Genomic DNA, 72,089 nt, shown 5'->3' with positions numbered 1-72,089 from the left:
ATCTTCTTTTGAAGCTTTCAGCACAGTGTATACGACCAGACAGCATGCGCCTGAAAAAGATCTCAAGTCAGATAAGGAGGTGCCGCGCAGAGGGAGGGGTTTGGGAAGTTAAAACGGAAGTTATTAATTAATTTGGATCACATTTATACGTCCTTTCTTTCATTTTCAGGTCCTCTTTTTAAAAAATATTTTTAGGTCTTTTTATTGGTCTTTTTTTCTGGCAATTTATAGGTCTTGAACTTACGAGCACTAGTCATTAGCAATTGAAAGTTGAGTCTGTGTTTGAGTCATCTGTCACTTCTACTAGTTTGGTTAGTAGATGTATACTACGCTCTCCTTCCCCTTTTTCGTAATCGCCATAGACTAATAGGAAACGCACTAGTAAACATTACACAACGAGCAGACATGCATTTAGAAAGTATGATGGGGAAGGGGGACCGGACGAACCCAGTGTCTCAAAAATAATAATAATATAATGTTGAAATTAAAATAATTATATTAAATCAAATTAATACTAATTACAACATATAAATTAATATTGTATTATTACGTATTACATGAATAGGTAAAGAAACGGCATAAGAATGAAGATATAACAGCACATACTCATTACGTAGCTTACCTGTACTTAAGATCGTAATAATTTATATCAAAAACAGTGCTCTGGGGATGAAATTAATGCCAAATACATAAAGAACTGAATATTTATTCAATAACAAAAACAATGTTAGATGCAGTTGGAGAAAAATGAAGTTTCTGATTAATATTTTATGCACATTGTATAATTCTTTGTAATATCATTCAATGCTCTATGATCCCAATATAATCCTTGACTTTCAATACGTTCAGAGTAAATTAATAACCTTCGATTATACAACAAATAACTAAACAAGCATATTTTCGTTAGTTATCTTTAGTACTTGATAAGTCTTTAGGATGAGGGTGGTGGAGTCCGGACCCCCTAAATATGTCCTTGCTGTCCTCCAAAGCAGTATGATCTCAGGATAATCCTTGCCTTCCAATAAGCTCAGAGGAAATTAATAACCATCCATTATACAACAAATGCTAAAGAAGCATTATTTAATTTTAGTACTTGGTAATCCTTTCGGGGTGGTCCTGACCCCTGTAACCCCCCAAGATACGTCCTTGTCTCACACATATTCATAATATACCATGCGTTTTCCTTAATTAACTGTGTATTTGGAAAAAAAATACTGGAATAAAATAAAATGCCAATTTCAGAGTACAATCCTACGTAATTTCCCACAGAGTCCACAAATAATTTATGAAATTTCCATCACGCAAATTATATTTTGTTAAAAAATGAAATCATGTTGAAAGTTATACATTGGGCCCCTTAAAAAAGGGGCCAAGCAAGGACTGAGGGGCCGGGCCCCATGCCACCAGGTTTCGGTGCTCCTGAATGTATATTACAAATTATTATAAAATAAAGCATTCAAAGTACTCTTAGTAACCCCGTGTTAATTTGTGAGAAAGTAAATTTTATAAAATGAACTGAAACCTACCTCTCACGGTTGCGACGTCCAAGGACAAGCGTTGATATATAAAGAACGTGTAAGAGTGAAAGAAGTACCCGGATGGGAAGGAGGGTTGTGTGATCGTCTGTTATAGACGTGACCACGGCTACTCCTGTGTTTTATATTTTTGTAAATTCAATATTATTTGAAGCTCAAACTCAATTCTGTTGCCAACCTGTGCCACTTCAGCGTGATTCTTGACTGGCTCGGAAGTTGAGGAAAAATAATTTTTTTCTGTAGTGTCCGAAGACGAGGGCCAACATAATATATGGTTATTTTGGGTAGTTCTAGGCCAAAAAAAAAGGTGGGTTTTATTTGTCCTTTTTTTTCCTTTTCGTCGATTTTTGGCTTATTGGTCCTTTTTTAGCCTATTTTTAGGTCTTAACGGCTTTTTTTGCAACTTCACCTTCTTTCGACTACGTTTTTACTGCCCATTCTTAATTCGAATCATCATCAATTCATCACCTCTTAAACATCCTTTCTGTAGTAAAGAACTAAAATTTAAGAGAGAAATAAATATATTTGAACCATCCCTGAAACGAGAGAAAAACCTTTTTTGGACGACTGAAGCAGGTACGGTACAGTCACGGACACTGCCTGCTTGTAATGATTCCATTGAAATTCAATGTATTCATTACAAGCTGGCAGTGTTCGTGACTGTACAAGGTCCTTTAACCGTAACTTGTCTGGAAGGTCATGCCGTAAGTGGCAACTTTATCTTCTTTTGAAGCTTTCAGCACAGTGTATACGACCAGACAGCATGCGCCTGAAAAAGATCTCAAGTCAGATAAGGAGGTGCCGCGCAGAGGGAGGGGTTTGGGAAGTTAAAACGGAAGTTATTAATTAATTTGGATCACATTTATACGTCCTTTCTTTCATTTTCAGGTCCTTTTTTTAAAAAATATTTTTAGGTCTTTTTATTGGTCTTTTTTTCTGGCAATTTATAGGTCTTGAACTTACGAGCACTAGTCATTAGCAATTGAAAGTTGAGTCTGTGTTTGAGTCATCTGTCACTTCTACTAGTTTGGTTAGTAGATGTATACTACGCTCTCCTTCCCCTTTTTCGTAATCGCCATAGACTAATAGGAAACGCACTAGTAAACATTACACAACGAGCAGACATGCATTTAGAAAGTATGATGGGGAAGGGGGACCGGACGAACCCAGTGTCTCAAAAATAATAATAATATAATGTTGAAATTAAAATAATTATATTAAATCAAATTAATACTAATTACAACATATAAATTAATATTGTATTATTACGTATTACATGAATAGGTAAAGAAACGGCATAAGAATGAAGATATAACAGCACATACCCATTACGTAGCTTACCTGTACTTAAGATCGTAATAATTTATATCAAAAACAGTGCTCTGGGGATGAAATTAATGCCAAATACATAAAGAACTGAATATTTATTCAATAACAAAAACAATGTTAGATGCAGTTGGAGAAAAATGAAGTTTCTGATTAATATTTTATGCACATTGTATAATTCTTTGTAATATCATTCAATGCTCTATGATCCCAATATAATCCTTGACTTTCAATACGTTCAGAGTAAATTAATAACCTTCGATTATACAACAAATAACTAAACAAGCATATTTTCGTTAGTTATCTTTAGTACTTGATAAGTCTTTAGGATGAGGGTGGTGGAGTCCGGACCCCCTAAATATGTCCTTGCTGTCCTCCAAAGCAGTATGATCTCAGGATAATCCTTGCCTTCCAATAAGCTCAGAGGAAATTAATAACCATCCATTATACAACAAATGCTAAAGAAGCATTATTTAATTTTAGTACTTGGTAATCCTTTCGGGGTGGTCCTGATCCCTGTAACCCCCCAAGATACGTCCTTGTCTCACACATATTCATAATATACCATGCGTTTTCCTTAATTAACTGTGTATTTGGAAAAAAAATACTGGAATAAAATAAAATGCCAATTTCAGAGTACAATCCTACGTAATTTCCCACAGAGTCCACAAATAATTTATGAAATTTCCATCACGCAAATTATATTTTGTTAAAAAATGAAATCATGTTGAAAGTTATACATTGGGCCCCTTAAAAAAAGGGCCAAGCAAGGACTGAGGGGCCGGGCCCCATGCCACCAGGTTTCTGTGCTCCTGAATGTATATTACAAATTATTATAAAATAAAGCATTCAAAGTACTCTTAGTAACCCGGTGTTAATTTGTGAGAAAGTAAATTTTATAAAATGAACTGAAACCTACCTCTCACGGTTGCGACGTCCAAGGACAAGCGTTGATATATAAAGAACGTGTAAGAGTGAAAGAAGTACCCGGATGGGATGGAGGGTTGTGTGATCGTCTGTTATAGACGTGACCACGGCTACTCCTGTGTTTTATATTTTTGTAAATTCAATATTATTTGAAGCTCAAACTCAATTCTGTTGCCAACCTGTGCCACTTCAGCGTGATTCTTGACTGGCTCGGAAGTTGAGGAAAAATAATTTTTTTCTGTAGTGTCCGAAGACGAGGGCCAACATAAAATATGGTTATTTTGGGTAGTTCTAGGCCAAAAAAAAGGTGGGTTTTATTTGTCCTTTTTTTTCCTTTTCGTCGATTTTTGGCTTATTGGTCCTTTTTTAGCCTATTTTTAGGTCTTAACGGCTTTTTTTGCAACTTCACCTTCTTTCGACTACGTTTTTACTGCCCATTCTTAATTCGAATCATCATCAATTCATCACCTCTTAAACATCCTTTCTGTAGTAAAGAACTAAAATTTAAGAGAGAAATAAATATATTTGAACCATCCCTGAAACGAGAGAAAAACCTTTTTTGGACGACTGAAGCAGGTACGGTACAGTCACGGACACTGCCTGCTTGTAATGATTCCATTGAAATTCAATGTATTCATTACAAGCTGGCAGTGTTCGTGACTGTACAAGGTCCTTTAACCGTAACTTGTCTGGAAGGTCATGCCGTAAGTGGCAACTTTATCTTCTTTTGAAGCTTTCAGCACAGTGTATACGACCAGACAGCATGCGCCTGAAAAAGATCTCAAGTCAGATAAGGAGGTGCCGCGCAGAGGGAGGGGTTTGGGAAGTTAAAACGGAAGTTATTAATTAATTTGGATCACATTTATACGTCCTTTCTTTCATTTTCAGGTCCTTTTTTTAAAAAATATTTTTAGGTCTTTTTATTGGTCTTTTTTTCTGGCAATTTATAGGTCTTGAACTTACGAGCACTAGTCATTAGCAATTGAAAGTTGAGTCTGTGGTTGAGTCATCTGTCACTTCTACTAGTTTGGTTAGTAGATGTATACTACGCTCTCCTTCCCCTTTTTCGTAATCGCCATAGACTAATAGGAAACGCACTAGTAAACATTACACAACGAGCAGACATGCATTTAGAAAGTATGATGGGGAAGGGGGACCGGACGAACCCAGTGTCTCAAAAATAATAATAATATAATGTTGAAATTAAAATAATTATATTAAATCAAATTAATACTAATTACAACATATAAATTAATATTGTATTATTACGTATTACATGAATAGGTAAAGAAACGGCATAAGAATGAAGATATAACAGCACATACTCATTACGTAGCTTACCTGTACTTAAGATCGTAATAATTTATATCAAAAACAGTGCTCTGGGGATGAAATTAATGCCAAATACATAAAGAACTGAATATTTATTCAATAACAAAAACAATGTTAGATGCAGTTGGAGAAAAATGAAGTTTCTGATTAATATTTTATGCACATTGTATAATTCTTTGTAATATCATTCAATGCTCTATGATCCCAATATAATCCTTGACTTTCAATACGTTCAGAGTAAATTAATAACCTTCGATTATACAACAAATAACTAAACAAGCATATTTTCTTTAGTTATCTTTAGTACTTGATAAGTCTTTAGGATGAGGGTGGTGGAGTCCGGACCCCCTAAATATGTCCTTGCTGTCCTCCAAAGCAGTATGATCTCAGGATAATCCTTGCCTTCCAATAAGCTCAGAGGAAATTAATAACCATCCATTATACAACAAATGCTAAAGAAGCATTATTTAATTTTAGTACTTGGTAATCCTTTCGGGGTGGTCCTGACCCCTGTAACCCCCCAAGACACGTCCTTGTCTCACACATATTCATAATATACCATGCGTTTTCCTTAATTAACTGTGTATTTGGAAAAAAAATACTGGAATAAAATAAAATGCCAATTTCAGAGTACAATCCTACGTAATTTCCCACAGAGTCCACAAATAATTTATGAAATTTCCATCACGCAAATTATATTTTGTTAAAAAATGAAATCATGTTGAAAGTTATACATTGGGCCCCTTAAAAAAAGGGCCAAGCAAGGACTGAGGGGCCGGGCCCCATGCCACCAGGTTTCGGTGCTCCTGAATGTATATTACAAATTATTATAAAATAAAGCATTCAAAGTACTCTTAGTAACCCCGTGTTAATTTGTGAGAAAGTAAATTTTATAAAATGAACTGAAACCTACCTCTCACGGTTGCGACGTCCAAGGACAAGCGTTGATATATAAAGAACGTGTAAGAGTGAAAGAAGTACCCGGATGGGATGGAGGGTTGTGTGATCGTCTGTTATAGACGTGACCACGGCTACTCCTGTGTTTTATATTTTTGTAAATTCAATATTATTTGAAGCTCAAACTCAATTCTGTTGCCAACCTGTGCCACTTCAGCGTGATTCTTGACTGGCTCGGAAGTTGAGGAAAAATAATTTTTTTCTGTAGTGTCCGAAGACGAGGGCCAACATAATATATGGTTATTTTGGGTAGTTCTAGGCCAAAAAAAAGGTGGGTTTTATTTGTCCTTTTTTTTCCTTTTCGTCGATTTTTGGCTTATTGGTCCTTTTTTTAGCCTATTTTTAGGTCTTAACGGCTTTTTTTGCAACTTCACCTTCTTTCGACTACTTTTTTACTGCCCATTCTTAATTCGAATCATCATCAATTCATCACCTCTTAAACATCCTTTCTGTAGTAAAGAACTAAAATTTAAGAGAGAAATAAATATATTTGAACCATCCCTGAAACGAGAGAAAAACCTTTTTTGGACGACTGAAGCAGGTACGGTACAGTCACGGACACTGCCTGCTTGTAATGATTCCATTGAAATTCAATGTATTCATTACAAGCTGGCAGTGTTCGTGACTGTACAAGGTCCTTTAACCGTAACTTGTCTGGAAGGTCATGCCGTAAGTGGCAACTTTATCTTCTTTTGAAGCTTTCAGCACAGTGTATACGACCAGACAGCATGCGCCTGAAAAAGATCTCAAGTCAGATAAGGAGGTGCCGCGCAGAGGGAGGGGTTTGGGAAGTTAAAACGGAAGTTATTAATTAATTTGGATCACATTTATACGTCCTTTCTTTCATTTTCAGGTCCTTTTTTTAAAAAATATTTTTAGGTCTTTTTATTGGTCTTTTTTTCTGGCAATTTATAGGTCTTGAACTTACGAGCACTAGTCATTAGCAATTGAAAGTTGAGTCTGTGTTTGAGTCATCTGTCACTTCTACTAGTTTGGTTAGTAGATGTATACTACGCTCTCCTTCCCCTTTTTCGTAATCGCCATAGACTAATAGGAAACGCACTAGTAAACATTACACAACGAGCAGACATGCATTTAGAAAGTATGATGGGGAAGGGGGACCGGACGAACCCAGTGTCTCAAAAATAATAATAATATAATGTTGAAATTAAAATAATTATATTAAATCAAATTAATACTAATTACAACATATAAATTAATATTGTATTATTACGTATTACATGAATAGGTAAAGAAACGGCATAAGAATGAAGATATAACAGCACATACTCATTACGTAGCTTACCTGTACTTAAGATCGTAATAATTTATATCAAAAACAGTGCTCTGGGGATGAAATTAATGCCAAATACATAAAGAACTGAATATTTATTCAATAACAAAAACAATGTTAGATGCAGTTGGAGAAAAATGAAGTTTCTGATTAATATTTTATGCACATTGTATAATTCTTTGTAATATCATTCAATGCTCTATGATCCCAATATAATCCTTGACTTTCAATACGTTCAGAGTAAATTAATAACCTTCGATTATACAACAAATAACTAAACAAGCATATTTTCGTTAGTTATCTTTAGTACTTGATAAGTCTTTAGGATGAGGGTGGTGGAGTCCGGACCCCCTAAATATGTCCTTGCTGTCCTCCAAAGCAGTATGATCTCAGGATAATCCTTGCCTTCCAATAAGCTCAGAGGAAATTAATAACCATCCATTATACAACAAATGCTAAAGAAGCATTATTTAATTTTAGTACTTGGTAATCCTTTCGGGGTGGTCCTGACCCCTGTAACCCCCCAAGATACGTCCTTGTCTCACACATATTCATAATATACCATGCGTTTTCCTTAATTAACTGTGTATTTGGAAAAAAAATACTGGAATAAAATAAAATGCCAATTTCAGAGTACAATCCTACGTAATTTCCCACAGAGTCCACAAATAATTTATGAAATTTCCATCACGCAAATTATATTTTGTTAAAAAATGAAATCATGTTGAAAGTTATACATTGGGCCCCTTAAAAAAGGGGCCAAGCAAGGACTGAGGGGCCGGGCCCCATGCCACCAGGTTTCGGTGCTCCTGAATGTATATTACAAATTATTATAAAATAAAGCATTCAAAGTACTCTTAGTAACCCCGTGTTAATTTGTGAGAAAGTAAATTTTATAAAATGAACTGAAACCTACCTCTCACGGTTGCGACGTCCAAGGACAAGCGTTGATATATAAAGAACGTGTAAGAGTGAAAGAAGTACCCGGATGGGAAGGAGGGTTGTGTGATCGTCTGTTATAGACGTGACCACGGCTACTCCTGTGTTTTATATTTTTGTAAATTCAATATTATTTGAAGCTCAAACTCAATTCTGTTGCCAACCTGTGCCACTTCAGCGTGATTCTTGACTGGCTCGGAAGTTGAGGAAAAATAATTTTTTTCTGTAGTGTCCGAAGACGAGGGCCAACATAATATATGGTTATTTTGGGTAGTTCTAGGCCAAAAAAAAAGGTGGGTTTTATTTGTCCTTTTTTTTCCTTTTCGTCGATTTTTGGCTTATTGGTCCTTTTTTAGCCTATTTTTAGGTCTTAACGGCTTTTTTTGCAACTTCACCTTCTTTCGACTACGTTTTTACTGCCCATTCTTAATTCGAATCATCATCAATTCATCACCTCTTAAACATCCTTTCTGTAGTAAAGAACTAAAATTTAAGAGAGAAATAAATATATTTGAACCATCCCTGAAACGAGAGAAAAACCTTTTTTGGACGACTGAAGCAGGTACGGTACAGTCACGGACACTGCCTGCTTGTAATGATTCCATTGAAATTCAATGTATTCATTACAAGCTGGCAGTGTTCGTGACTGTACAAGGTCCTTTAACCGTAACTTGTCTGGAAGGTCATGCCGTAAGTGGCAACTTTATCTTCTTTTGAAGCTTTCAGCACAGTGTATACGACCAGACAGCATGCGCCTGAAAAAGATCTCAAGTCAGATAAGGAGGTGCCGCGCAGAGGGAGGGGTTTGGGAAGTTAAAACGGAAGTTATTAATTAATTTGGATCACATTTATACGTCCTTTCTTTCATTTTCAGGTCCTTTTTTTAAAAAATATTTTTAGGTCTTTTTATTGGTCTTTTTTTCTGGCAATTTATAGGTCTTGAACTTACGAGCACTAGTCATTAGCAATTGAAAGTTGAGTCTGTGTTTGAGTCATCTGTCACTTCTACTAGTTTGGTTAGTAGATGTATACTACGCTCTCCTTCCCCTTTTTCGTAATCGCCATAGACTAATAGGAAACGCACTAGTAAACATTACACAACGAGCAGACATGCATTTAGAAAGTATGATGGGGAAGGGGGACCGGACGAACCCAGTGTCTCAAAAATAATAATAATATAATGTTGAAATTAAAATAATTATATTAAATCAAATTAATACTAATTACAACATATAAATTAATATTGTATTATTACGTATTACATGAATAGGTAAAGAAACGGCATAAGAATGAAGATATAACAGCACATACCCATTACGTAGCTTACCTGTACTTAAGATCGTAATAATTTATATCAAAAACAGTGCTCTGGGGATGAAATTAATGCCAAATACATAAAGAACTGAATATTTATTCAATAACAAAAACAATGTTAGATGCAGTTGGAGAAAAATGAAGTTTCTGATTAATATTTTATGCACATTGTATAATTCTTTGTAATATCATTCAATGCTCTATGATCCCAATATAATCCTTGACTTTCAATACGTTCAGAGTAAATTAATAACCTTCGATTATACAACAAATAACTAAACAAGCATATTTTCGTTAGTTATCTTTAGTACTTGATAAGTCTTTAGGATGAGGGTGGTGGAGTCCGGACCCCCTAAATATGTCCTTGCTGTCCTCCAAAGCAGTATGATCTCAGGATAATCCTTGCCTTCCAATAAGCTCAGAGGAAATTAATAACCATCCATTATACAACAAATGCTAAAGAAGCATTATTTAATTTTAGTACTTGGTAATCCTTTCGGGGTGGTCCTGATCCCTGTAACCCCCCAAGATACGTCCTTGTCTCACACATATTCATAATATACCATGCGTTTTCCTTAATTAACTGTGTATTTGGAAAAAAAATACTGGAATAAAATAAAATGCCAATTTCAGAGTACAATCCTACGTAATTTCCCACAGAGTCCACAAATAATTTATGAAATTTCCATCACGCAAATTATATTTTGTTAAAAAATGAAATCATGTTGAAAGTTATACATTGGGCCCCTTAAAAAAAGGGCCAAGCAAGGACTGAGGGGCCGGGCCCCATGCCACCAGGTTTCTGTGCTCCTGAATGTATATTACAAATTATTATAAAATAAAGCATTCAAAGTACTCTTAGTAACCCGGTGTTAATTTGTGAGAAAGTAAATTTTATAAAATGAACTGAAACCTACCTCTCACGGTTGCGACGTCCAAGGACAAGCGTTGATATATAAAGAACGTGTAAGAGTGAAAGAAGTACCCGGATGGGATGGAGGGTTGTGTGATCGTCTGTTATAGACGTGACCACGGCTACTCCTGTGTTTTATATTTTTGTAAATTCAATATTATTTGAAGCTCAAACTCAATTCTGTTGCCAACCTGTGCCACTTCAGCGTGATTCTTGACTGGCTCGGAAGTTGAGGAAAAATAATTTTTTTCTGTAGTGTCCGAAGACGAGGGCCAACATAAAATATGGTTATTTTGGGTAGTTCTAGGCCAAAAAAAAGGTGGGTTTTATTTGTCCTTTTTTTTCCTTTTCGTCGATTTTTGGCTTATTGGTCCTTTTTTAGCCTATTTTTAGGTCTTAACGGCTTTTTTTGCAACTTCACCTTCTTTCGACTACGTTTTTACTGCCCATTCTTAATTCGAATCATCATCAATTCATCACCTCTTAAACATCCTTTCTGTAGTAAAGAACTAAAATTTAAGAGAGAAATAAATATATTTGAACCATCCCTGAAACGAGAGAAAAACCTTTTTTGGACGACTGAAGCAGGTACGGTACAGTCACGGACACTGCCTGCTTGTAATGATTCCATTGAAATTCAATGTATTCATTACAAGCTGGCAGTGTTCGTGACTGTACAAGGTCCTTTAACCGTAACTTGTCTGGAAGGTCATGCCGTAAGTGGCAACTTTATCTTCTTTTGAAGCTTTCAGCACAGTGTATACGACCAGACAGCATGCGCCTGAAAAAGATCTCAAGTCAGATAAGGAGGTGCCGCGCAGAGGGAGGGGTTTGGGAAGTTAAAACGGAAGTTATTAATTAATTTGGATCACATTTATACGTCCTTTCTTTCATTTTCAGGTCCTTTTTTTAAAAAATATTTTTAGGTCTTTTTATTGGTCTTTTTTTCTGGCAATTTATAGGTCTTGAACTTACGAGCACTAGTCATTAGCAATTGAAAGTTGAGTCTGTGGTTGAGTCATCTGTCACTTCTACTAGTTTGGTTAGTAGATGTATACTACGCTCTCCTTCCCCTTTTTCGTAATCGCCATAGACTAATAGGAAACGCACTAGTAAACATTACACAACGAGCAGACATGCATTTAGAAAGTATGATGGGGAAGGGGGACCGGACGAACCCAGTGTCTCAAAAATAATAATAATATAATGTTGAAATTAAAATAATTATATTAAATCAAATTAATACTAATTACAACATATAAATTAATATTGTATTATTACGTATTACATGAATAGGTAAAGAAACGGCATAAGAATGAAGATATAACAGCACATACTCATTACGTAGCTTACCTGTACTTAAGATCGTAATAATTTATATCAAAAACAGTGCTCTGGGGATGAAATTAATGCCAAATACATAAAGAACTGAATATTTATTCAATAACAAAAACAATGTTAGATGCAGTTGGAGAAAAATGAAGTTTCTGATTAATATTTTATGCACATTGTATAATTCTTTGTAATATCATTCAATGCTCTATGATCCCAATATAATCCTTGACTTTCAATACGTTCAGAGTAAATTAATAACCTTCGATTATACAACAAATAACTAAACAAGCATATTTTCTTTAGTTATCTTTAGTACTTGATAAGTCTTTAGGATGAGGGTGGTGGAGTCCGGACCCCCTAAATATGTCCTTGCTGTCCTCCAAAGCAGTATGATCTCAGGATAATCCTTGCCTTCCAATAAGCTCAGAGGAAATTAATAACCATCCATTATACAACAAATGCTAAAGAAGCATTATTTAATTTTAGTACTTGGTAATCCTTTCGGGGTGGTCCTGACCCCTGTAACCCCCCAAGACACGTCCTTGTCTCACACATATTCATAATATACCATGCGTTTTCCTTAATTAACTGTGTATTTGGAAAAAAAATACTGGAATAAAATAAAATGCCAATTTCAGAGTACAATCCTACGTAATTTCCCACAGAGTCCACAAATAATTTATGAAATTTCCATCACGCAAATTATATTTTGTTAAAAAATGAAATCATGTTGAAAGTTATACATTGGGCCCCTTAAAAAAAGGGCCAAGCAAGGACTGAGGGGCCGGGCCCCATGCCACCAGGTTTCGGTGCTCCTGAATGTATATTACAAATTATTATAAAATAAAGCATTCAAAGTACTCTTAGTAACCCCGTGTTAATTTGTGAGAAAGTAAATTTTATAAAATGAACTGAAACCTACCTCTCACGGTTGCGACGTCCAAGGACAAGCGTTGATATATAAAGAACGTGTAAGAGTGAAAGAAGTACCCGGATGGGATGGAGGGTTGTGTGATCGTCTGTTATAGACGTGACCACGGCTGCTCCTGTGTTTTATATTTTTGTAAATTCAATATTATTTGAAGCTCAAACTCAATTCTGTTGCCAACCTGTGCCACTTCAGCGTGATTCTTGACTGGCTTGGAAGTTGAGGAAAAATAATTTTTTTCTGTAGTGTCCGAAGACGAGGGCCAACATAATATATGGTTATTTTGGGTAGTTCTAGGCCAAAAAAAAAGGTGGGTTTTATTTGTCCTTTTTTTCCCTTTTCGTCGATTTTTGGCTTATTGGTCCTTTTTTAGCCTATTTTTAGGTCTTAACGGCTTTTTTTGCAACTTCACCTTCTTTCGACTACGTTTTTACTGCCCATTCTTAATTCGAATCATCATCAATTCATCACCTCTTAAACATCCTTTCTGTAGTAAAGAACTAAAATTTAAGAGAGAAATAAATATATTTGAACCATCCCTGAAACGAGAGAAAAACCTTTTTTGGACGACTGAAGCAGGTACGGTACAGTCACGGACACTGCCTGCTTGTAATGATTCCATTGAAATTCAATGTATTCATTACAAGCTGGCAGTGTTCGTGACTGTACAAGGTCCTTTAACCGTAACTTGTCTGGAAGGTCATGCCGTAAGTGGCAACTTTATCTTCTTTTGAAGCTTTCAGCACAGTGTATACGACCAGACAGCATGCGCCTGAAAAAGATCTCAAGTCAGATAAGGAGGTGCCGCGCAGAGGGAGGGGTTTGGGAAGTTAAAACGGAAGTTATTAATTAATTTGGATCACATTTATACGTCCTTTCTTTCATTTTCAGGTCCTTTTTTTAAAAAATATTTTTAGGTCTTTTTATTGGTCTTTTTTTCTGGCAATTTATAGGTCTTGAACTTACGAGCACTAGTCATTAGCAATTGAAAGTTGAGTCTGTGTTTGAGTCATCTGTCACTTCTACTAGTTTGGTTAGTAGATGTATACTACGCTCTCCTTCCCCTTTTTCGTAATCGCCATAGACTAATAGGAAACGCACTAGTAAACATTACACAACGAGCAGACATGCATTTAGAAAGTATGATGGGGAAGGGGGACCGGACGAACCCAGTGTCTCAAAAATAATAATAATATAATGTTGAAATTAAAATAATTATATTAAATCAAATTAATACTAATTACAACATATAAATTAATATTGTATTATTACGTATTACATGAATAGGTAAAGAAACGGCATAAGAATGAAGATATAACAGCACATACTCATTACGTAGCTTACCTGTACTTAAGATCGTAATAATTTATATCAAAAACAGTGCTCTGGGGATGAAATTAATGCCAAATACATAAAGAACTGAATATTTATTCAATAACAAAAACAATGTTAGATGCAGTTGGAGAAAAATGAAGTTTCTGATTAATATTTTATGCACATTGTATAATTCTTTGTAATATCATTCAATGCTCTATGATCCCAATATAATCCTTGACTTTCAATACGTTCAGAGTAAATTAATAACCTTCGATTATACAACAAATAACTAAACAAGCATATTTTCTTTAGTTATCTTTAGTACTTGATAAGTCTTTAGGATGAGGGTGGTGGAGTCCGGACCCCCTAAATATGTCCTTGCTGTCCTCCAAAGCAGTATGATCTCAGGATAATCCTTGCCTTCCAATAAGCTCAGAGGAAATTAATAACCATCCATTATACAACAAATGCTAAAGAAGCATTATTTAATTTTAGTACTTGGTAATCCTTTCGGGGTGGTCCTGACCCCTGTAACCCCCCAAGATACGTCCTTGTCTCACACATATTCATAATATACCATGCGTTTTCCTTAATTAACTGTGTATTTGGAAAAAAAATACTGGAATAAAATAAAATGCCAATTTCAGAGTACAATCCTACGTAATTTCCCACAGAGTCCTCAAATAATTTATGAAATTTCCATCACGCAAATTATATTTTGTTAAAAAATGAAATCATGTTGAAAGTTATACATTGGGCCCCTTAAAAAAAGGGCCAAGCAAGGACTGAGGGGCCGGGCCCCATGCCACCAGGTTTCGGTGCTCCTGAATGTATATTACAAATTATTATAAAATAAAGCATTCAAAGTACTCTTAGTAACCCCGTGTTAATTTGTGAGAAAGTAAATTTTATAAAATGAACTGAAACCTACCTTTCACGGTTGCGACGTCCAAGGACAAGCGTTGATATATAAAGAACGTGTAAGAGTGAAAGAAGTACCCGGATGGGATGGAGGGTTGTGTGATCGTCTGTTGTAGACGTGACCACGGCTACTCCTGTGTTTTATATTTTTGTAAATTCAATATTATTTGAAGCTCAAACTCAATTCTGTTGCCAACCTGTGCCACTTCAGCGTGATTCTTGACTGGCTCGGAAGTTGAGGAAAAATAATTTTTTTCTGTAGTGTCCGAAGACGAGGGCCAACATAATATATGGTTATTTTGGGTAGTTCTAGGCCAAAAAAAAAGGTGGGTTTTATTTGTCCTTTTTTTCCCTTTTCGTCGATTTTTGGCTTATTGGTCCTTTTTTAGCCTATTTTTAGGTCTTAACGGCTTTTTTTGCAACTTCACCTTCTTTCGACTACGTTTTTACTGCCCATTCTTAATTCGAATCATCATCAATTCATCACCTCTTAAACATCCTTTCTGTAGTAAAGAACTAAAATTTAAGAGAGAAATAAATATATTTGAACCATCCCTGAAACGAGAGAAAAACCTTTTTTGGACGACTGAAGCAGGTACGGTACAGTCACGGACACTGCCTGCTTGTAATGATTCCATTGAAATTCAATGTATTCATTACAAGCTGGCAGTGTTAGTGACTGTACAAGGTCCTTTAACCGTAACTTGTCTGGAAGGTCATGCCGTAAGTGGCAACTTTATCTTCTTTTGAAGCTTTCAGCACAGTGTATACGACCAGACAGCATGCGCCTGAAAAAGATCTCAAGTCAGATAAGGAGGTGCCGCGCAGAGGGAGGGGTTTGGGAAGTTAAAACGGAAGTTATTAATTAATTTGGATCACATTTATACGTCCTTTCTTTCATTTTCAGGTCCTTTTTTTAAAAAATATTTTTAGGTCTTTTTATTGGTCTTTTTTTCTGGCAATTTATAGGTCTTGAACTTACGAGCACTAGTCATTAGCAATTGAAAGTTGAGTCTGTGTTTGAGTCATCTGTCACTTCTACTAGTTTGGTTAGTAGATGTATACTACGCTCTCCTTCCCCTTTTTCGTAATCGCCATAGACTAATAGGAAACGCACTAGTAAACATTACACAACGAGCAGACATGCATTTAGAAAGTATGATGGGGAAGGGGGACCGGACGAACCCAGTGTCTCAAAAATAATAATAATATAATGTTGAAATTAAAATAATTATATTAAATCAAATTAATACTAATTACAACATATAAATTAATATTGTATTATTACGTATTACATGAATAGGTAAAGAAACGGCATAAGAATGAAGATATAACAGCACATACTCATTACGTAGCTTACCTGTACTTAAGATCGTAATAATTTATATCAAAAACAGTGCTCTGGGGATGAAATTAATGCCAAATACATAAAGAACTGAATATTTATTCAATAACAAAAACAATGTTAGATGCAGTTGGAGAAAAATGAAGTTTCTGATTAATATTTTATGCACATTGTATAATTCTTTGTAATATCATTCAATGCTCTATGATCCCAATATAATCCTTGACTTTCAATACGTTCAGAGTAAATTAATAACCTTCGATTATACAACAAATAACTAAACAAGCATATTTTCTTTAGTTATCTTTAGTACTTGATAAGTCTTTAGGATGAGGGTGGTGGAGTCCGGACCCCCTAAATATGTCCTTGCTGTCCTCCAAAGCAGTATGATCTCAGGATAATCCTTGCCTTCCAATAAGCTCAGAGGAAATTAATAACCATCCATTATACAACAAATGCTAAAGAAGCATTATTTAATTTTAGTACTTGGTAATCCTTTCGGGGTGGTCCTGACCCCTGTAACCCCCCAAGATACGTCCTTGTCTCACACATATTCATAATATACCATGCGTTTTCCTTAATTAACTGTGTATTTGGAAAAAAAATACTGGAATAAAATAAAATGCCAATTTCAGAGTACAATCCTACGTAATTTCCCACAGAGTCCTCAAATAATTTATGAAATTTCCATCACGCAAATTATATTTTGTTAAAAAATGAAATCATGTTGAAAGTTATACATTGGGCCCCTTAAAAAAAGGGCCAAGCAAGGACTGAGGGGCCGGGCCCCATGCCACCAGGTTTCGGTGCTCCTGAATGTATATTACAAATTATTATAAAATAAAGCATTCAAAGTACTCTTAGTAACCCCGTGTTAATTTGTGAGAAAGTAAATTTTATAAAATGAACTGAAACCTACCTCTCACGGTTGCGACGTCCAAGGACAAGCGTTGATATATAAAGAACGTGTAAGAGTGAAAGAAGTACCCGGATGGGATGGAGGGTTGTGTGATCGTCTGTTGTAGACGTGACCACGGCTACTCCTGTGTTTTATATTTTTGTAAATTCAATATTATTTGAAGCTCAAACTCAATTCTGTTGCCAACCTGTGCCACTTCAGCGTGATTCTTGACTGGCTCGGAAGTTGAGGAAAAATAATTTTTTTCTGTAGTGTCCGAAGACGAGGGCCAACATAATATATGGTTATTTTGGGTAGTTCTAGGCCAAAAAAAGGTGGGTTTTATTTGTCCTTTTTTTTCCTTTTCGTCGATTTTTGGCTTATTGGTCCTTTTTTAGCCTATTTTTAGGTTTTGCAAGTTCACCTTCTTTCGACTACGTTTTTACTGCCCATTCTTAATTCGAATCATCATCAATTCATCACCTCTTAAACATCCTTTCTGTAGTAAAGAACTAAAATTTAAGAGAGAAATAAATATATTTGAACCATCCCTGAAACGAGAGAAAAACCTTTTTTGGACGACTGAAGCAGGTACGGTACAGTCACGGACACTGCCTGCTTGTAATGATTCCATTGAAATTCAATGTATTCATTACAAGCTGGCAGTGTTCGTGACTGTACAAGGTCCTTTAACCGTAACTTGTCTGGAAGGTCATGCCGTAAGTGGCAACTTTATCTTCTTTTGAAGCTTTCAGCACAGTGTATACGACCAGACAGCATGCGCCTGAAAAAGATCTCAAGTCAGATAAGGAGGTGCCGCGCAGAGGGAGGGGTTTGGGAAGTTAAAACGGAAGTTATTAATTAATTTGGATCACATTTATACGTCCTTTCTTTCATTTTCAGGTCCTTTTTTTAAAAAATATTTTTAGGTCTTTTTATTGGTCTTTTTTTCTGGCAATTTATAGGTCTTGAACTTACGAGCACTAGTCATTAGCAATTGAAAGTTGAGTCTGTGTTTGAGTCATCTGTCACTTCGACTAGTTTGGTTAGTAGATGTATACTACGCTCTCCTTCCCCTTTTTCGTAATCGCCATAGACTAATAGGAAACGCACTAGTAAACATTACACAACGAGCAGACATGCATTTAGAAAGTATGATGGGGAAGGGGGACCGGACGAACCCAGTGTCTCAAAAATAATAATAATATAATGTTGAAATTAAAATAATTATATTAAATCAAATTAATACTAATTACAACATATAAATTAATATTGTATTATTACGTATTACATGAATAGGTAAAGAAACGGCATAAGAATGAAGATATAACAGCACATACTCATTACGTAGCTTACCTGTACTTAAGATCGTAATAATTTATATCAAAAACAGTGCTCTGGGGATGAAATTAATGCCAAATACATAAAGAACTGAATATTTATTCAATAACAAAAACAATGTTAGATGCAGATGGAGAAAAATGAAGTTTCTGATTAATATTTTATGCACATTGTATAATTCTTTGTAATATCATTCAATGCTCTATGATCCCAATATAATCCTTGACTTTCAATACGTTCAGAGTAAATTAATAACCTTCGATTATACAACAAATAACTAAACAAGCATATTTTCGTTAGTTATCTTTAGTACTTGATAAGTCTTTAGGATGAGGGTGGTGGAGTCCGGACCCCCTAAATATGTCCTTGCTGTCCTCCAAAGCAGTATGATCTCAGGATAATCCTTGCCTTCCAATAAGCTCAGAGGAAATTAATAACCATCCATTATACAACAAATGCTAAAGAAGCATTATTTAATTTTAGTACTTGGTAATCCTTTCGGGGTGGTCCTGACCCCTGTAACCCCCCAAGATACGGCCTTGTCTCACACATATTCATAATATACCATGCGTTTTCCTTAATTAACTGTGTATTTGGAAAAAAAATACTGGAATAAAATAAAATGCCAATTTCAGAGTACAATCCTACGTAATTTCCCACAGAGTCCTCAAATAATTTATGAAATTTCCATCACGCAAATTATATTTTGTTAAAAAATGAAATCATGTTGAAAGTTATACATTGGGCCCCTTAAAAAAAGGGCCAAGCAAGGACTGAGGGGCCGGGCCCCATGCCACCAGGTTTCGGTGCTCCTGAATGTATATTACAAATTATTATAAAATAAAGCATTCAAAGTACTCTTAGTAACCCCGTGTTAATTTGTGAGAAAGTAAATTTTATAAAATGAACTGAAACCTACCTCTCACGGTTGCGACGTCCAAGGACAAGCGTTGATATATAAAGAACGTGTAAGAGTGAAAGAAGTACCCGGATGGGATGGAGGGTTGTGTGATCGTCTGTTATAGACGTGACCACGGCTACTCCTGTGTTTTATATTTTTGTAAATTCAATATTATTTGAAGCTCAAACTCAATTCTGTTGCCAACCTGTGCCACTTCAGCGTGATTCTTGACTGGCTCGGAAGTTGAGGAAAAATAATTTTTTTCTGTAGTGTCCGAAGACGAGGGCCAACATAATATATGGTTATTTTGGGTAGTTCTAGGCCAAAAAAAGGTGGGTTTTATTTGTCCTTTTTTTTCCTTTTCGTCGATTTTTGGCTTATTGGTCCTTTTTTAGCCTATTTTTAGGTTTTGCAACTTCACCTTCTTTCGACTACGTTTTTACTGCCCATTCTTAATTCGAATCATCATCAATTCATCACCTCTTAAACATCCTTTCTGTAGTAAAGAACTAAAATTTAAGAGAGAAATAAATAATAATAATAATAATAATAATAATTTTTATTGTAGAAACATGTGAGAACATCACATGTATTACAATCGTCAGAAATGTACAAATAAAGTATCTATAGATCTTACAAAAAAAAAAAAAACATCCAAAAAGCATTTTAGAAACGTAACACCACTTACATAAATTTAGTTGTTAACATTATTGTTTTACAATCATAACTATTTTACCTAATACAATTAATTTCAAAGAATTCTTCTACCCTATATATACAGTTATCGGTTAATATTTTTTGTACTTTTCTTTTGAATTCTAAAAAGGGCAGTTGCCTTAAAGACAGAGGGAGAGCATTGTGAAACTTAACTGACACGTAGTAGAAGGTTTTTTGTGTCTTCTTGTAATTACATCTAAACAATCCTAAACAATCCCTATTTCTGGTTTGATAGGCATGTGAACACCCTAACTCCTCATAAATGTGAATGTTCTCTTTTATATAGAGTAGGCATTGGAATACAAAGATAGCAGGAGCTGTCATAATACCTAGTCTAACAAAACTTAACTTACAGTGGCCACGGCTTGGAAGACCACACATTAATCTTACACATATTTTTTGCATTTTTAATAACCTTTTTATTGAAGGCTGATGACCCCAAAGTAAGGTACCATAGCTTAAGTGACTGTGTATCTGTGCATAATAAACAGTTTTTAGAACCTTCAAGCTTACACACAATCTTAACCTACGGATTAAATAAACCCCTTTGCTAACCCTGGATTCAACTCTACTGATATGATCCTCCCATTCCAAATGATGATCTATTAAGAATCCCAAAAAGGTGACAGAATTCTTTTCATGCCCTGTATTATGATTATTACTATAATATGTAAGTTCCAAGTTTTGGATCTTATCAGTGTTTATACAAAGCAAGTTAGCAGTACACCAGTCCTGTACAATATCGGAAGTAGATTTTAATGAGGACCTTAAAAGATTATTAGAATCAGAGTTCAAACAGATATTGATATCATCAGCAAATAGGTAACTACTGACCAAGGGTGTTGAAATGTTATATGGCAAATCATTTATGTAAATAATAAAAAGAATAGGACCCAGAATAGATCCTTGAGGTACTCCATGTTTAACAGGTAACAAGTTTGACTCCATTTCTTCAAAAACTACTCTCTGAGATCTCCCACTTAAATATGATTGCAAAAGTGACAGCGCTCCATCCTCAAAACCATAAAATCTTAACTTTTTTAGCAGAAGAGAGTGAGATACAGTATCGAATGCTTTGGACAAATCATATAGTTTCACATTAACAACTTTCTTACTGTCTAACCCTAATATACAATTTTTCAAGAATGAGACAGCAGCCTTAACAGTCCCTAGCCCAGTTCTATAGCCAAATTGAGAGTTACTAAATAACTTATTTTGTTCAAAATAATCAACAATCTGATTATTTAGGACAATCTCAAAAACTTTTGATATGACTGGAACCAACGAAATAGGTCTGTAACTATCAGGAAAAGACTTATTACCCTTTTTAAATATGGGTATCACTTTTACAAGCTTGAAGTCTTCAGGGAAAACGCACCCAATAATACATGAGTTTATAATGTGAGTTAAAGGTTCCTTTATAAAATTTACTCCATATTTCAATATGATAGAGCTTAAGTTATAAATATCCTCACATCTACTACTACTCATTTTAATGATTGCTCTTTCAATGTCTTTTACTTCAACAAGATGAAAATTAAAAGTAGTTGTAGGTTTTAATAATCCATTTAAATAAAAACTTGAATCATTTTTACTTGGGCAAGATGAAACTTTGTTCAGGATTTCTTCAACTTTATTAATAAAAAAATTGTTGAGTTCAGACGCGCTAAGTTGGTTATTAAAATCTTTTCTGGTCACATGTATGGAATTACTCTCTTTTTTTACAATATCCCACATTGCTTTTGACTTATTACTAGAGTTGTTTATAAAATTATCATTAACCTTAATCCTAGTTTCCCTAACTAATCTATATAATTTCTTCTTACTATTTATATACAGATTCTTCATGCCATTTGAACCAGTATTAATATAATAGTCATAAAAACGTTCACATTCTCCTTTGAGTTTGTCAATTTCTTTACTTCTAACCCTTGTTGGTTTGGGTTTAGTAAGTTTGCCTACAACATACTTTAGAGGAAATGCCCTTTCAGCTGAATTAGACATTTCAGACATTAAAAATTTTACTTTGCCATTTATATTATTTACAGAACGATACATAATTTTCCAGTTAACAAGTGATAGTTCATCGTGAAATTTTAAAATATTTTCCTCTTTCATTAGTCCCACTCTTAACTTGCAGTTTTTGGTATCAATTTTAGATGAGACTTTAGGAAAATTAACCTGAGACTTAAGTAAAACTGCCCAATGATCAGATACAACAGTTTTAACAATTGAGCTTTTAATTAACCCATCCATAACAGTAACTATGTTATCAAGGCAACTTCCACCTCCGAGTTTGGGCCTAGTAATCTCAGTTGTAGTTATAGCTAAGTTGAACGAGGAAAATAGATTATTTAACATAACACCTTCTAGATTCTTTACTAACCGAAAGTCAATATTGAAATCTCCACATAAAATAATCTTAGCATTAAATGTACACACATGTTCTAAGAGGTTGTGCATTCTATCAATAAATAACTTAAAATCTTTACACTCAACATTCGGCCTATATACTGCAACTAAGATAGTGTTTATTTCTACAAGAAAAGATGCCGTAACCTCAAATACCATTTCAATAGACATGCTGTTTACACTGTGGACAGGCCTGTGAGAAAAGGTTTTCTTGATGAAAATAGCACATCCTCCATGTTTTCTAGTGGGTCTACAATAACTACTACTCAAGTTGTAGCCCTTAAAACCGTAAAGATCAATTTCGCTGGGACGTAGCCAGTGCTCAATTATACATAAGAAATCGGCATTCAATGTAGAGACATAGTCTTCAACAATGGTATATTTATTTGAGAAGCCTTGGATATTCCAGAGAAGAGTTACAATTTCATTAGGCTTATATTGATTATTAAAGCTACTACTAACAACTTCCGCAAGTTTGACTTTTGTATTTATTGGATGATCTTCAAGGATATTAGACATAGGCCTATTATTAAAACTACTAAGACTACTAATAACTTCTACCGGCCTGACTTCTGAATTATTTTGATGATCTTTCGGAGTATTAGGCATAGGCCTACCTAATGATCTAAAAAAGTATCATTATTGAAACTTAGAGGGATAGGCTCAGAAGGAGCACACTTATTTGCTAATTCCAATATCTTATCACTAACAAATTTTTTACCTAACCTATTAAGATGCAGACCATGTGCAGTATGAAACCTATTTCCTAGATTACTTATGTCTATGTAAAGAACATTTCTAAAACGGTTACATATCTTGTACATTTCACTATTTGCTTTGTCTACTTCTCTATTGATGATGGACCACTGCGGCAGATCATGTCGTCGGGGCACGGAGAAGACACACACTTGCCTGGCACTTCGAAGTTCCTGAAGTTTACTTCTTAGGGAAAACAGAAGATCCTTGGTTTCATTTCTGGCAACATCGTTTGTTCCTGCTAACAGAACTGGAATGTCAACTGAGCTGTTTACTAATGCCTCGGCTGTAGCATCACAGAATTTTGCCCCGGGCTTTACAATACTTGTAATTTTATGATTACTATCTCTTAAGATATTGGAATAAACACCTCTTCCCTGACTATCAGAATATATGCAAATGTTCATAGGCCTAGTTTTGTTCTTAGTCTGTACTCCGTATTTTTCACTCAGAGATTGTTGTTCACTTTTTTCTTCTTCCTCTATATCAGTGGGCAAACCTGATAGAGGCTCAAATGTATTTTTTAGAACCGGAAACGTCCTATTGTTAATAATAATTTGATTGTTCTTTCTGGCTTTATAGCGGACAGTTTCCCATTGTCTTGGACTTACTTGCTTTGGAGTGGTCAGCTTACCTTCATTTTCCGCTTGAAAAGTAGTGTTCATCCTTAACTCTTCATTTTCAATCTTCAGAACTCGTAAGTCATTTTCCAATATTTCAATAATCTTCATTAGAGATGCTTCATTATTTTTACTAGCGTCATCGGTCGCCATCTTGCCGGTTTGGGCGTCTGTGTAGCAACGCGGACAATTCCACTCCACATTTTCATCTGGTAAATCATTTTCGTCCACTCCGACACATCGAAAATGGTTCCATTTATCACAGTTATCACAAATTATACCATTCCTCACTGTTTTACAACACTTGGCACACCTAATATCTGAAATAATTCTACTTTTAGCGGGAGCTGAACTAGACACAACTACATCGATCGGCGCCATTGCTATATTTGAACCATCCCTGAAACGAGAGAAAAACCTTTTTTGGACGACTGAAGCAGGTACGGTACAGTCACGGACACTGCCTGCTTGTAATGATTCCATTGAAATTCAATGTATTCATTACAAGCTGGCAGTGTTCGTGACTGTACAAGGTCCTTTAACCGTAACTTGTCTGGAAGGTCATGCCGTAAGTGGCAACTTTATCTTCTTTTGAAGCTTTCAGCACAGTGTATACGACCAGACAGCATGCGCCTGAAAAAGATCTCAAGTCAGATAAGGAGGTGCCGCGCAGAGGGAGGGGTTTGGGAAGTTAAAACGGAAGTTATTAATTAATTTGGATCACATTTATACGTCCTTTCTTTCATTTTCAGGTCCTTTTTTTAAAAAATATTTTTAGGTCTTTTTATTGGTCTTTTTTTCTGGCAATTTATAGGTCTTGAACTTACGAGCACTAGTCATTAGCAATTGAAAGTTGAGTCTGTGTTTGAGTCATCTGTCACTTCTACTAGTTTGGTTAGTAGATGTATACTACGCTCTCCTTCCCCTTTTTCGTAATCGCCATAGACTAATAGGAAACGCACTAGTAAACATTACACAACGAGCAGACATGCATTTAGAAAGTATGATGGGGAAGGGGGACCGGACGAACCCAGTGTCTCAAAAATAATAATAATATAATGTTGAAATTAAAATAATTATATTAAATCAAATTAATACTACTTACAACATATAAATTAATATTGTATTATTACGTATTACATGAATAGGTAAAGAAACGGCATAAGAATGAAGATATAACAGCACATACTCATTACGTAGCTTACCTGTACTTAAGATCGTAATAATTTATATCAAAAAGAGTGCTCTGGGGATGAAATTAATGCCAAATACATAAAGAACTGAATATTTATTCAATAACAAAAACAATGTTAGATGCAGTTGGAGAAAAATGAAGTTTCTGATTAATATTTTATGCACATTGTATAATTCTTTGTAATATCATTCAATGCTCTATGATCCCAATATAATCCTTGACTTTCAATACGTTCAGAGTAAATTAATAACCTTCGATTATACAACAAATAACTAAACAAGCATATTTTCGTTAGTTATCTTTAGTACTTGATAAGTCTTTAGGATGAGGGTGGTGGAGTCCGGACCCCCTAAATATGTCCTTGCTGTCCTCCAAAGCAGTATCTCAGGATAATCCTTGCCTTCCAATAAGCTCAGAGGAAATTAATAACCATCCATTATACAACAAATGCTAAAGAAGCATTATTTAATTTTAGTACTTGGTAATCCTTTCGGGGTGGTCCTGACCCCTGTAACCCCCCAAGATACGTCCTTGTCTCACACATATTCATAATATACCATGCGTTTTCCTTAATTAACTGTGTATTTGAAAAAAAAATACTGGAATAAAATAAAATACCAATTTCAGAGTACAATCCTACGTAATTTCCCACAGAGTACTCAAATAATTTATGAAATTTCCATCACGCAAATTATATTTTGTTAAGAAATGAAATCATGTTGAAAGTTATACATTGGGCCCCTTAAAAAAAGGGCCAAGCAAGGACTGAGGGGCCGGGCCCCATGCCACCAGGTTTCGGTGCTCCTGAATGTATATTACAAATTATTATAAAATAAAGCATTCAAAGTACTCTTAGTAACCCCGTGTTAATTTGTGAGAAAGTAAATTTTATAAAATGAACTGAAACCTACCTCTCACGGTTGCGACGTCCAAGGACAAGCGTTGATATATAAAGAACGTGTAAGAGTGAAAGAAGTACCCGGATGGGATGAAGGGTTGTGTGATCGTCTGTTATAGACTTGACCACGGCTACTCCTGTGTTTTATATTTTGGTAAATTCAATATTATTTGAAGCTCAAACTCAATTCTGTTGCCAACCTGTGCCACTTCAGCGTGATTCTTGACTGGCTCGGAAGTTGAGGAAAAATATTTTTTTTCTGTAGTGTCCGAAGACGAGGGCCAACATAATATATGGTTATTTTGGGTAGTTCTAGGCCAAGAAAAGGTGGGTTTTATTTGTCCTTTTTTTTCCTTTTCGTCGATTTTTGGCTTATTGGTCCTTTTTTAGCCTATTTTTAGGTTTTGCAACTTCACCTTCTTTCGACTACGTTTTTACTGCCCATTCTTAATTCGAATCATCATCAATTCATCACCTCTTAAACATCCTTTCTGTAGTAAAGAACTAAAATTTAAGAGAGAAATAAATATATTTGAACCATCCCTGAAACGAGAGAAAAACCTTTTTTGGACGACTGAAGCAGGTACGGTACAGTCACGGACACTGCCTGCTTGTAATGATTCCATTGAAATTCAATGTATTCATTACAAGCTGGCAGTGTTCGTGACTGTACAAGGTCCTTTAACCGTAACTTGTCTGGAAGGTCATGCCGTAAGTGGCAACTTTATCTTCTTTTGAAGCTCTCAGCACAGTGTATACGACCAGACAGCATGCGCCTGAAAAAGATCTCAAGTCAGATAAGGAGGTGCCGCGCAGAGGGAGGGGTTTGGGAAGTTAAAACGGAAGTTATTAATTAATTTGGATCACATTTATACGTCCTTTCTTTCATTTTCAGGTCCTTTTTTTAAAAAATATTTTTAGGTCTTTTTATTGGTCTTTTTTTCTGGCAATTTATAGGTCTTGAACTTACGAGCACTAGTCATTAGCAATTGAAAGTTGAGTCTGTGTTTGAGTCATCTGTCACTTCTACTAGTTTGGTTAGTAGATATATACTACGCTCTCCTTCCCCCTTTTCGTAATCGCCATAGACTAATAGGAAACGCACTAGTAAATATTACACAACGAGCAGACATGCATTTAGAAAGTATGATGGGGAAGGGGGACCGGACGAACCCAGTGTCTCAAAAATAATAATAATATAATGTTGAAATTAAAATAATTATATTAAATCAAATTAATACTAATTACAACATATAAATTAATATTGTATTATTACGTATTACATGAATAGGTAAAGAAACGGCATAAGAATGAAGATATAACAGCACATACTCATTACGTAGCTTACCTGTACTTAAGATCGTAATAATTTATATCAAAAAGAGTGCTCTGGGGATGAAATTAATGCCAAATACATAAAGAACTGAATATTTATTCAATAACAAAAACAATGTTAGATGCAGTTGGAGAAAAATGAAGTTTCTGATTAATATTTTATGCACATTGTATAATTCTTTGTAATATCATTCAATGCTCTATGATCCCAATATAATCCTTGACTTTCAATACGTTCAGAGTAAATTAATAACCTTCGATTATACAACAAATAACTAAACAAGCATATTTTCGTTAGTTATCTTTAGTACTTGATAAGTCTTTAGGATGAGGGTGGTGGGGTCCGGACCCCCTAAATATGTCCTTGCTGTCCTCCAAAGCAGTATGATCTCAGGATAATCCTTGCCTTCCAATAAGCTCAGAGGAAATTAATAACCATCCATTATACAACAAATGCTAAAGAAGCATTATTTAATTTTAGTACTTGGTAATCTTTTCGGGGTGGTCCTGACCCCTGTAACCCCCCAAGATACGTCCTTGTCTCACACATATTCATAATATACCATGCGTTTTCCTTAATTAACTGTGTATTTGGAAAAAAAATACTGGAATAAAATAAAATGCCAATTTCAGAGTACAATCCTACGTAATTTCCCACAGAGTCCTCAAATAATTTATGAAATTTCCATCACGCAAATTATATTTTGTTAAAAAAAATGAAATCATGTTGAAAGTTATACATTGGGCCCCTTAAAAAAAGGGCCAAGCAAGGACTGAGGGGCCGGGCCCCATGCCACCAGGTTTCGGTGCTCCTGAATGTATATTACAAATTATTATAAAATAAAGCATTCAAAGTACTCTTAGTAACCCCGTGTTAACTTGTGAGAAAGTAAATTTTATAAAATGAACTGAAACCTACCTCTCACGGTTGCGACGTCCAAAGACAAGCGTTGATATATAAAGAACGTGTAAGAGTGAAAGAAGTACCCGGATGGGATGGAGGGTTGTGTGATCGTCTGTTATAGACTTGACCACGGCTACTCCTGTGTTTTATATTTTGGTAAATTCAATATTATTTGAAGCTCAAACTCAATTCTGTTGCCAACCTGTGCCACTTCAGCGTGATTCTTGACTGGCTCGGAAGTTGAGGAAAAATAATTTTTTTCTGTAGTGTCCGAAGACGAGGGCCAACATAATATATGGTTATTTTGGGTAGTTCTAGGCCAAGAAAAGGTGGGTTTTATTTGTCCTTTTTTTTCCTTTTCGTCGATTTTTGGCTTATTGGTCCTTTTTTAGCCTATTTTTAGGTTTTGCAACTTCACCTTCTTTCGACTACGTTTTTACTGCCCATTCTTAATTCGAATCATCATCAATTCATCACCTCTTAAACATCCTTTCTGTAGTAAAGAACTAAAATTTAAGAGAGAAATAAATATATTTGAACCATCCCTGAAACGAGAGAAAAACCTTTTTTGGACGACTGAAGCAGGTACGGTACAGTCACGGACACTGCCTGCTTGTAATGATTCCATTGAAATTCAATGTATTCATTACAAGCTGGCAGTGTTCGTGACTGTACAAGGTCCTTTAACCGTAACTTGTCTGGAAGGTCATGCCGTAAGTGGCAACTTTATCTTCTTTTGAAGCTCTCAGCACAGTGTATACGACCAGACAGCATGCGCCTGAAAAAGATCTCAAGTCAGATAAGGAGGTGCCGCGCAGAGGGAGGGGTTTGGGAAGTTAAAACGGAAGTTATTAATTAATTTGGATCACATTTATACGTCCTTTCTTTCATTTTCAGGTCCTTTTTTTAAAAAATATTTTTAGGTCTTTTTATTGGTCTTTTTTTCTGGCAATTTATAGGTCTTGAACTTACGAGCACTAGTCATTAGCAATTGAAAGTTGAGTCTGTGTTTGAGTCATCTGTCACTTCTACTAGTTTGGTTAGTAGATATATACTACGCTCTCCTTCCCCCTTTTCGTAATCGCCATAGACTAATAGGAAACGCACTAGTAAATATTACACAACGAGCAGACATGCATTTAGAAAGTATGATGGGGAAGGGGGACCGGACGAACCCAGTGTCTCAAAAATAATAATAATATAATGTTGAAATTAAAATAATTATATTAAATCAAATTAATACTAATTACAACATATAAATTAATATTGTATTATTACGTATTACATGAATAGGTAAAGAAACGGCATAAGAATGAAGATATAACAGCACATACTCATTACGTAGCTTACCTGTACTTAAGATCGTAATAATTTATATCAAAAAGAGTGCTCTGGGGATGAAATTAATGCCAAATACATAAAGAACTGAATATTTATTCAATAACAAAAACAATGTTAGATGCAGTTGGAGAAAAATGAAGTTTCTGATTAATATTTTATGCACATTGTATAATTCTTTGTAATATCATTCAATGCTCTATGATCCCAATATAATCCTTGACTTTCAATACGTTCAGAGTAAATTAATAACCTTCGATTATACAACAAATAACTAAACAAGCATATTTTCGTTAGTTATCTTTAGTACTTGATAAGTCTTTAGGATGAGGGTGGTGGGGTCCGGACCCCCTAAATATGTCCTTGCTGTCCTCCAAAGCAGTATGATCTCAGGATAATCCTTGCCTTCCAATAAGCTCAGAGGAAATTAATAACCATCCATTATACAACAAATGCTAAAGAAGCATTATTTAATTTTAGTACTTGGTAATCTTTTCGGGGTGGTCCTGACCCCTGTAACCCCCCAAGATACGTCCTTGTCTCACACATATTCATAATATACCATGCGTTTTCCTTAATTAACTGTGTATTTGGAAAAAAAATACTGGAATAAAATAAAATGCCAATTTCAGAGTACAATCCTACGTAATTTCCCACAGAGTCCTCAAATAATTTATGAAATTTCCATCACGCAAATTATATTTTGTTAAAAAAAATGAAATCATGTTGAAAGTTATACATTGGGCCCCTTAAAAAAAGGGCCAAGCAAGGACTGAGGGGCCGGGCCCCATGCCACCAGGTTTCGGTGCTCCTGAATGTATATTACAAATTATTATAAAATAAAGCATTCAAAGTACTCTTAGTAACCCCGTGTTAATTTGTGAGAAAGTAAATTTTATAAAATGAACTGAAACCTACCTCTCACGGTTGCGACGTCCAAAGACAAGCGTTGATATATAAAGAACGTGTAAGAGTGAAAGAAGTACCCGGATGGGATGGAGGGTTGTGTGATCGTCTGTTATAGACGTGACCACGGCTACTCCTGTGTTTTATATTTTTGTAAATTCAATATTATTTGAAGCTCAAACTCAATTCTGTTGCCAACCTGTGCCACTTCAGCGTGATTCTTGACTGGCTCGGAAGTTGAGGAAAAATAATTTTTTTCTGTAGTGTCCGAAGACGAGGGCCAACATAATATATGGTTATTTTGGGTAGTTCTAGGCCAAAAAAAGGTGGGTTTTATTTGTCCTTTTTTTTCCTTTTCGTCGATTTTTGGCTTATTGGTCCTTTTTTAGCCTATTTTTAGGTTTTGCAACTTCACCTTCTTTCGACTACGTTTTTACTGCCCATTCTTAATTCGAATCATCATCAATTCATCACCTCTTAAACATCCTTTCTGTAGTAAAGAACTAAAATTTAAGAGAGAAATAAATATATTTGAACCATCCCTGAAACGAGAGAAAAACCTTTTTTGGACGACTGAAGCAGGTACGGTACAGTCACGGACACTGCCTGCTTGTAATGATTCCATTGAAATTCAATGTATTCATTACAAGCTGGCAGTGTTAGTGACTGTACAAGGTCCTTTAACCGTAACTTGTCTGGAAGGTCATGCCGTAAGTGGCAACTTTATCTTCTTTTGAAGCTTTCAGCACAGTGTATACGACCAGACAGCATGCGCCTGAAAAAGATCTCAAGTCAGATAAGGAGGTGCCGCGCAGAGGGAGGGGTTTGGGAAGTTAAAACGGAAGTTATTAATTAATTTGGATCACATTTATACGTCCTTTCTTTCATTTTCAGGTCCTTTTTTAAAAAAATATTTTTAGGTCTTTTTATTGGTCTTTTTTTCTGGCAATTTATAGGTCTTGAACTTACGAGCACTAGTCATTAGCAATTGAAAGTTGAGTCTGTGGTTGAGTCATCTGTCACTTCTACTAGTTTGGTTAGTAGATGTATACTACGCTCTCCTTCCCCCTTTTCGTAATCGCCATAGACTAATAGGAAACTCACTAGTAAACATTACACGACGAGCAGACATGCATTTAGAAAGTATGATGGGGAAGGGGTACCGGACGAACCCAGTGTCTCAAAAATAATAATAATATAATGTTGAAATTAAAATAATTATATTAAATCAAATTAATACTAATTACAACATATAAATTAATATTGTATTATTACGTATTACATGAATAGGTAAAGAAACGGCATAAGAATGAAGATATAACAGCACATACTCATTACGTAGCTTACCTGTACTTAAGATCGTAATAATTTATATCAAAAAGAGTGCTCTGGGGATGAAATTAATGCCAAATACATAAAGAACTGAATATTTATTCAATAACAAAAACAATGTTAGATGCAGTTGGAGAAAAATGAAGTTTCTGATTAATATTTTATGCACATTGTATAATGCTTTGCAATATCATTCAATGCTCTATGATCCCAATATAATCCTTGACTTTCAATACGTTCAGAGTAAATTAATAACCTTCGATTATACAACAAATAACTAAACAAGCATATTTTCGTTAGTTATCTTTAGTACTTGATAAGTCTTTTGGATGAGGGGGGTGGGGTCCGGACCCCCTAAATATGTCCTTGCTGTCCTCCAAAGCAGTATGATCTCAGGATAATCCTTGCCTTCCAATAAGCTCAGAGGAAATTAATAACCATCCATTATACAACAAATGCTAAAGAAGCATTATTTAATTTTAGTACTTCGTAATCCTTTCGGGGTGGTCCTGACCCCTGTAACCCCCCAAGAGACGTCCTTGTCTCACACATATTCATAATATACCATGCGTTTTCCTTAATTAACTGTGTATTTGGAAAAAAAAATACTGGAATAAAATAAAATGCCAATTTCAGAGTACAATCCTACGTAATTTCCCACAGAGTCCTCAAATAATTTATGAAATTTCCATCACGCGAATTATATTTTGTTAAAAAATGAAATCATGTTGAAAGTTATACATTGGGCCCCTTAAAAAAAGGGCCAAGCAAGGACTGAGGGGCCGGGCCCCATGCCACTAGGTTTCGGTGCTCCTGAATGTATATTACAAATTATTATAAAATAAAGCATTCAAAGTACTCTTAGTAACCCCGTGTTAATACGCTGGTCTAGTGAACGTCACTTCCGGCGCTGTTGCCATAGCAACAGTATACCTGGCAATATACAACTCGCTGTCCGTACTTTCCCCATGCAGTGAGTATTGGAAGCGGACCGCAAGGGATACCTTTTGTTCTTAGTGACAGGGTTTTTCAACGAAAATGGTAATATGTATCTTACACCATTGTAAAGATTAGATTCAGAAGAATACGTACATAAAATACAGGTTGCTTACAGGTGACAAGTTAAAGAAGAAATGGAAGGACAAAAGCAGGCACTTTCCATGAAAGTGACCGGCAACTTAGGATTTCTTCGGTTTCCGCTACACAGGCTTGTTGACGGGTAAATGAACGTAAGTCGCATGGTTCTTTGTCTGTGGTCAGATATATCTTATTGCTATGCGTATGATTACAATCATTGTGCACATTAGGCATATTTCGTGCCTTTGCACTAATGGGTATTCAAAAACTACAATGCATTTTCTCCATCGGAAGAATACATATGTGTAGTACATAGTCATAGACGTCGAAAGAAATTCTTGTAGGGGTAGTCAGGCCATTGACATATTTTAATAGTAGTAGTAGTAATATTGGGAGTGTCTAAAGTGATTTCAGTCAATAGCCGGAATAGCAACCACAAATGAATAGGGACTACTACTAATATCAACAACAATAATAAATGCATATGAAGATAACAATAGTTTATTATTATTATTGATTGGTTGATTTGGTGTTTTAAGTCCAGTTTATGCACAGTAAGGCTAATCGGGACTGGACCTACTGTTTAAATTGTAATCCGAACCACTATGTGCCTCCACCGTATTATTATTATTATTGCATCCAAAGTAAATGTGTAAACTCAAGGTGTATCACGTCTGTTATTTCAGGGAATTAGGTTCGCATTTACATCTTAAACGAATGGCACTTTCCAAAATATATTATGTTCTTGAATTTCCAGAAATTCTGAATAATCGTAACTCGTAAATAAGTGATTTCTAACCGAAAATATTTTACTGCCAATTATAGATTATGAGGAATTGAGATAATACGAAAGAAATCTCTCCCCTAGAAGCTTATCTTCCCGCTTCTTGGAAATTCACCCCTTTTCCGAGTTATGCATATCGCTGTGTGCATTAAGGACTTTTGAACGAAAGATTGAACATGTGATAAATGCAGTGGCGTAAATAACACCCCGGCGGTGCGCGGGTGGGGGGCGCACGAGCTTCGGAGCGCAGTAAGAATGATAAACTAAGAAAGACCGATAGTTCACTTTCGGCGTTAAAATATATTTTCAACCGAACATATTATATTTTATGCCCCTAACTGCAAACAGAAAATGTTAATCACAAGTAGAAAGTGGATTACCAGATTAGAAAAACAAAACTTCATTAGCTGAATGATTTACGTAGCCGAAGGGTAGGCGACAAGCAAGAGAACACACTGGCAACGCTAATTTTCACCCTACTTACAATTTTTACCAAACGGAAAAGACGGAATGATTTTCCAAGCTAAAATTCATCAAAAATTACTTGAGAAGTACAATGGCAGGAATGAGAGCGATCGAGCTCGAAAACTAGCAAACAAGAATTTGCTTCCATGAAAAAATGCAGAGGACTGCTAATGATCATTTGACAATATCGTAATTTTTGTAATAACAGTCTGTTTTCATATATAATTATCATATATAATTTTTTACAGCTTCTCTGTTGTCTTAACCTTTCGTACCAGTTTTTACATTGATTCAAATTACATGTATGCATTTCATGTTTTTATATACCTAATATAAATGTGGGCGTGAATTAATATTTTAGAAAAGAAATATATTTGTATATTTTTAGACGAGTATGAGCACACAACTGAAAGTTGCGCGGGGGGGCTGTGGTGCGCAGAGCATGTTAGTTACGCTACTGGATACATTCCTGGCGCCTGGAGCCTAGTGATCGACCTGAAGGTGTTTTCAGCTTGGCAGCCCATTATTAATTACAACAAATTGTTTTCATTCTAATATTTTTGCATAAAAGAACATGATAAAGTGATAAGTTGAAATAATAACAAGATAATGATGGACAGAGGAAACGGCATATGTTGTGTTCAACCCATTGGCCCTCGTAATAGGCTCGTAACAAAGAAATAGAGGCTACATTGGTTATGTAAAATATTTTATCTGGTTTACGTAAATATAAAGAAAGCAGTGGCGGCGATTGGATTCCAAAACGGGGGGGGGGGGGGTTCAAGGTGTCAAAACTGGGAGGTAAAGACAGTATATTTTCCTTTGTAGCAAAAGTGGGGGGAATTGCCCCCTCGCCCCCCCTAATTGCCGCCACTGAAAGAAAGATAATAAACATCTCTTCGCACATACACAAAGCTATTGCAAAATTTTCGAAGAAGTGCTAGTCACAACACGTGCGACATCTAAGTATCGCTTTCCTTAACATCATATTCTTTCCTTCATGCTTGCTTTCAGCCTTACTTTGACTACGCCTTCTTATCTTATGCATCTGAAACTATGAAAGTGGTTCTCCTTACATGCTAACCCTCCATCCTTCATTGTTTTCGGCTCATCTTTCCAAAACCTCAGCAACGCTCCATAGCCAACGCCAGTGGCGCAGGAACGTTTCTGATTTGGGGGGGTACAAAGTCCACCTCTTCGTCTGTCCGTGTATGTCTGGTTCTTCATATGTACACACACACACACACACACACACACACACACACACACACACACACACACACACACACACACATATAATGATGTCCACAGATTTCTTTCTGGTACATATAACCTAAAACATATGGGGGTGTACATATAGTAGCTTAGAAGAATTATTTATCTGCTTTCAGATTGAAAGTTTAAATGACAATGAAAAACCTAAATGTTGCAAATCTCTCAAACCTCATGCATACGTAGTAACATTTATGAATATGTAAGCGAGAATAAAACAACTATTTAAAAGTAAAATGTCATGCTTTGGGTACTGTGATGACTATATTATTGATTAAAAGTTGAATTTGCTACAGAATTTCAATGATATAATCGTTAAAATAATGCAACAATAATAAGTCTCAAATAAGCTATACTTTTTCAGTAGTATTACTGCATAAAACATGGGAAAATGTACTTCAAGATAACCTGGCAATACTGTACATCCACTGCATACACATAAATGGAATGCAAATGTTATGTTGTAATTACACTTCATGAACCTAAACATATTTCAATATTTCAAATCATTTCAATATTTAAGAAAGCAACATGAAAACTGAAGTGTTATTTCCCTGCCTTTACACTTTTCCAAATACACTTTTTCTGTACTCATTGTTAACAAATTCCTTCATCAATACTGCCAGGTCCAAGTTGTCTAAATGGTGTTGATAAGCATGAAGCACACAAAGGTGATTCAATCGTTCTTGGGACATTGTGCTCCTTAGGTAAGTCTTAATCCTCTTCAATGTGGAGAAGCTTCTCTCAGCAGTTGCTGATGTTGCTGGAATTACAAGAAGTTCCTTCAATAATGCCTCAATCAAGGGAAAAAGGTTTCTAGTTTCCTTGTGTAAACTTCTGAATTTTGCTACAACTTGATGGATTCCTCTTATCTCCGAAAGTCTTGAAAACATCTCCATCTCCAATTTCAGTTTTGTTGCTGGAATTCCCCTCTTTTCAGCTTCAGTTATCATAGACTGCTTCCAATTTTCAGGTGACAAAAGTACTAGATTTTCCAGTTCGCAGTAGGTTTTGAAATCAGGCTGATCAAATCTATACGATATTTCTCCACAAATATTATCTAGTGCTTCAAAAAATACTGTTTTGTACATATCTTCAACAGAGGACCACCTATGAGGTTCAGCTGGTTTCTCAGAATGCTCTAAACGTTTGGGTGGACACCGTACTCTAGCAGCGGTGGAAGTAAATCATAGTCCTCTATTAATTGGTGGACATTATTCCAAATTTTCTGAAATGTTTCATCATTTCGCTTTCCTTTCAGATGATTCAATACTACTTCAACAGCTTCTCTGCTACCGATGACTGTTTGGGAAGACTTCTGAAGAGAGATACTTAGTTTTTCAGTAGGCGCAAAAATTAACTGACAAAGTAAGATTCCAAAGACTGTAGATCCTTTCATTAGGTTGTCAAGAAGACCACGGGCCTTGCTTGAAGAATCACTAGGAGCACTAGAAATGTTCTCGAAGAACGCTAATAATGCAGAATAATTTTCAACTATCGCATGTAAAGCTGACGTACGAACTGACCATCTTGTTGGGCACAGAGGGCGAGGTGAGGTAAACTCCGACACTCCTTCAGCAGCTTTGATGTCTTTGAACTGTGATATTCTTTTTGGGGAATCCTTTAGAAATACACCAATATCATTTATCAAGTTCATTGTGTCTCTCAAAAGAGGGATGGTTCTTGTGGTATCTTGAAGAGCCAAGTTTATATTGTGGTTATTACAGTGTACAAATAATGCTAAAGGCTGTTTCTGTTTGATTAATGCTTGAACGCCTTTTCTTACACCAGACATGTTAGCGCCCCCATCATAACATTGCCCTTTAAGATGTTCTAAGGGCAAGTTAAATCGCTGCAAACCATCGATAATAATGTCATGCAGAGCACTTCCTGTTGTGTTAGATGTTTCGTATAGACCCAAAAAACATTCACGTACCTCTAAGTCATTTACTGTTCGCACACTGATTGAAACTTGCTCTTTACAGCTAATGTCACAAGTCTCATCGACAATTAGGCTAAATAACTTGTTCTCTCTTACTTCAGAAATTATTTCTCGTGAAACACAGTGAGCCATAATTTGTAGTATTTCATTTTGAATAACATCAGAACTGAAGTCCTTTTTTCTTTTCAAAAACTGTTCAAGTTGTGGTGTTTCATCTTTTCTGAGTTGATTGAGCTGGTATACATTTCCACTTTCCTTGTAATGTCCTCGCAAAGGAATTCCCTGCCTAGCCAAGAAACGCAAAGAATTAATCATTGCACGCAAAGCCACTCTTGCACATTTCTGCTGTTCGTTCTTTGCAGAAGAAAGCACACTGCAAATTGGAACGGATTCAAGACCACCGAGTATCGTTACAGCGTCCTTATGAAGTGGACTGCATTCATGTGAAGTCAGTTTCTCATTTGCTTTATTCCATTTACGGAATCCACGACCATTCACGAGATCGGACACTTTCACTACTTCATCATACTTTTGTCGAAAGAGTCCTTTCTTCAGTGCCTTGCAACAATAATAACAAGAAAATCCTTCTATGGATAAATTGTAATGAAGCCAAGGATACTCACGATAGAGCTTCGTTTGAAAGTAGAACTTACGCCCATTAATTATCTGTGGTGAAATATTGAAGGGGTGATATGGTCTGTTGTCAAACATATTGGAACTTCCACTTCCAGAACAAGATGTTTCTTCAGAAGAATCTTTAAGAGATTTTTTTGAAGAGCTTACAACATCACTCATTTCAGCACGCACATCTGGAACGGAAAATTCAGGAAATAATAAGTACTTATCCCTGTGTTTAAATAAGTGCAATTAAAAATCCTTTAAATATAGTTAATGCAAATACTATAAGAACTTATTCGCCATATCATAAGTATATGTCAGTATTCTCAGGATTCCCTTAAAATCAATTTTAAAGTATTAATTTTCAAAGTTGAAATATTCTTATGTGATTCTTCGTTGATTTAAACCTTCAAAATACTAACTTTGTACAAGACAAATTAATAAAATTATACAATTTCGTGGTTTGGAAGCACAAGAGCTAGCCCTGATGTATCTTACTGCTGTTTTTCCACCTGTGTAACAAACATATGGGATTTACCCAACTTAAACGCAATTACAGCTTTAAAAGAAAGAACACCATGAAAATATGCCAAGGAGTAATAATAACTTTAGAAAGAATTGTGTAATGTTTTGATTTTTATAGCTTTAACTTAAATATCAGCGTTGCCAATGTGTGTAATGGAAACGTGTGTGGATTGTGTGTGTATTCTGATAAAAATGCTCCAATATCTCAAATTTTGTTGACACTATTTTTTCTGTCGTTCGCAGATCATGTATTTCTTATATCAAGAAATGAACAAAACAAATAGATTCTCATTTGCTGCTTCGGTCTTCCTTAGAGAGATCCACTGTAACAGTTTAAAATATTACCTCTCCCTGCGGCATTCACAGAGGAACGGAAGGGACAGGAAACTTGAGAAGGGCAGGGGTTGGAGGAAGGGAGGTCCTTGGAGGTACTGGCCGTGGTGGACAGTGCTGACGACAACCGTTGGGAAGCTGGGGGCGGAGGGGGTTTAATTTCTCTCGTTCTACTGCCACTAAATCAAAGCAGCTAATTGAAAATGTCAAGAAATATATAGGTAGACAATAATAACACAATTTTTGAGACACGCTTTTAAAATTTATAGTGCATATTATGCTACTTTTAATGCATGTTTTGGCCTTATTAAGTGCACATAAACGCAGACAAATAATAATTGAATATTCTCTGATATAAATCCACCCCCTAACGACGATATACTAATGAAGTTGATTGATTGAATGATTTGGTTTATTATACTCAGTTTTCAGCCACTTTTGGCTAATCGCGAAGATGAGGATGAGTGCTGATACGATGAAATTGATTAAAGGACAATCACAGTAGAGAGCATCCATAACCAGGCCGGGATTCAAACCCGGCATCGTAGCGCGCTGTGCGTGATGAAATTGATGAAGGGACACTGACAAAAACACGCCCATGCTGGGATTCGAACAAGAGACGCCGAGTGTCGTAGAGCACTGCTCTGCCATAGATGTCGACACTCGAATTATTAAAATGCCACAATGATCACGCCCATTAGAAAATAGGAACATCTTAACTTTTATGAAATTATTTGGACAAACAAATAATCACTATAATAATGGATTTTTTAAGAATATTTTGTTAGTCAAAGCTCAATAAATTTATTACAATACGTCACAAACCGATGAATTGTGATACACTAGCCAGTCGTGTATGCTACATATACAGGTTGCTTTGTAAATTTTTGTTAAAGACTTACTGAACGATCATATGGTGACTTTGTCCCGTTCTGCTCCCCCCCCCCGCACCAACTTTGCTTATAAAAATGTGCGAGATTTTTTCAAAGCGACGCATTTTTCAAGAGGAGAAGAAAGGCATTTTCCTCCAAATCACTGTCTTCCAGAAAAAAATCGATCCAGTCCATAGGGTACAGTGGAATCCATGAGTATTACCGTGTAAATTGTCCATCACCATGTTCGTGCACTTTATTTGATCCAATAAGAGCTTCAAGAATTAAAATAAAACTCTAAACACTCTGTTGACAACTTCTGTACCAGCATACATAAAAATCCATCGTTTAAAAACACATATGATGTAAGAGAAAAATGAATGAAAATAGCCATTCACAATTTGCACGGTAATACTCATGGATCCCACTGTACAACGCCTCACGCTCAATCCTCCGGACACCCTTACTTATGAGGAATTTAAAAAAGCAATCAAATAAAGCAAAAATAATGTTTCTAACCTCTTTAGTTTCTTTTCTTTTTTAAGATTGGAAATTACCTGCTTGCGCTTGAAACACCCCCCCCCCTTTTTCGGCATATGTAAGAAATATAGGTGTAATTTCAAAATCAGTGTGTGTGTAATTTCACAGCAGCTTTCGTGGATTCTGTGCGTATGCGTCTGGCAACGCTGCTTAAATTACAAACTTTCTCATTTAAATTGGCAACTTCAACAATATTTCAGTCAGGAGTGTTCAACAAATTTATAATTAAGGACCATTTTCAATCCAATAACACGCTAACTCGCTACGAATAGTTTCAGGTTCAAGTGTAGGATTCAAAATGAATGTCCTTTTCATCAATTTCACATAGCAAAGCGACGTAAAAATTACCAAGACTATCAACACGATCAACCATTAGCTACATATTTCGTGGTCAGAAAGCACACGCAGTAAATAGGAGTATATTTTCTACAAAATTAAATAAGACAAACCAGATAATTAGGAATGCCCTTTTATTATAGATCCAGTGGGGAAAAATTACCTTAATTTTTTCATATTAGGGTAAATAGTTAACTAATTTCGAAACACGATATCGGAAATATATTTATTATTTGCGTATCAATAATTCTTGATTGACTTGATTTATTTTACTTCGCTTTTGTGCCACTTTTGGCTAATTGCGAAGATGGGGATGACTGATGATATGATGAAATTGATGAATGGATACTCACAAATATCCAAGCCCAAGCCGGGATTCGAACCCGGAATCCCTGGCGTCTGACAGTGATGTGCTAACCACTTCACTACGAGGGCTGGCTATCAATAATTCTTGTTAATTCAAAAAAACTATAGCTTAACTAAAACTAAGAGTGCGCTACTAGATTTTATGGAGGTGTGAGCTCCAAGATTTCGATGTTAACCCAGTATCGTGAGGACAATTGCAGAGCTACTTGAAAGCAATAATAGCGGATTAAGGTCTTCAAAGGCAGAAAACAGCAGCGATAGGATTCAGTGCTCTATAATCATGCATCAGCCAATGAACAAGCGCTCGGCAGATCCTGGACCCTAAAAGACTATTGCGCCACTGTAACGAGTGCACTCACGGCTCCCGAAATGACGTGTCAATCATACCCCGGCACGGGGCCAAACGTCGTTATGTGTACGGGAGACCGGTCGTGACTCACGGTCCAGTTATCAAGTTCGGTACTGAGACGGTCGTTTATTGTTATACTATTGCGAGGCGGAGATTAATACCTTGAAAAGTTACACTGTTTTGTTTACCTTTGATATGTAGATTCGAACAATCATAAAACACTAATAGCATAATATCTGGTACCTGAAAAACGTCAAATAACAACACTGACGAACGGTAAAAAAGTGAATATATATTGTAACAGCAAAGAAATATTGCAATCAACAACTGTTTACAAAGCCTCCTCAAACGCTCACTCATTCACTCTCTCTCTCTTTCACACACCTGAGGTATTTTTACATGTGAAGTATGGATACAAATCATGGATCTCATTAACATAGCATTCCTTTTAATTTTTAAACCTTTATGTGAATTTAGGGCATTTGTCTGCCAGCTCCTGTGCTCTTTTAAATTAACTTAAGTGCCAGCCCTCGGAAAGCGGTTAACTAAGACAATTGGGTCGGCGTGGTTAAATCTTTCGTTCGAATGAACGTTTGCACCCAGTCGTATGCACGACATTATACAAGTTTCTCGGACGGGGGCATTAGACACCAGCCTCTCTCGTCCAATGAGAACAACTACACAATTACATAGTGATGCAAAAACTTAATTGGCTCCAGCTGCCGGAATACACAAATCAATCGTCGGCGCGAGCAAAAATTACCTTAAAAACCACTATGCAACAAATAATACTATTTCACGCACACGACCTTGCAATAAAAACAACTACGCTTTCCATAATTAAAAAGGACTCATCAGTCAACTATTGACAAATTAAATGGCGCGACGGGGCGGTCGGTTACACAAGAAATGGAGCACACTTTGACAATTTATACTAAATTTTAAAGAAATGAAATGGAGCTTCTAACCCTGAATGCAGACAATTAAATTTGAACATCTGAACATGAAATTACCCTTTTTTATAACAATACCAAAACAATTTTTAGACGCGGAAGTTAGGTTTGGGTTTTCCTGAGTAACTTTGCAAATAAGTGAGACGTCGGCGTTAACTGTACGGTGTTGATAATAACGGCGCACGTTTACATGTACATGAGACCCTCTGAAGTATACTGTACCAGGCTCTGCTACACGGCGTGGTCCTTCATCTCTCCTGGACGCGGGACTTGCACACGGTTCCTTTGTGGCGAAATTGTCCTCCGAGGTCGATCGCGACGAAGAATAATTGCGACGATATGGTGTACTTGCACCTCCTCAGAACTTCGGGCGTTCCTCTTGTCACTAGCGTCGGGTGTACGTGGTCACGCGCCGGTCAGGAATCTCTGGTGCCGGGCTTCGTTTGGGCGTCGTTCTGGTATCATCCTTCCCTCTCTTTCTCTGGTAACTAGCTTCGGTTGGAACGTCGATCTGGAAACGTCCTTCGGGCTTTGGTTGGGACGTCGATCTGAAATCATCTCTCTCTGGAAACGTCCTTCGGGCTTTGGTTGGGACGTCGATCTGAAAGCGTCCTTCGGGCTTTGGTTGGGACGTCGATCTGAAATCATCTCTCTCTGGAAACGTCCTTCGGGCTTTGGTTGGGACGTCGATCTGAAAGCGTCCTTCGGGCTCTGGGCAGTGTTTGGTTTCGGCGTCGTCTGACTGGCTTCGGCGTCGTTGCAGGCGTCAGGGAAGCGACGCCCCCCTTCTCTATCTTCTTTAGCCCTCCATCCTTATGTAGTCCACGCTTGGCAAAAACAAATCACCGCGTAATCTTCACCAAAATAAGGCGCACACTGGTAACTCCCTATCCGCAAGTCGCTCACAGTACGTAAGGAAACAAAGTTCACGGACACAAAACAATGATCACGCGAGAGTGTAGCGCGGAGATGCTCTCTCTGTGAAATCCGGGTAAAAACTGTTTCTGGGATGGTAGCACCGCGTATTTAAGAGAGATTCAAATTCGTCCGTTGAAACCCACGCTCAGGTAGCTTGGCTTCGCTTTTGGAGGAGATGCGAATGACCTGTGTCCATTGTCTTGAAACTCGGTCACCGAGGCGTCTTCGATACTTGCAGGCGTGGGGTCCAGCTGATATCTCTGGTCATCCGTGAACATGGGTTCGAACGCCTGCTGCGACTCGAGCCCGGTAGCGGCGGAAATAATCTTTCCTTATCTCCGCGTTGGTGCAAATATGTCATGTTCTACGCGGCGGCTGTCACTCAAGAAAAACCCGTCCCCAGCTTCCGACGTCTGGCTCGGATACAAGTTTTATTCACAAAATAAACAACCTCACACTTTCAAGTTGGTGCATATAATGAATCAATAAACAAAAAATAATTTTTATCGAACTGCGTTTTACATGTCACTAGATACCGTGACATCTCGCCCTCCTTCCGATCAAAAAATTCTGTAGGCGAATAAAATTTTTTACTAATCAGGGGCATGAAATTTTGACTACAAATTTTTTTAACACCCTGTACAAGAAAAATAAACCAGTTCGATAACACAACACACATGATATAAATGATACCTCCAATTTACATAATAAATATACATATTATACACTCTGGGTATGGCGCAATGTTATTTTATACTTCTAAAATGGCGCGACGTCGCTTAACCATGTTTCGCCATCCCATTCCTCTCTTCGGCGCTGACGACCTGACGGCCCCGGCTGTGGAGACGTGTTGCTGGGATTCGGCCCGTTCGCGTTTCGCGTCGGGCTCCTTTGAACCCTCGGCGGGCTGCGCCTTGTGTGCCCGTTGTACATGAACAACAGCTTCTCGATCTTTCCCTTCACTTGCATAGAGCGTGGAAAGTGCGTCAGGAAGGCTTCCCTAAACGCCGAGTACGAATGAAAGTGTCTTTCATTCCGATCCAGCTTGTTCTGTGTTCGATCTTGTACCCAGCCTTTCAGTACAAGCAATCGCTCTCCATCCGCCAGTCCTAACTCCCGGGCTGTTGCTTCGAATTCCTCGACGAGGGCAGACGGCGATATCCTGACGTCCCCGGAGAACTTCTTGAAGTTTTTCTCATATTCGGGCGGGAACAAAGCTCTCTCCGCGGACGGTGGTTCAGGCCGTATGTCGTCTTGGCTTGAAGTTTGGGCTTCGAACGGTCGCGGCGATGGAAGATGTAGTCCCGATTCCACTTCGCTTCCTCGGCTGACACATTTAGTTGGTCTTACGTCACTCGTGCTCCTTGAAGGCGAAGGAACTTCAGCTGGCTGCGATGACGTCATAGCTGTTGGCTCTCGTGGTGATCCCGGAACGTCGGCTACGTTCAATTGTTGTAGTTTTTCCTCGATTCCCTTTATCTTCTCGGGATTCCCTTCCGCTGGGTTCGCTGCTCGCCGCACTTGTCGCTCGAGGGCATCGTTGCTCCGATTGCAAAGGAACTCCAGCTGTGCACTTTGCTGGCCGATGTGTTGCAAGGCTCCTTCTCGTTCACCTACGCTGTGCGCCAGTGTTGCCACCTTGGCTTCTTGGTCCTTGATGCGAGCGTCGGTCTCGGCGGTCCTGGATTTGATTCGAGCCTCGGATTCTTTCATCGTTGGGAGGAGTTGTTGCGTCATTTCTTCTCCGGAGGCGCGAACTGTTCCTTGGAGGCGTTTTCCCATCCCTCGTACGTCGGTCTGCATCCTGGTTTCCATTCCTTGGAACATCGTCCGCATCTCGGTCCGCATTTCTTGCATGTTGGCTTGCAACCTCTCGGAGTCGGTACGCATCCCTTGGAGCATCTGGAGGATAAGCTGGAATTGGTTGGCACCACTGCCACTTCCTACGTCATCTTGTTCCTTGCTGTGGTCGCTGTCCGCACGTGACGATGTACCCCCCTGGGCACTTGGTATCTCCCTTTCCATTCCTGGCGGGCTCTTGCACTGGAGACAAACCGGTCCGGAATCTCCCTCGCAGTCGACTTCGAAATCATAAAATTCCTGCCCACAAACCTTGCAAACCATCATGACGTCACTCTTGTTCAAACAGTCTATGCGACGATTTCTTAATCTCATGAAGGCCTTTCCTTAATTATCTGCTCAATCTTCTGTCGCACTTAGGAACAGTTACGCAAACTTACGCGAGCTCACACAAAATGTGAATTACGAATCGATACATGAAAAGAAAAAGGAGGTCCGTCGGGAATCCCTTATCCCGCAACTCAGCCTGATGCCATAAATTACGCCAAAAACCAAAAAAGTACACAAAAAGTACATAAAAATGCCCTATGCAGCTGCCCTTGCTGCTTTCGCCGAAAAAATATCTGCCCTATTGTTACCAATTACGCCCAATAACGTGTCCTTACACGTGAACCTACGACAAATACACCAAAATAACCCTCGAAATACAAAACGAAAAACACACAAATAACCAGGAACCTAACACAAGAATTTTATGCATGACGTATACACAATGAAATTTCAACCGCTCTCGCAACCTGGTTTTCCTGGAAAGACATGACAAAAGTTGCCGTCCCTGTTCGGGCGCCAAATGTAACGAGTGCACTCACGGCTCCCGAAATGACGTGTCAATCATACCCCGGCACGGGGCCAAACGTCGTTATGTGTACGGGAGACCGGTCGTGACTCACGGTCCAATTATCAAGTTCGGTACTGAGACGGTCGTTTATTGTTATACTATTGCGAGGCGGAGATTAATACCTTGAAAAGTTACACTGTTTTGTTTACCTTTGATATGTAGATTCGAACAATCATAAAACACTAATAGCATAATATCTGGTACCTGAAAAACGTCAAATAACAACACTGACGAACGGTAAAAAAGTGAATATATATTGTAACAGCAAAGAAATATTGCAATCAACAACTGTTTACAAAGCCTCCTCAAACGCTCACTCATTCACTCTCTCTCTCTTTCACACACCTGAGGTATTTTTACATGTGAAGTATGGATACAAATCATGGATCTCATTAACATAGCATTCCTTTTAATTTTTAAACCTTTATGTGAATTTAGGGCATTTGTCTGCCAGCTCCTGTGCTCTTTTAAATTAACTTAAGTGCCAGCCCTCGGAAAGCGGTTAACTAAGACAATTGGGTCGGCGTGGTTAAATCTTTCGTTCGAATGAACGTTTGCACCCAGTCGTATGCACGACATTATACAAGTTTCTCGGACGGGGGCATTAGACACCAGCCTCTCTCGTCCAATGAGAACAACTACACAATTACATAGTGATGCAAAAACTTAATTGGCTCCAGCTGCCGGAATACACAAATCAATCGTCGGCGCGAGCAAAAATTACCTTAAAAACCACTATGCAACAAATAATACTATTTCACGCACACGACCTTGCAATAAAAACAACTACGCTTTCCATAATTAAAAAGGACTCATCAGTCAACTATTGACAAATTAAATGGCGCGACGGGGCGGTCGGTTACACAAGAAATGGAGCACACTTTGACAATTTATACTAAATTTTAAAGAAATGAAATGGAGCTTCTAACCCTGAATGCAGACAATTAAATTTGAACATCTGAACATGAAATTACCCTTTTTTATAACAATACCAAAACAATTTTTAGACGCGGAAGTTAGGTTTGGGTTTTCCTGAGTAACTTTGCAAATAAGTGAGACGTCGGCGTTAACTGTACGGTGTTGATAATAACGGCGCACGTTTACATGTACATGAGACCCTCTGAAGTATACTGTACCAGGCTCTGCTACACGGCGTGGTCCTTCATCTCTCCTGGACGCGGGACTTGCACACGGTTCCTTTGTGGCGAAATTGTCCTCCGAGGTCGATCGCGACGAAGAATAATTGCGACGATATGGTGTACTTGCACCTCCTCAGAACTTCGGGCGTTCCTCTTGTCACTAGCGTCGGGTGTACGTGGTCACGCGCCGGTCAGGAATCTCTGGTGCCGGGCTTCGTTTGGGCGTCGTTCTGGTATCATCCTTCCCTCTCTTTCTCTGGTAACTAGCTTCGGTTGGAACGTCGATCTGGAAACGTCCTTCGGGCTTTGGTTGGGACGTCGATCTGAAATCATCTCTCTCTGGAAACGTCCTTCGGGCTTTGGTTGGGACGTCGATCTGAAAGCGTCCTTCGGGCTTTGGTTGGGACGTCGATCTGAAATCATCTCTCTCTGGAAACGTCCTTCGGGCTTTGGTTGGGACGTCGATCTGAAAGCGTCCTTCGGGCTCTGGGCAGTGTTTGGTTTCGGCGTCGTCTGACTGGCTTCGGCGTCGTTGCAGGCGTCAGGGAAGCGACGCCCCCCTTCTCTATCTTCTTTAGCCCTCCATCCTTATGTAGTCCACGCTTGGCAAAAACAAATCACCGCGTAATCTTCACCAAAATAAGGCGCACACTGGTAACTCCCTATCCGCAAGTCGCTCACAGTACGTAAGGAAACAAAGTTCACGGACACAAAACAATGATCACGCGAGAGTGTAGCGCGGAGATGCTCTCTCTGTGAAATCCGGGTAAAAACTGTTTCTGGGATGGTAGCACCGCGTATTTAAGAGAGATTCAAATTCGTCCGTTGAAACCCACGCTCAGGTAGCTTGGCTTCGCTTTTGGAGGAGATGCGAATGACCTGTGTCCATTGTCTTGAAACTCGGTCACCGAGGCGTCTTCGATACTTGCAGGCGTGGGGTCCAGCTGATATCTCTGGTCATCCGTGAACATGGGTTCGAACGCCTGCTGCGACTCGAGCCCGGTAGCGGCGGAAATAATCTTTCCTTATCTCCGCGTTGGTGCAAATATGTCATGTTCTACGCGGCGGCTGTCACTCAAGAAAAACCCGTCCCCAGCTTCCGACGTCTGGCTCGGATACAAGTTTTATTCACAAAATAAACAACCTCACACTTTCAAGTTGGTGCATATAATGAATCAATAAACAAAAAATAATTTTTATCGAACTGCGTTTTACATGTCACTAGATACCGTGACACCACGGAGTCGAGTTTATTTTTTATTTACTTTATTGATTTTCATAAATATATTAAAATAATTTCTCGAATTGCATTTTTCTTATTTTGTTCCATGGCTTTTCTTCCACATTTGGCTAATCGTGACAATAAGGATGAATGGTGAATTGATGTAGTATGTAAATAGAAAGCTCCTTACTAAGAATTATAACCTAAAATCTCTGGCGTTCTAGCACCACTGCCACACAGACTTCCACTGATCTAACCTTACGTAACTAGTACATTGAAAATATTGCTCTCTTAAAAAAATGTATGTTTATGAATTATTACATGAAACGCATTCCGTTTATATCTAGCGCTAATCTAAACGTACTAGCCCTGATTTCCGACCTCCACGTTTCGTTACGTCTATCTTATAAGCATAGCCGTGTGTATATACAGGGTGACTGGTAATTAGATGTATTCCCTGAAAGGGGTTAAAGTAGAGACAATTTGCAATAAATTTGACCATATGATACCCCGTCCGAAAAGCTCAGGGAGAGGATCTTAACAGCTGGTCAACACATCAATGACACCATCACATCACGAGGTAAGAGACCAAATGTCCGTAAAAACCTGCTTGCCTACATTCGTAACGGAGGCGCCCACTTTGAGCAAGACGTGTAATGTTTTTTAATTGTATTGTTCATTGATTCCATTCACATGAAGATGAATGAAGTATTATTTCTTGTACACAAATGTGAATGTTAGCAACATTTGTATCTTGTTGGATAGTAGATGTCACAAGGAAGTAATTTACGTAATTTGAACGCTTCGTGTCATACCATTTTTGTTATTAATACGTTGCCAAGTAAACTAAGAGTGCATTTTTTTATCATCACTTGTAAGTTTAGACCCACCCGTTACTTACATGTGATTGTTATTTGGGATTTTTATTTTTCAACGAACCACTTATTTGTTAGCTATCAGAAAACGCTGAAATAAGTTCCATACAATGAGCAGTTTTTTCTCAATTCATCTTTTTATGTGGAAAATTGTCATCTTTTAAAAAAACAATTGAAACTCGATTATCTCGAAAACTACTAATTTTCGGACGGGGTATCATATGGTCAAATTTATTGCAAATTGTCTCTACTTTAACCCCTTTCTGGGAATACATCGAATTACCAGTCACCCTGTATACATACACATTGGTTAAGAAAGGAAACTTCAATTTTTCCCGGCCAATTTTAATAAAATTTAGTAGTAGAAGCAATTTATTAACATTTTTGTATTAAAACAGCGAAGAAACACCGTACCGATTTTACCTTAGAATTACAGTAAAACCTCGTTAATCCGGACCCTGATAAGCCGGACTCCGCTTAATCCGGACAGGCAAAAGGAAAAGAAAAAAGGGAAAAAAGCAGAATGCTTTCGGAAGAAGCCGCATTGATACAGGAATGCCCTCGTACTGCATTATATGTACACAGTAGTGCTATACATTTTATTGTACTGTATAGTGTATTTAGGCCTATGCCCTTTAAATACACCACAATAAACGTGTTTTGTTGCTATAAACGGGAGTTTTAATGCAATTTCTACTATTCTTTTAGGTTATTTAAGTTAATCCGGACTTTTGTTAAACCAGTCAACTTATCCCCCCCATTAGTCTGGATTAACGAGGTTTTACTGTAATTCTTACCGCTAAAACAGGAATAAACTATGACCACATTCAACTTGGCATGAACTACAAAACCACAAAGAGAATTATGAATTGTCCGTATTAAAAAAAAAAACATATTTCACCGTTTGAATTTGAAGTCCACTTTACGCATAGCTAGGCTAATCGGGACTGGACCTACAGATTAAAGTGGGGTCTGAACCACTATGTGCCTCCAGCGAGTATCAAACCCTGGACCCCTTTGTTACACGGCGACGACGTTACCACCATTGAGAAGTCTACATGTTGCAGCGTAATAGTAATTTACTAACTAACACAAGCAGTGGAAAGGATTTTTATCTGTTAAACTTCCCTTCAAATACAGCCATGTTTGAAAGCTGTTAATTAAGTATTGGAGAAAAAATATATAATCACATACCTTCTTTTATCGATTTATCTTCTTCTCGACATTCAGCATTTGTTTCGCTCGTTTCCACTTTCCTTTCTTTGGCAAGAATTGGAACAAAAAAGTCCTTTATAGTTCTCTTCGCCATTGTTTAAACTACACCCACTACCACTTCCATACACGTTCTGATAGAAAATGAAGTTCGAAGAAAACGTGTATGCAGGCCACTGAATCATTGACAGTTGCTCCCTGCACACCAGTGTCGCACCAAACTACACTACCAATTCACTCGAACAGAAAAGAACGTGAGAACTGACAAACCCAAAGTTACGTTGACTGGTGCCGGCTGGACCCACACCCACCCTCAAGTCCGGCGTGGGTATCATATTACCGTGCATGTCCAGCGAAGACTGCGACTTTTCGGTGTTGACTGAAATGTGTTTTTTTTTCTCCTTCTGGTCAGTAGCTAAGGGAAGGAAACCAAAATGTCACTTCAACAGCGAAGAGGAAGAAAGAGGAAAAAACTTGCGACTTTGCCACGGTTCAACTCAATTCTACTCAAGTTGTTTGAGTTAGAAAAACTTAAATTAATTTGAATCTTCCGAGTCACACATTTCTTCTTTCCTTGTCAAATGAACTGTAGGGGGGTACAGGGGGTACAATGGGATTTAAGCATTTAGGGGGTACTGTACCCCCCTTTAAAATTTTGGGGGGGTACAATGTACCCCTGTACCCCCCCGTTCCTGCGCCACTGGCCAACGCCATGTTACCGACCTTAGCAACGACCGTAGCAACCGGTTGTTTATTGCCAATATGGCCGCACCCATGCGCGGGACCAGCAGACGACTTGACCAGCGTATTTGTGAGAAAGCAAACTTTATAAAATTAACTGAAACCTACCTCTCACGGTTGCGACGTCCAAGGACAAGCGTTGATATATAAAGAACGTGTAAGAGTGAAAGAAGTACCCGGATGGGATGGAGGGTTGTGTGATCGTCTGTTATAGACGTGACCACGGCTACTCCTGTGTTTTATATTTTTGTAAATTCAATATTATTTGAAGCTCAAACTCAATTCTGTTGCCAACCTGTGCCACTTCAGCGTGATTCTTGACTGGCTCGGAAGTTGAGGAAAAATAATTTTTTTCTGTAGTGTCCGAAGACGAGGGCCAACATAATATATGGTTATTTTGGGTAGTTCTAGGCCAAAAAAAGGTGGGTTTTATTTGTCCTTTTTTTTCCTTTTCGTCGATTTTTGGCTTATTGGTCCTTTTTTAGCCTATTTTTAGGTCTTAACGGCTTTTTTTGCAACTTCACCTTCTTTCGACTACGTTTTTACTGCCCATTCTTAATTCGAATCATCATCAATTCATCACCACTTAAACATCCTTTCTGTAGTAAAGAACTAAAATTTAAGAGAGAAATAAATATATTTGAACCATCCCTGAAACGAGAGAAAAACCTTTTTTGGACGACTGAAGCAGGTACGGTACAGTCACGGACACTGCCTGCTTGTAATGATTCCATTGAAATTCAATGTATTCATTACAAGCTGGCAGTGTTCGTGACTGTACAAGGTCCTTTAACCGTAACTTGTCTGGAAGGTCATGCCGTAAGTGGCAACTTTATCTTCTTTTGAAGCTTTCAGCACAGTGTATACGACCAGACAGCATGCGCCTGAAAAAGATCTCAAGTCAGATAAGGAGGTGCCGCGCAGAGGGAGAGGTTTGGGAAGTTAAAACGGAAGTTATTAATTAATTTGGATCACATTTATACGTCCTTTCTTTCATTTTCAGGTCCTTTTTTTAAAAAAATATTTTTAGGTCTTTTTATTGGTCTTTTTTTCTGGCAATTTATAGGTCTTGAACTTACGAGCACTAGTCATTAGCAATTGAAAGTTGAGTCTGTGGTTGAGTCATCTGTCACTTCTACTAGTTTGGTTAGTAGATGTATACTACGCTCTCCTTCCCGTTTTTCGTAATCGCCATAGACTAATAGGAAACGCACTAGTAAACATTACACAACGAGCAGACATGCATTTAGAAAGTATGATGGGGAAGGGGGACCGGACGAACCCAGTGTCTCAAAAATAATAATAATATAATGTTGAAATTAAAATAATTATATTAAATCAAATTAATACTAATTACAACATATAAATTAATATTGTATTATTACGTATTACATGAATAGGTAAAGAAAAGGCATAAGAATGAAGATATAACAGCACATACTCATTACGTAGCTTACCTGTACTTAAGATCGTAATAATTTATATCAAAAAGAGTGCTCTGGGGATGAAATTAATGCCAAATACATAAAGAACTGAATATTTATTCAATAACAAAAACAATGTTAGATGCAGTTGGAGAAAAATGAAGTTTCTGATTAATATTTTATGCACATTGTATAATGCTTTGTAATATCATTCAATGCTCTATGATCCCAATATAATCCTTGACTTTCAATACGTTCAGAGTAAATTAATAACCTTCGATTATACAACAAATAACTAAACAAGCATATTTTCGTTAGTTATCTTTAGTACTTGATAAGTCTTTTGGATGAGGGGGGTGGGGTCCGGACCCCCTAAATATGTCCTTGCTGTCCTCCAAAGCAGTATGATCTCAGGATAATCCTTGCCTTCCAATAAGCTCAAAGGAAATTAATAACCATCCATTATACAACAAATGCTAAAGAAGCATTATTTAATTTTAGTACTTGGTAATCCCTTCGGGGTGGTCCTGACCCCTGTAACCCCCCAAGATACGTCCTTGTCTCACTCATATTCATAATATACCATGCGTTTTCCTTAATTAACTGTGTATTTGGAAAAAAATTACTGGAATAAAATAAAATGCCAATTTCAGAGTACAATCCTACGTAATTTCCCACAGAGTCCTCAAATAATTTATGAAATTTCCATCACGCAAATTATATTTTGTTAAAAAATGAAATCATGTTGAAAGTTATACATTGGGCCCCTTAAAAAAAGGGCCAAGCAAGGACTGAGGGGCCGGGCCCCATGCCACCAGGTTTCGGTGCTCCTGAATGTATATTACAAATTATTATAAAATAAAGCATTCAAAGTACTCTTAGTAACCCCGTGTTAATTTGTGAGAAAGTAAATTTTATAAAATGAACTGAAACCTAACTCTCACGGTTGCGACGTCCAAGGACAAGCGTTGATATATAAAGAACGTGTAAGAGTGAAAGAAGTACCCGGATGGGATGGAGGGTTGTGTGATCGTCTGTTATAGACGTGACCACGGCTACTCCTGTGTTTTATATTTTTGTAAATTCAATATTATTTGAAGCTCAAACTCAATTCTGTTGCCAACCTGTGCCACTTCAGCGTGATTCTTGACTGGCTCGGAAGTTGAGGAAAAATAATTTTTTTCTGTAGTGTCCGAAGACGAGGGCCAACATAATATATGGTTATTTTGGGTAGTTCTAGGCCAAAAAAGGTGAGTTTTATTTGTCCTTTTTTTCCTTTTCGTCGATTTTTGGCTTATTGGTCCTTTTTTAGCCTATTTTTAGGTCTTAACGGCTTTTTTTGCAACTTCACCTTCTTTCGACTACGTTTTTACTGCCCATTCTTAATTCGAATCATCATCAATTCATCACCTCTTAAACATCATTTCTGTAGTAAAGAACTAAAATTTAAGAGAGAAATAAATATATTTGAACCATCCCTGAAACGAGAGAAAAACCTTTTTTGGACGACTGAAGCAGGTACGGTACAGTCACGGACACTGCCTGCTTGTAATGATTCCATTGAAATTCAATGTATTCATTACAAGCTGGCAGTGTTAGTGACTGTACAAGGTCCTTTAACCGTAACTTGTCTGGAAGGTCATGCCGTAAGTGGCAACTTTATCTTCTTTTGAAGCTTTCAGCACAGTGTATACGACCAGACAGCATGCGCCTGAAAAAGATCTCAAGTCAGATAAGGAGGTGCCGCGCAGAGGGAGGGGTTTGGGAAGTTAAAACGGAAGTTATTAATTAATTTGGATCACATTTATACGTCCTTTCTTTCATTTTCAGGTCCTTTTTTTAAAAAATATTTTTAGGTCTTTTTATTGGTCTTTTTTTCTGGCAATTTATAGGTCTTGAACTTACGAGCACTAGTCATTAGCAATTGAAAGTTGAGTCTGTGGTTGAGTCATCTGTCACTTCTACTAGTTTGGTTAGTAGATGTATACTACGCTCTCCTTCCCCCTTTTCGTAATCGCCATAGACTAATAGGAAACGCACTAGTAAACATTACACGACGAGCAGACATGCATTTAGAAAGTATGATGGGGAAGGGGGACCGGACGAACCCAGTGTCTCAAAAATAATAATAATATAATGTTGAAATTAAAATAATTATATTAAATCAAATTAATACTAATTACAACATATAAATTAATATTGTATTAATTCGTATTACATGAATAGGTAAAGACACGGCATAAGAATGAAGATATAACAGCACATACTCATTACGTAGCTTACCTGTACTTAAGATCGTAATAATTTATATCAAAAACAGTGCTCTGGGGATGAAATTAATGCCAAATACATAAAGAACTGAATATTTATTCAATAACAAAAACAATGTTAGATGCAGTTGGAGAAAAATGAAGTTTCTGATTAATATTTTATGCACATTGTATAATGGTTTGTAATATCATTCAATGCTCTATGATCCCAATATAATCCTTGACTTTCAATACGTTCAGAGTAAATTAATATCCTTCGATTATACAACAAATAACTAAACAAGCATATTTTCGTTAGTTATCTTTAGTACTTGATAAGTCTTTTGGATGAGGGGGGTGGGGTCCGGATCCCCTAAATATGTCCTTGCTGTCCTCCAAAGCAGTATGATCTCAGGATAATCCTTGCCTTCCAATAAGCTCAGAGGAAATTAATAACCATCCATTATACAACAAATGCTAAAGAAGCATTATTTAATTTTAGTACTTGGTAATCCTTTCGGGGTGGTCCTGACCCCTGTAACCCCCCAAGATACGTCCTTGTCTCACACATATTCATAATATACCATGCGTTTTCCTTAATTAACTGTGTATTTGGAAAAAAAATACTGGAATAAAATAAAATGCCAATTTCAGAGTACAATCCTACGTAATTTCCCACAGAGTCCTCAAATAATTTATGAAATTTCCATCACGCAAATTATATTTTGTTAAAAAATGAAATCATGTTGAAAGTTATACATTGGGCCCCTTAAAAAAAGGGCCAAGCAAGGACTGAGGGGCCGGGCCCCATGCCACCAGGTTTCGGTGCTCCTGAATGTATATTACAAATTATTATAAAATAAAGCATTCAAAGTACTCTTAGTAACCCCGTGTTAATTTGTGAGAAAGTAAATTTTATAAAATGAACTGAAACCTAACTCTCACGGTTGCGACGTCCAAGGACAAGCGTTGATATATAAAGAACGTGTAAGAGTGAAAGAAGTACCCGGATGGGATGGAGGGTTGTGTGATCGTCTGCTATAGACGTGACCACGGCTACTCCTGTGTTTTATATTTTTGTAAATTCAATATTATTTGAAGCTCAAACTCAATTCTGTTGCCAACCTGTGCCACTTCAGCGTGATTCTTGACTGGCTCGGAAGTTGAGGAAAAATAATTTTTTTCTGTAGTGTCCGAAGACGAGGGCCAACATAATATATGGTTATTTTGGGTAGTTCTAGGCCAAAAAAAGGTGGGTTTTATTTGTCTTTTTTTTTCCTTTTCGTCGATTTTTGGCTTATTGGTCCTTTTTTAGCCTATTTTTAGGTCTTAACGGCTTTTTTTGCAACTTCACCTTCTTTCGACTACGTTTTTACTGCCCATTCTTAATTCGAATCATCATCAATTCATCACCTCTTAAACATACTTTCTGTAGTAAAGAACTAAAATTTAAGAGAGAAATAAATATATTTGAACCATCCCTGAAACGAGTGAAAAACCTTTTTTGGACGACTGAAGCAGGTACGGTACAGTCACGGACACTGCCTGCTTGTAATGATTCCATTGAAATTCAATGTATTCATTACAAGCTGGCAGTGTTCGTGACTGTACAAGGTCCTTTAACCGTAACTTGTCTGGAAGGTCATGCCGTAAGTGGCAACTTTATCTTCTTTTGAAGCTTTCAGCACAGTGTATACGACCAGACAGCATGCGCCTGAAAAAGATCTCAAATCAGATAAGGAGGTGCCGCGCAGAGGGAGGGGTTTGGGAAGTTAAAACGGAAGTTATTAATTAATTTGGATCACATTTATACGTCCTTTCTTTCATTTTCAGGTCCTTTTTTTAAAAATATATTTTTAGGTCTTTTTATTGGTCTTTTTTTCTGGCAATTTATAGGTCTTGAACTTACGAGCACTAGTCATTAGCAATTGAAAGTTGAGTCAGTGGTTGAGTCATCTGTCACTTCTACTAGTTTGGTTAGTAGATGTATACTACGCTCTCCTTCCCCCTTTTCGTAATCGCCATAGACTAATAGGAAACGCACTAGTAAACATTACACAACGAGCAGACATGCATTTAGAAAGTATGATGGGGAAGGGGGACCGGACGAACCCAGTGTCTCAAAAATAATAATAATATAATGTTGAAATTAAAATAATTATATTAAATCAAATTAATACTAATTACAACATATAAATTAATATTGTATTATTACGTATTACATGAATAGGTAAAGAAACGGCATAAGAATGAAGATATAACAGCACACACTCATTACGTAGCTTACCTGTACTTAAGATCGTAATAATTTATATCAAAAACAGTGCTCTGGGGATGAAATTAATGCCAAATACATAAAGAACTGAATATTTATTCAATAACAAAAACAATGTTAGATGCAGTTGGAGAAAAATGAAGTTTCTGATTAATATTTTATGCACATTGTATAATGCTTTGTAATATCATTCAATGCTCTATGATCCCAATATAATCCTTGACTTTCAATACGTTCAGAGTAAATTAATAACCTTCGATTATACAACAAATAACTAAACAAGCATATTTTCGTTAGTTATCTTTAGTACTTGATAAGTCTTTTGGATGAGGGTGGTGGGGTCCGGATCCCCTAAATATGTCCTTGCTGTCCTCCAAAGCAGTATGATCTCAGGATAATCCTTGCCTTCCAATAAGCTCAGAGGAAATTAATAACCATCCATTATACAACAAATGCTAAAGAAGCATTATTTAATTTTAGTACTTGGTAATCCTTTCGGGGTGGTCCTGACCCCTGTAACCCCCCAAGATACGTCCTTGTCTCACACATATTCATAATATACCATGCGTTTTCCTTAATTAACTGTGTATTTGGAAAAAAAATACTGGAATAAAATAAAATGCCAATTTCAGAGTACAATCCTACGTAATTTCCCACAGAGTCCTCAAATAATTTATGAAATTTCCATCACGCAAATTATATTTTGTTAAAAAATGAAATCATGTTGAAAGTTATACATTGGGCCCCTTAAAAAAAGGGCCAAGCAAGGACTGAGGGGCCGGGCCCCATGCCACCAGGTTTCGGTGCTCCTGAATGTATATTACAAATTATTATAAAATAAAGCATTCAAAGTACTCTTAGTAACCCCGTGTTAATTTGTGAGAAAGTAAATTTTATAAAATGAACTGAAACCTAACTCTCACGGTTGCGACGTCCAAGGACAAGCGTTGATATATAAAGAACGTGTAAGAGTGAAAGAAGTACCCGGATGGGATGGAGGGTTGTGTGATCGTCTGCTATAGACGTGACCACGGCTACTCCTGTGTTTTATATTTTTGTAAATTCAATATTATTTGAAGCTCAAACTCAATTCTGTTGCCAACCTGTGCCACTTCAGCGTGATTCTTGACTGGCTCGGAAGTTGAGGAAAAATAATTTTTTTCTGTAGTGTCCGAAGACGAGGGCCAACATAATATATGGTTATTTTGGGTAGTTCTAGGCCAAAAAAAGGTGGGTTTTATTTGTCTTTTTTTTTCCTTTTCGTCGATTTTTGGCTTATTGGTCCTTTTTTAGCCTATTTTTAGGTCTTAACGGCTTTTTTTGCAACTTCACTTTCTTTCGACTACGTTTTTACTGCCCATTCTTAATTCGAATCATCATCAATTCATCACCTCTTAAACATACTTTCTGTAGTAAAGAACTAAAATTTAAGAGAGAAATAAATATATTTGAACCATCCCTGAAACGAGTGAAAAACCTTTTTTGGACGACTGAAGCAGGTACGGTACAGTCACGGACACTGCCTGCTTGTAATGATTCCATTGAAATTCAATGTATTCATTACAAGCTGGCAGTGTTCGTGACTGTACAAGGTCCTTTAACCGTAACTTGTCTGGAAGGTCATGCCGTAAGTGGCAACTTTATCTTCTTTTGAAGCTTTCAGCACAGTGTATACGACCAGACAGCATGCGCCTGAAAAAGATCTCAAATCAGATAAGGAGGTGCCGCGCAGAGGGAGGGGTTTGGGAAGTTAAAACGGAAGTTATTAATTAATTTGGATCACATTTATACGTCCTTTCTTTCATTTTCAGGTCCTTTTTTTAAAAATATATTTTTAGGTCTTTTTATTGGTCTTTTTTTCTGGCAATTTATAGGTCTTGAACTTACGAGCACTAGTCATTAGCAATTGAAAGTTGAGTCAGTGGTTGAGTCATCTGTCACTTCTACTAGTTTGGTTAGTAGATGTATACTACGCTCTCCTTCCCCCTTTTCGTAATCGCCATAGACTAATAGGAAACGCACTAGTAAACATTACACAACGAGCAGACATGCATTTAGAAAGTATGATGGGGAAGGGGGACCGGACGAACCCAGTGTCTCAAAAATAATAATAATATAATGTTGAAATTAAAATAATTATATTAAATCAAATTAATACTAATTACAACATATAAATTAATATTGTATTATTACGTATTACATGAATAGGTAAAGAAACGGCATAAGAATGAAGATATAACAGCACACACTCATTACGTAGCTTACCTGTACTTAAGATCGTAATAATTTATATCAAAAACAGTGCTCTGGGGATGAAATTAATGCCAAATACATAAAGAACTGAATATTTATTCAATAACAAAAACAATGTTAGATGCAGTTGGAGAAAAATGAAGTTTCTGATTAATATTTTATGCACATTGTATAATGCTTTGTAATATCATTCAATGCTCTATGATCCCAATATAATCCTTGACTTTCAATACGTTCAGAGTAAATTAATAACCTTCGATTATACAACAAATAACTAAACAAGCATATTTTCGTTAGTTATCTTTAGTACTTGATAAGTCTTTTGGATGAGGGTGGTGGGGTCCGGATCCCCTAAATATGTCCTTGCTGTCCTCCAAAGCAGTATGATCTCAGGATAATCCTTGCCTTCCAATAAGCTCAGAGGAAATTAATAACCATCCATTATACAACAAATGCTAAAGAAGCATTATTTAATTTTAGTACTTGGTAATCCTTTCGGGGTGGTCCTGACCCCTGTAACCCCCCAAGATACGTCCTTGTCTCACACATATTCATAATATACCATGCGTTTTCCTTAATTAACTGTGTATTTGGAAAAAAAATACTGGAATAAAATAAAATGCCAATTTCAGAGTACAATCCTACGTAATTTCCCACAGAGTCCTCAAATAATTTATGAAATTTCCATCACGCAAATTATATTTTGTTAAAAAATGAAATCATGTTGAAAGTTATACATTGGGCCCCTTAAAAAAAGGGCCAAGCAAGGACTGAGGGGCCGGGCCCCATGCCACCAGGTTTCGGTGCTCCTGAATGTATATTACAAATTATTATAAAATAAAGCATTCAAAGTACTCTTAGTAACCCCGTGTTAATTTGTGAGAAAGTAAATTTTATAAAATGAACTGAAACCTAACTCTCACGGTTGCGACGTCCAAGGACAAGCGTTGATATATAAAGAACGTGTAAGAGTGAAAGAAGTACCCGGATGGGATGGAGGGTTGTGTGATCGTCTGTTATAGACGTGACCACGGCTACTCCTGTGTTTTATATTTTTGTAAATTCAATATTATTTGAAGCTCAAACTCAATTCTGTTGCCAACCTGTGCCACTTCAGCGTGATTCTTGACTGGCTCGGAAGTTGAGGAAAAATAATTTTTTTCTGTAGTGTCCGAAGACGAAGGCCAACATAATATATGGTTATTTTGGGTAGTTCTAGGCCAAAAAAAGGTGGGTTTTATTTGTCCTTTTTTTTCCTTTTCGTCGATTTTTGGCTTATTGGTCCTTTTTTAGCCTATTTTTATATTTTGCAACTTCACCTTCTTTCGACTACGTTTTTACTGCCCATTCTTAATTCGAATCATCATCAATTCATCACCTCTTAAACATCCTTTCTGTAGTAAAGAACTAAAATTTAAGAGAGAAATAAATATATTTGAACCATCCCTGAAACGAGAGAAAAACCTTTTTTGGACGACTGAAGCAGGTACGGTACAGTCACGGACACTGCCTGCTTGTAATGATTCCATTGAAATTCAATGTATTCATTACAAGCTGGCAGTGTTCGTGACTGTACAAGGTCCTTTAACCGTAACTTGTCTGGAAGGTCATGCCGTAAGTGGCAACTTTATCTTCTTTTGAAGCTTTCAGCACAGTGTATACGACCAGACAGCATGCGCCTGAAAAAGATCTCAAGTCAGATAAGGAGGTGCCGCGCAGAGGGAGGGGTTTGGGAAGTTAAAACGGAAGTTATTAATTAATTTGGATCACATTTATACGTCCTTTCTTTCATTTTCAGGTCCTTTTTTTAAAAAATATTTTTAGGTCTTTTTATTGGTCTTTTTTTCTGGCAATTTATAGGTCTTGAACTTACGAGCACTAGTCATTAGCAATTGAAAGTTGAGTCTGTGGTTGAGTCATCTGTCACTTCTACTAGTTAGGTTAGTAGATGTATACTACGCTCCCCTTCCCCCTTTTCGTAATCGCCATAGACTAATAGGAAACGCACTAGTAAACATTACACCACGAGCAGACATGCATTTAGAAAGTATGATGGGGAAGGGGGACCGGACGAACCCAGTGTCTCAAAAATAATAATAATATAATGTTGAAATTAAAATAATTATATTAAATCAAATTAATACTAATTACAACATATAAATTAATATTGTAGTATTACGTATTACATGAATAGGTAAAGAAACGGCATAAGAATGAAGATATAACAGCACATACTCATTACGTAGCTTACCTGTACTTAAGATCGTAATAATTTATATCAAAAACAGTGCTCTGGGGATGAAATTAATGCCAAATACATAAAGAACTGAATATTTATTCAATAACAAAAACAATGTTAGATGCAGTTGGAGAAAAATGAAGTTTCTGATTAATATTTTATGCACATTGTATAATGCTTTGTAATATCATTCAATGCTCTATGATCCCAATATAATCCTTGACTTTCAATACGTTCAGAGTAAATTAATATCCTTCGATTATACAACAAATAACTAAACAAGCATATTTTCGTTAGTTATCTTTAGTACTTGATAAGTCTTTAGGATGAGGGTGGTGGGGTCCGGATCCCCTAAATATGTCCTTGCTGTCCTCCAAAGCAGTATGATCTCAGGATAATCCTTGCCTTCCAATAAGCTCAGAGGAAATTAATAACCATCCATTATACAACAAATGCTAAAGAAGCATTATTTAATTTTAGTACTTGGTAATCCTTTCGGGGTGGTCCTGACCCCTGTAACCCCCCAAGATACGTCCTTGTCTCACACATATTCATAATATACCATGCGTTTTCCTTAATTAACTGTGTATTTGGAAAAAAAATACTGGAATAAAATAAAATGCCAATTTCAGAGTACAATCCTACGTAATTTCGCACAGAGTCCTCAAATAATTTATGAAATTTCCATCACGCAAATTATATTTTGTTAAAATATGAAATCATGTTGAAAGTTATACATTGGGCCCCTTAAAAAAAGGGCCAAGCAAGGACTGAGGGGCCGGGCCCCATGCCACCAGGTTTCGGTGCTCCTGAATGTATATTACAAATTATTATAAAATAAAGCATTCAAAGTACTCTTAGTAACCCCGTGTTAATTTGTGAGAAAGTAAATTTTATAAAATGAACTGAAACCTACCTCTCACGGTTGCGACGTCCAAGGACAAGCGTTGATATATAAAGAACGTGTAAGAGTGAAAGAAGTACCCGGATGGGATGGAGAGTTGTGTGATCGTCTGTTATAGACGTGACCACGGCTACTCCTGTGTTTTATATTTTTGTAAATTCAATATTATTTGAAGCTCAAACTCAATTCTGTTGCCAACCTGTGCCACTTCAGCGTGATTCTTGACTGGCTCGGAAGTTGAGGAAAAATAATTTTTTTCTGTAGTGTCCGAAGACGAAGGCCAACATAATATATGGTTATTTTGGGTAGTTCTAGGCCAAAAAAAGGTGGGTTTTATTTGTCCTTTTTTTTCCTTTTCGTCGATTTTTGGCTTATTGGTCCTTTTTTAGCCTATTTTTATATTTTGCAACTTCACCTTCTTTCGACTACGTTTTTACTGCCCATTCTTAATTCGAATCATCATCAATTCATCACCTCTTAAACATCCTTTCTGTAGTAAAGAACTAAAATTTAAGAGAGAAATAAATATATTTGAACCATCCCTGAAACGAGAGAAAAACCTTTTTTGGACGACTGAAGCAGGTACGGTACAGTCACGGACACTGCCTGCTTGTAATGATTCCATTGAAATTCAATGTATTCATTACAAGCTGGCAGTGTTAGTGACTGTACAAGGTCCTTTAACCGTAACTTGTCTGGAAGGTCATGCCGTAAGTGGCAACTTTATCTTCTTTTGAAGCTTTCAGCACAGTGTATACGACCAGACAGCATGCGCCTGAAAAAGATCTCAAGTCAGATAAGGAGGTGCCGCGCAGAGGGAGGGGTTTGGGAAGTTAAAACGGAAGTTATTAATTAATTTGGATCACATTTATACGTCCTTTCTTTCATTTTCAGGTCCTTTTTTTTAAAAATATTTTTAGGTCTTTTTATTGGTCTTTTTTTCTGGCAATTTATAGGTCTTGAACTTACGAGCACTAGTCATTAGCAATTGAAAGTTGAGTCTGTGGTTGAGTCATCTGTCACTTCTACTAGTTAGGTTAGTAGATATATACTACGCTCTCCTTCCCCCTTTTCGTAATCGCCATAGACTAATAGGAAACGCACTAGTAAACATTACACGACGAGCAGACATGCATTTAGAAAGTATGATGGGGAAGGGGGACCGGACGAAACCAGTGTCTCAAAAATAATAATAATATAATGTTGAAATTAAAATAATTATATTAAATCAAATTAATACTAATTACAACATATAAATTAATATTGTATTATTACGTATTACATGAATAGGTAAAGAAACGGCATAAGAATGAAGATATAACAGCACATACTCATTACGTAGCTTACCTGTACTTAAGATCGTAATAATTTATATCAAAAAGAGTGCTCTGGGGATGAAATTAATGCCAAATACATAAAGAACTGAATATTTATTCAATAACAAAAACAATGTTAGATGCAGTTGGAGAAAAATGAAGTTTCTGATTAATATTTTATGCACATTGTATAATTCTTTGTAATATCATTCAATGCTCTATGATCCCAATATAATCCTTGACTTTCAATACGTTCAGAGTAAATTAATATCCTTCGATTATACAACAAATAACTAAACAAGCATATTTTCGTTAGTTATCTTTAGTACTTGATAAGTCTTTAGGATGAGGGTGGTGGGGTCCGGATCCCCTAAATATGTCCTTGCTGTCCTCCAAAGCAGTATGATCTCAGAATAATCCTTGCCTTCCAATAAGCTCAGAGGAAATTAATAACCATCCATTATACAACAAATGCTAAAGAAGCATTATTTAATTTTAGTACTTGGTAATCCTTTCGGGGTGGTCCTGACCCCTGTAACCCCCCAAGATACGTCCTTGTCTCACACATATTCATAATATACCATGCGTTTTCCTTAATTAACTGTGTATTTGGAAAAAAAATACTGGAATAAAATAAAATGCCAATTTCAGAGTACCACAGAGTCCTCAAATAATTTATGAAATTTCCATCACGCAAATTATATTTTGTTAAAAAATGAAATCATGTTGAAAGTTATACATTGGGCCCCTTAAAAAAAGGGCCAAGCAAGGACTGAGGGGCCGGGCCCCATGCCACCAGGTTTCGGTGCTCCTGAATGTATATTACAAATTATTATAAAATAAAGCATTCAAAGTACTCTTAGTAACCCCGTGTTAATTTGTGAGAAAGTAAATTTTATAAAATGAACTGAAACCTACCTCTCACGGTTGCGACGTCCAAGGACAAGCGTTGATATATAAAGAAAGTGTAAGAGTGAAAGAAGTACCCGGATGGGATGGAGGGTTGTGTGATCGTCTGTTATAGACGTGACCACGGCTACTCCTGTGTTTTATATTTTTGTAAATTCAATATTATTTGAAGCTCAAACTCAATTCTGTTGCCAACCTGTGCCACTTCAGCGTGATTCTTGACTGGCTCGGAAGTTGAGGAAAAATAATTTTTTTCTGTAGTGTCCGAAGACGAAGGCCAACATAATATATGGTTATTTTGGGTAGTTCTAGGCCAAAAAAAGGTGGGTTTTATTTGTCCTTTTTTTTCCTTTTCGTCGATTTTTGGCTTATTGGTCCTTTTTTAGCCTATTTTTATATTTTGCAACTTCACCTTCTTTCGACTACGTTTTTACTGCCCATTCTTAATTCGAATCATCATCAATTCATCACCTCTTAAACATCCTTTCTGTAGTAAAGAACTAAAATTTAAGAGAGAAATAAATATATTTGAACCATCCCTGAAACGAGAGAAAAACCTTTTTTGGACGACTGAAGCAGGTACGGTACAGTCACGGACACTGCCTGCTTGTAATGATTCCATTGAAATTCAATGTATTCATTACAAGCTGGCAGTGTTAGTGACTGTACAAGGTCCTTTAACCGTAACTTGTCTGGAAGGTCATGCCGTAAGTGGCAACTTTATCTTCTTTTGAAGCTTTCAGCACAGTGTATACGACCAGACAGCATGCGCCTGAAAAAGATCTCAAGTCAGATAAGGAGGTGCCGCGCAGAGGGAGGGGTTTGGGAAGTTAAAACGGAAGTTATTAATTAATTTGGATCACATTTATACGTCCTTTCTTTCATTTTCAGGTCCTTTTTTTTAAAAATATTTTTAGGTCTTTTTATTGGTCTTTTTTTCTGGCAATTTATAGGTCTTGAACTTACGAGCACTAGTCATTAGCAATTGAAAGTTGAGTCTGTGGTTGAGTCATCTGTCACTTCTACTAGTTAGGTTAGTAGATGTATACTATGCTCTCCTCCCCCCTTTTCGTAATCGCCATAGACTAATAGGAAACGCACTAGTAAACATTACACGACGAGCAGACATGCATTTAGAAAGTATGATGGGGAAGGGGGACCGGACGAAACCAGTGTCTCAAAAATAATAATAATATAATGTTGAAATTAAAATAATTATATTAAATCAAATTAATACTAATTACAACATATAAATTAATATTGTATTATTACGTATTACATGAATAGGTAAAGAAACGGCATAAGAATGAAGATATAACAGCACATACTCATTACGTAGCTTACCTGTACTTAAGATCGTAATAATTTATATCAAAAAGAGTGCTCTGGGGATGAAATTAATGCCAAATACATAAAGAACTGAATATTTATTCAATAACAAAAACAATGTTAGATGCAGTTGGAGAAAAATGAAGTTTCTGATTAATATTTTATGCACATTGTATAATTCTTTGTAATATCATTCAATGCTCTATGATCCCAATATAATCCTTGACTTTCAATACGTTCAGAGTAAATTAATATCCTTCGATTATACAACAAATAACTAAACAAGCATATTTTCGTTAGTTATCTTTAGTACTTGATAAGTCTTTAGGATGAGGGTGGTGGGGTCCGGATCCCCTAAATATGTCCTTGCTGTCCTCCAAAGCAGTATGATCTCAGGATAATCCTTGCCTTCCAATAAGCTCAGAGGAAATTAATAACCATCCATTATACAACAAATGCTAAAGAAGCATTATTTAATTTTAGTACTTGGTAATCCTTTCGGGGTGGTCCTGACCCCTGTAACCCCCCAAGATACGTCCTTGTCTCACACATATTCATAATATACCATGCGTTTTCCTTAATTAACTGTGTATTTGGAAAAAAAATACTGGAATAAAATAAAATGCCAATTTCAGAGTACAATCCTACGTAATTTCCCACAGAGTCCTCAAATAATTTATGAAATTTCCATCACGCAAATTATATTTTGTTAAAAAATGAAATCATGTTGAAAGTTATACATTGGGCCCCTTAAAAAAAGGGCCAAGCAAGGACTGAGGGGCCGGGCCCCATGCCACCAGGTTTCGGTGCTCCTGAATGTATATTACAAATTATTATAAAATAAAGCATTCAAAGTACTCTTAGTAACCCCGTGTTAATTTGTGAGAAAGTAAATTTTATAAAATGAACTGAAACCTACCTCTCACGGTTGCGACGTCCAAGGACAAGCGTTGATATATAAAGAACGTGTAAGAGTGAAAGAAGTACCCGGATGGGATGGAGGGTTGTGTGATCGTCTGTTATAGACGTGACCACGGCTACTCCTGTGTTTTATATTTTTGTAAATTCAATATTATTTGAAGCTCAAACTCAATTCTGTTGCCAACCTGTGCCACTTCAGCGTGATTCTTGACTGGCTCGGAAGTTGAGGAAAAATAATTTTTTTCTGTAGTGTCCGAAGACGAAGGCCAACATAATATATGGTTATTTTGGGTAGTTCTAGGCCAAAAAAAGGTGGGTTTTATTTGTCCTTTTTTTTCCTTTTCGTCGATTTTTGGCTTATTGGTCCTTTTTTAGCCTATTTTTATATTTTGCAACTTCACCTTCTTTCGACTACGTTTTTACTGCCCATTCTTAATTCGAATCATCATCAATTCATCACCTCTTAAACATCCTTTCTGTAGTAAAGAACTAAAATTTAAGAGAGAAATAAATATATTTGAACCATCCCTGAAACGAGTGAAAAACCTTTTTTGGACGACTGAAGCAGGTACGGTACAGTCACGGACACTGCCTGCTTGTAATGATTCCATTGAAATTCAATGTATTCATTACAAGCTGGCAGTGTTCGTGACTGTACAAGGTCCTTTAACCGTAACTTGTCTGGAAGGTCATGCCGTAAGTGGCAACTTTATCTTCTTTTGAAGCTTTCAGCACAGTGTATACGACCAGACAGCATGCGCCTGAAAAAGATCTCAAATCAGATAAGGAGGTGCCGCGCAGAGGGAGGGGTTTGGGAAGTTAAAACGGAAGTTATTAATTAATTTGGATCACATTTATACGTCCTTTCTTTCATTTTCAGGTCCTTTTTTTAAAAATATATTTTTAGGTCTTTTTATTGGTCTTTTTTTTCTGGCAATTTATAGGTCTTATACTTACGAGCACTAGTCATTAGCAATTGAAAGTTGAGTCTGTGGTTGAGTCATCTGTCACTTCTACTAGTTTGGTTAGTAGATGTATACTACGCTCTCCTTCCCCCTTTTCGTAATCGCCATAGACTAATAGGAAACGCACTAGTAAACATTACACAACGAGCAGACATGCATTTAGAAAGTATGATGGGGAAGGGGGACCGGACGAACCCAGTGTCTCAAAAATAATAATAATATAATGTTGAAATTAAAATAATTATATTAAATCAAATTAATACTAATTACAACATATAAATTAATATTGTATTATTACGTATTACATGAATAGGTAAAGAAACGGCATAAGAATGAAGATATAACAGCACACACTCATTACGTAGCTTACCTGTACTTAAGATCGTAATAATTTATATCAAAAAGAGTGCTCTGGGGATGAAATTAATGCCAAATACATAAAGAACTGAATATTTATTCAATAACAAAAACAATGTTAGATGCAGTTGGAGAAAAATGAAGTTTCTGATTAATATTTTATGCACATTGTATAATTCTTTGTAATATCATTCAATGCTCTATGATCCCAATATAATCCTTGACTTTCAATACGTTCAGAGTAAATTAATATCCTTCGATTATACAACAAATAACTAAACAAGCATATTTTCGTTAGTTATCTTTAGTACTTGATAAGTCTTTAGGATGAGGGTGGTGGGGTCCGGATCCCCTAAATATGTCCTTGCTGTCCTCCAAAGCAGTATGATCTCAGGATAATCCTTGCCTTCCAATAAGCTCAGAGGAAATTAATAACCATCCATTATACAACAAATGCTAAAGAAGCATTATTTAATTTTAGTACTTGGTAATCCTTTCGGGGTGGTCCTGACCCCTGTAACCCCCCAAGATACGTCCTTGTCTCACACATATTCATAATATACCATGCGTTTTCCTTAATTAACTGTGTATTTGGAAAAAAAATACTGGAATAAAATAAAATGCCAATTTCAGAGTACAATCCTACGTAATTTCCCACAGAGTCCTCAAATAATTTATGAAATTTCCATCACGCAAATTATATTTTGTTAAAATATGAAATCATGTTGAAAGTTATACATTGGGCCCCTTAAAAAAAGGGCCAAGCAAGGACTGAGGGGCCGGGCCCCATGCCACCAGGTTTCGGTGCTCCTGAATGTATATTACAAATTATTATAAAATAAAGCATTCAAAGTACTCTTAGTAACCCCGTGTTAATTTGTGAGAAAGTAAATTTTATAAAATGAACTGAAACCTAACTCTCACGGTTGCAACGTCCAAGGACAAGCGTTGATATATAAAGAACGTGTAAGAGTGAAAGAAGTACCCGGATGGGATGGAGGGTTGTGTGATCGTCTGTTATAGACGTGACCACGGCTACTCCTGTGTTTTATATTTTTGTAAATTCAATATTATTTGAAGCTCAAACTCAATTCTGTTGCCAACCTGTGCCACTTCAGCGTGATTCTTGACTGGCTCGGAAGTTGAGGAAAAATAATTTTTTTCTGTAGTGTCCGAAGACGAAGGCCAACATAATATATGGTTATTTTGGGTAGTTCTAGGCCAAAAAAAGGTGGGTTTTATTTGTCCTTTTTTTTCCTTTTCGTCGATTTTTGGCTTATTGGTCCTTTTTTAGCCTATTTTTATATTTTGCAACTTCACCTTCTTTCGACTACGTTTTTACTGCCCATTCTTAATTCGAATCATCATCAATTCATCACCTCTTAAACATCCTTTCTGTAGTAAAGAACTAAAATTTAAGAGAGAAATAAATATATTTGAACCATCCCTGAAACGAGAGAAAAACCTTTTTTGGACGACTGAAGCAGGTACGATACAGTCACGGACACTGCCTGCTTGTAATGATTCCATTGAAATTCAATGTATTCATTACAAGCTGGCAGTGTTAGTGACTGTACAAGGTCCTTTAACCGTAACTTGTCTGGAAGGTCATGCCGTAAGTGGCAACTTTATCTTCTTTTGAAGCTTTCAGCACAGTGTATACGACCAGACAGCATGCGCCTGAAAAAGATCTCAAGTCAGATAAGGAGGTGCCGCGCAGAGGGAGGGGTTTGGGAAGTTAAAACGGAAGTTATTAATTAATTTGGATCACATTTATACGTCCTTTCTTTCATTTTCAGGTCCTTTTTTTTAAAAATATTTTTAGGTCTTTTTATTGGTCTTTTTTTCTGGCAAATTATAGGTCTTGAACTTACGAGCACTAGTCATTAGCAATTGAAAGTTGAGTCTGTGGTTGAGTCATCTGTCACTTCTACTAGTTAGGTTAGTAGATATATACTACGCTCTCCTTCCCCCTTTTCGTAATCGCCATAGACTAATAGGAAACGCACTAGTAAACATTACACGACGAGCAGACATGCATTTAGAAAGTATGATGGGGAAGGGGGACCGGACGAAACCAGTGTCTCAAAAATAATAATAATATAATGTTGAAATTAAAATAATTATATTAAATCAAATTAATACTAATTACAACATATAAATTAATATTGTATTATTACGTATTACATGAATAGGTAAAGAAACGGCATAAGAATGAAGATATAACAGCACATACTCATTACGTAGCTTACCTGTACTTAAGATCGTAATAATTTATATCAAAAAGAGTGCTCTGGGGATGAAATTAATGCCAAATACATAAAGAACTGAATATTTATTCAATAACAAAAACAATGTTAGATGCAGTTGGAGAAAAATGAAGTTTCTGATTAATATTTTATGCACATTGTATAATTCTTTGTAATATCATTCAATGCTCTATGATCCCAATATAATCCTTGACTTTCAATACGTTCAGAGTAAATTAATATCCTTCGATTATACAACAAATAACTAAACAAGCATATTTTCGTTAGTTATCTTTAGTACTTGATAAGTCTTTAGGATGAGGGTGGTGTGGTCCGGATCCCCTAAATATGTCCTTGCTGTCCTCCAAAGCAGTATGATCTCAGAATAATCCTTGCCTTCCAATAAGCTCAGAGGAAATTAATAACCATCCATTATACAACAAATGCTAAAGAAGCATTATTTAATTTTAGTACTTGGTAATCCTTTCGGGGTGGTCCTGACCCCTGTAACCCCCCAAGATACGTCCTTGTCTCACACATATTCATAATATACCATGCGTTTTCCTTAATTAACTGTGTATTTGGAAAAAAAATACTGGAATAAAATAAAATGCCAATTTCAGAGTACCACAGAGTCCTCAAATAATTTATGAAATTTCCATCACGCAAATTATATTTTGTTAAAAAATGAAATCATGTTGAAAGTTATACATTGGGCCCCTTAAAAAAAGGGCCAAGCAAGGACTGAGGGGCCGGGCCCCATGCCACCAGGTTTCGGTGCTCCTGAATGTATATTACAAATTATTATAAAATAAAGCATTCAAAGTACTCTTAGTAACCCCGTGTTAATTTGTGAGAAAGTAAATTTTATAAAATGAACTGAAACCTACCTCTCACGGTTGCGACGTCCAAGGACAAGCGTTGATATATAAAGAAAGTGTAAGAGTGAAAGAAGTACCCGGATGGGATGGAGGGTTGTGTGATCGTCTGTTATAGACGTGACCACGGCTACTCCTGTGTTTTATATTTTTGTAAATTCAATATTATTTGAAGCTCAAACTCAATTCTGTTGCCAACCTGTGCCACTTCAGCGTGATTCTTGACTGGCTCGGAAGTTGAGGAAAAATATTTTTTTTCTGTAGTGTCCGAAGACGAGGGCCAACATAATATATGGTTATTTTGGGTAGTTCTAGGCCAAAAAAAAGGTGGGTTTTATTTGTCCTTTTTTTTCCTCTTCTTCGATTTTTGGCTTATTGGTCCTTTTTTTAGCCTATTTTTAGGTCTTAACGGCTTTTTTTGCAACTTCACCTTCTTTCGACTACGTTTTTACTGCCCATTCTTAATTCGAATCATCATCAATTCATCACCTCTTAAACATCCTTTCTGTAGTAAAGAACTAAAATTTAAGAGAGAAATAAATATATTTGAACCATCCCTGAAACGAGAGAAAAACCTTTTTTGGACGACTGAAGCAGGTACGGTACAGTCACGGACACTGCCTGCTTGTAATGATTCCATTGAAATTC

The 72,089-nt window shown here is 36.8% G+C and overlaps 1 protein-coding gene across 1 annotated transcript; it reads right to left on the bottom strand.

Annotated features, from left to right (window-relative positions):
* Positions 1-36,675: 36,675 nt before the first annotated feature.
* Positions 36,676-44,690, bottom strand: LOC145998311 (zinc finger MYM-type protein 1-like). Its single transcript, XM_083134717.1, has 2 exons — positions 44,355-44,690; positions 36,676-38,034 (listed from the first exon to the last, which is right to left on the bottom strand). Exons 1-2 carry the CDS (start codon positions 44,688-44,690, stop codon positions 36,676-36,678), a joined length of 1,695 nt encoding a protein of 564 aa, XP_082990843.1.
* Positions 44,691-72,089: the final 27,399 nt, after the last annotated feature.

The sequence above is a fragment of the Lepisma saccharinum genome, chromosome 14 (genome assembly GCF_977018435.1).
Source record: "Lepisma saccharinum chromosome 14, izLepSacc3.1, whole genome shotgun sequence".
Taxonomy (NCBI): Eukaryota; Metazoa; Arthropoda; class Insecta; order Zygentoma; family Lepismatidae; genus Lepisma; species Lepisma saccharinum.
The sequence above is the reverse complement of the archived record's forward strand: the minus strand, read 5'-3'. Positions and strand labels throughout refer to the sequence as shown.

What these genes read in the sequence shown, in the direction of transcription:
- LOC145998311 (XM_083134717.1), bottom strand. Translation starts at nt 44,690, where the DNA reads ATGACGTCATCGCAGCCAGCTGAAGTTCCTTCGCCTTCAAGGAGCACG. An exon ending in TGCTTGTACTGAAAGGCTGG is followed by an intron (nt 38,035 to 44,354) that starts GTACAAGATCGA and finishes TATTGTTGCAAG; the next exon opens with GCACTGAAGAAAGGACTCTT.